Below are 72,089 nucleotides of genomic sequence, written 5' to 3' on the forward strand. Positions count from 1 at the left end.
ATTTAACATCAAATATTTAGGTATAAAACATAATTTAATATGAATAAAATATAAAAAAAATGGGAGAAAATAAGATTTTTTTTAAAATGTTTAGTTTTACGTGACATTTTAACTGTGAATGTCATAATACTGTCTGACTTTAATGCAATAAAATACAGATATTTGTATTCAGCGATGTCTCAAAGGTAAAACAGTACCCCCTATGTACAGGTTTTATGGTGTTTTGGGAAGCTACAGGTTCAAATATAGCGTGTTACATTTTTCATTTTTTTCACATTGAAATTCGCCAGATTGGTTACGTTGCGTCACAAACACTGGCCAAATTTAGTGTTAATATTTGAAAATGCAAAAGACTAATTTGAACGTCAATTTTGGCCAGTGTTTGTGACTAAGTGGCTACTAAAAAAGACTGGACATAGCCCATTTGCAATACCTTGGGTTGTCTACTTTTGCAAATGGTATGCCATTATGGGGGTAATTCTCATTCCTGGGCTACCGTACGGTCTCAAAGGCAACATAACCAAGCTGGCGAATTTCAATGTAAAAAACTGAAAGGCAAGCCTTATATTTGACTCTCTACCTTTTGAAAACACCATAAAACCTGTACATGAGGGGTACTGTTATATTTGGGAAACTTCGCTGAACACACAAATTAGTGTTTCAAAACGGTAAAACGTATCACAACAATTATATCGTCCATGTAAGGGCCATTTGGGTGTGAAAAATGCAAGAAATGTCACTTTCACTGACAATATCGTTGTTGCAATACATGTTACTGTTTTGAAACACTAATATTTGTGTTCAGCGAAGTCTTCTGAGTAAAACAGTACTCCCCATGTACAGGTTTTATGGTGTCTTGGAAAGTTACAGGGTTAAATATAGTGCTAGCAAATCAAATTCCCTGGACTTTTGGCCTGGGTTGTCAAGCTGGTCCTGCTAATTGTAATTAATAAAATTACCTAATTATGTAAAATTATGACGTAAATATTTACGTAGAATTATTATATATATATATATATATATATATATATATATATGTGTGTATATAAATATATGTATATATATATATATATATTTGTGCCCCGAATCTCTATTATGTTAATGGAATGTAGAGGAGAAAAAGTTGGTTGAGGTGTGCCGAAACCAAAGTACGAGTATGGCTGTAAAAAAGAGGGCCCACAAAGAGAAATGTGTAAAGGAGGGTGTAGGTGCGTGGGGTCAAAACAGCTTGAACTGCAAAGGTAGGTAGGGGGGTAGGGTTTATATAGGGTCATAACTCCTCCCACAAATTCAGGCCAAATGGTCTTCCAACTTGTGCTCGGAATCTCTATTATGTTAATGGAATGTAGAGGAGAAGCAAAGTTGGTTGAGGTGTGCTGAAACCAACGTGCGAGTAGGCCTGTAAAAAAGAGGGCAAAAAGGAATTCAAAGTAAACACACTTTATTGCAAGTTTAAACTGCGAGATTTCTGAAAGCCTGCCTGAGCTCCCTTTCTGGTCGAGGCATGTAGGAGTTGAATATTGAGGATTTCCAGCATCCCAGCCTCTTAATTATGTGTACCGGAGTGTTAGTGGTAGAGGCTGATGATTCGGCGCCGATGCAAAATGAGTGACCAGAGAAGGAAGCTGGGTTGTAGTCTAACCTTGACAATAGAATTCTGTTGTATGACATAAATTTAGCTGGTAGAAGTAGTGGAGTATCTGGTGAGTGCGTGAGGTGAGAAACCAGGAGCATATCCAGAACATGTACAGGGTACCACAAATTCTCGGTAGGGAAGAGGGGAATGAGAGTGGGATAGGCAGATTGATTAGTCTTGGTAGAAGGCAAAGAGAGTACAAAATGGTCGTCTACTTTCTTTAAGTGAGAAAGTTTGAGGCATCGTACTGTGTCTCCTTGACGTATCACGGTGAACTCTCTAGGTCTGAGGAAACCGTAGAAAGCCAAAAAATGGCAGATTTCATGACTAAATTGGTATTATGGTCAAACGGGGATTTGTCCAATAAGTCGCTAAGGAGCCGGAATATTGGACTATCTATTGGTAGCCTAGTCATGCTAGGAGGGACTGTGACCTTTAAAATAGCTTTGAGTTAGTGAGGATGTGGTGTTGTACTCTGGTGTTTGTGAGGTAGAGTTTGATGGTATTATGAGAAAGTTTTAGGTGTAAATGGCAAAAGGAGGCAAAAGCCACCATGGTTTTGATGGAAATGTCACCTTGTGAGCAAAACTCAGCTGTGAATTTGTTAAAGATAGTCAGTGCCCTAGCGTAAGAAATAGTGGTTTTGGGAGTGTTTGTGCGTGGAGTAACGGTTCGCTTAAACCAGGGTTAGCCATAGGAACGATGGCGTCTTGGCTGATTGAAGGTGTGCCGGAGGGTGAGCCCAGCCGGAGACCTGCAATTTAAGAGCATAAAAAAGTGTTAGCAGCTGAGTAGAGGAGGTGTAGTAAATGAGGTGTAAGATATCTATCTTGCTTAAGCATGTATCCCTACATGCTGGAATAGTAGAATGTAGGCAAATGACAACAAAAATTATACATTGGTATGACTGAAACTACTCCATGAACTGGAGGAAAAGAAAAAGGATACAAAAATGTCAAATAACACTTTATTACTTGGAGTGCAAGTAAGCAGCCCCCCGAGATGGGTAAGGTTGCGAAAGGAATGGGCCATTGTCTGGACGTGGTGTTGTCATATAATTTTAATGTGTGCTGAACCAGCTTATTTGTTAGGTGTCAGACGGGTCGGACATATAGACTTGGTGTGGGCTCTGAAGCATATGGAGCAGATGTGCAACAACCTACATGCGCTGTAGCTGCATATGACTGTGTTAAAGTCATTGTACACCTGCGCCTTGCCCAAGAAGGTGATGGGTCTGCCCAGCTTGTCTCTCTGGACACCTTCCTGTCTAGGGAGTGGGGTGAGGGAGTGGTGGGGTGATAAAGTGGAAGTGGAAGGGTCTGCGTTCCCAGGGCATAGATCGGTGGAGTGTGAAGTGGAATCACAAGAGGCACAAGATGGGGGCCTCAGACCAGCAAAGTGACAGCAGAATAACTCAGTATCTGACACCAATCGATTCTAATATTGAATTGTGTCAGATGAGTAGCTACCTTGGCCGAAACTGATTTGTGGTAATCGTAAAATGAGAACCCTCCATACTTGATGCCCAAATCAACCACCTTGTGCATATATAAATCAAGCTCTTCTCTCCTATGTGGGTACACCGTGCAGATAACATCGCGATAAGTGTCAAACGCGATAACAAACTGTGGGATGGTGAGTTTTTTACTCAAACGTGGGTCTCTGGCTCTTAAAACAACTGAAATGTCCCTGTAGTTATAAGCTCTATTTTCTAAGATGTCTTGGGAGGCTATGAGAAGGGACATTAAATTGACGTCTTTTCCATCAAGAATATCTTTCTTGATGGAAGCCAGAACAGAGTGGGCTGGTGAGGTGTGGGCAGTGGGAGTGGTAGTGACTGGTGGGGAGGGGAAATGAGGGGTATGGCAGTCAGAGAGGTCGAGGTTACCGGTGTAGTGACTGCTGGGGCTGTTAAGTCACCTGGAGTGGCTATGGCTGATTCCACCTTCAGCAACCTGCTGTTAATGGATTGCAAATTAGCCAGTATAGCCACCAGAGTTTCCTGGGTGAAATCAGAGAGCCCTTGTGAACTCGTGCCGGGCCTTTGGTCGTTGGCCTGACTCGTCAGCAGTTTATAAAGTTCTGCTTTTCTGGTGGTGGCTGGAAAGGTGATTCCCCTGAGCCTAAGTTCAGCCGATATTTTTGGAATGGTCCAATATCTTAGGGATCTGGGAGTAGAAGGAGTGAGGGAGACCCAGGCCTGGCTGGCGTGCTGGGTATATCGTCTGATGAGGGATCGATGATTGGTTCTTGAGACATCCTGAAAGGAATAATGAAATGGATAAGTAGGGTATAGTGGAGGTGGGATGAAACCTCCGGAGAACTGGCCTGCTAGCTAATGCCGAAGCGAAGAATTAAAATTAGAACCAAGTGACAGATGAGGCCCTTCTATTGCCAAGCGGCGGTGAGAGGCTCTACCTATGATTTGGGCCAAGGGGGTTTTGTGGCCACCAGTACGAGGTGGCAGGATGTCGGCCTCTCGGTGACTGTAAGAGATTCAAAAAACGAGTGGCCGTGACATGGGAAGCACCGGACTGTAGCCCTAAAGAAGAGCGAGCGAGGTGGCTAGCTATGATTTGGTCGTGGGGCTGAACCTCCGTGTATGAGGTAGGGGTGTAGACCTCACGGACCGCAGTATTATTGGGGGAAGCTAGGGCCAGCACCTGACCCTGAAAGCCAGTTCTCTACCCTGACGGGGGCTTGTCTCTTGAAGGAAGTATGTAACTTATGTAGATACTAACCTTGAGTGTTTGTTCTGTATATTAGAAAATAGCTCAGGGCGACTTCTATATATATGACTATATATACTTTGGAGAACAGGATCAGTCCAGGAACCTAGGGGTAAGAAAGATTCTAGTAGGCTAGAGGCGTGCCATTGGTGATCCAAGTGTAAAAATTTAGAACATATGGAATGGTGTGTACACTCGGGTAATCAGAGGGACCTGAACGTTGGTCCAAAATTTTTTGAGACAAGCCAATGGGATCCCACAACTGAGCAGTATTATTTGACAGATATGAAGGCGAAGTGAGGCCTTAGAAGGACGTAATAGTAGTGAGTAAGATTAGGGAAACCTACTACTGAAACGTCGGGAACCAGGTAGACTGATGGTCTTTGAAGGCGTAGTGAATCTGCACAATGGTGCAGGTCTAAGTAATGATATGTAGAAATTAAAACAGAATTAATATTTAATATAATAGTAACCTGGGGAGTGAGGCATATTTAACCTGGTGTGTTTAAAGTTTTGAGCCCACTTTGGGAGGTGGGAGGGTATTGTAAAAAAGGCCGTGGAGGCTGAAATGAGGCCTCAGGAGAAACGTACATTTTTTAACCTTATTTACCTGATACCGTGACACGGGATACTGGAACCACCTCCTGGAGTCTTCTTGAAAAATAAGTAGTACAACCTAAAACAATTTTAAAAATGAAGGAACCTGAGTATAGTATTACAATATAAACAGAGATTTGAAAATTAGAGCTACTGGGAAAGTGAGCGTGGAGTTTGATAACTTTAAGAGGTTATGGGGCTCGGCCCTTTGAGAGAGGAGAGGAGAAAGAAGAGAGAAAAAAAAATCGTAGATGGGATAACTGTTACTTTAAGAGAATACCCCTGGGGATATATACATAATTAAAAGTGACAAAGTGTGGTGAAATAATGCCATTTAGAGTAAGGGAAAACGTAGGTAGAGCCATGAACATATGATATAAATTAATACATAGAGGAACATACTTAAATATGAATTTTTTTTAAATGCATAGAACCTTATGTATTCGGCTACCGAACGTGCAAGAGAAATATATTAGAACCGCGTGAGTTTAGATTTAATGCAATTAAATGCTAGTGACCCAGCCATTCGTATGTGTTTCATCAAAAGTGAGAAACAGGCGAACGTAAGATGAGTATAAGCGTTCGGTAACATTTTATAACCTAAGAAAGAACGAAAGTCGTGTGTACTCTGCGGTCGCCTAAAAAGTGCCCGAACGCAGAAGTACATGAACGGCGGATTAAACGAAATGGAAGTAATATATCTATGGAGCCTATCCCCGCGTTTTTGGGCCCGAACATGGGAAATAGCCGACCGACATTTCCCACGTTGAAGCTTACGTTTGCGTGCCGGTCTCGTGACAGGAAGCTCGACAGCCGGGTAGCGAGCCGCGGGGCAGCCGATGGATGAGCCCGGAAGTCTGCGGTAGGTGCTGCTGGAGAGATACTGCTTACTTGATGCAGGATTTGGCGGGAACAGCTGACCGGAAATGCAGGTAACTATGGTGACAGTCAAAACAGCTTGAATGGCAAAGGTAAGTAGGGGGGTAGGGTTTATATAGGGTCATAACGCTTCCCACAAATTTAGGCCTGATAGCCTTCCAACATATGTATATAATTTTTAAAAAATATTTTTATTTATATATGGGTATATATATAGTGATATATACGTATATAGATATATATATTATTTCGTTCTACATGTATTTTGATATCTATATATATATATATTATTTATTTATTTTGTATTATTTTTTAAATTAAATTTGTTAACGTATTTACAGATTTATTTATTTTATATTATATATAAATAAATATATATATATATAATGAAAATTATATATATTTAATCAATATCATTGTATGTGTATTTTGATATTAATATATATATATAATTCTGTATATATTAATATTAAAATACACTTAGTGTATGTGTATGTGTGTATATATATACTTAGATCATGTATATAATAAATACATATATGATCTAAGTATATATTATTTAATTTTACACTGTTTTAATTTTTTTTTTTTCGACAGCAGGGGGAGTACCTGTCATTAAAGGCACTCCCCCTGCTGGCAAAGGACCTTGCGATCACATGGCGATCACATGGCACAGGGGGGGCAAAGAGGAAGCAGGGGGACTCCCTGGGCTCCCAGGTGAGTCCCCATCCCACGATCGCCGGCGTGGGATCGCCGGCGACCGGGAAAGTACAAAGGACGGTTTGGACGTTCTATACCGTACTGTGGCATTTAGAGCCGCTTCCTTAAGAAGGGCATAGAACGCCCTCCGTCCTTAAGAGGTTAATATGTCAGGGAAAAGGTTGTGTGTGTACATGTGTGCATGTGAGGTCTAACTTTAATGTCACTCAGATAACTCAATACCAGGCTGTTATCAATAACAGTAATTATTTATTGTAAACTGGAAACATTACAATTAATGTTGATTTGCCTGATGCAAAAAATCTGGTGTTGCAGAAGAACAGTGCGAAAACATTATAGTCACCAGTAAAACTACTGCTTATTGGATTTGTTCTGGTGAGTAGAATCATTACCTTCAGGCTTTTTGCTGTAAACACTTTTTGGGATATATACTATATATACAACATCAAGTTCCTCTTCTGTTATAGCAATAACATAACCCTGTAAGATATATGATCTCTTTTTGATAACTAAAGTATTGAAACCACCATCATAAGATAATTTTTTTTACAACCTCTTTCTTTATATCACAATTTAGACTTAGTTATTTTAATATCATTATGGACTATTATACAGTTTGAGTTGTTATCTCTAATTCATGTAATTAATATGTTTTATATGGGACACATAGATTTGATCCCTGTACAATGTATGGTTAATAACACAATAGTTTTTTTCATTTATGTAATTGATATGTTTTATATGGGACACATACAGTTGCAAGAAAAAGTATCTGGACCCTTTGGAATGATATGGATTTCTGCACAAATTGGTCATAAAATGTGATCTGATCATCATCTAAGTCACAACAATAGACAATCACAATGAGAAAAGAAAAAAGTAAAAGCTGCGCCAGATAAAACCAATAAGTAAAAAGAATCAACAAATAAACTTAGTCCAGATAAAAGAGAAAGTCCAAATAAAATAAGTCTTAGCTGAATAGGTCTTCCTTGGATGGGATTGTCTATACAGTGGTGAATCAGGAACAATGTCCTCGCTGTCCTTCCTCAGGTGGATCCAATGATATAAAAAGATAAAACAGATGACTAGTGATGTACCGAACTGTCCGCCGGCGAACAGTTCCCGGCGAACTTAGCGTGTTCGCGTTTGCCGCGGCGGGCGGACACATGCGCAGTTCGATCCGCCCCCTATTCGTCATCATTGGGCAAACTTTGACCCTGTGCCTCTCGGTCAGCAGACACATTCCAGCCAATCAGCAGCACTCCCTCCCTTCCACACCCTCCAACCTCCCTCCCAGCATCCATTTTCGATTCATTCTGAAGCTGCATGCTTAGTGAGAGGAGGGAAAGTTTAGCTGCTGCTGATTAGATAGGGAAATTGATAGCTAGGCTAGGGTATTCAGTGTCCACTACAATCCTGAAGGACTCATCTGATCTCTGCTGTAAGGACAGCACCCCAAAAAGCCCTTTTTAGGGCTATAACATCAGGCTGCTTTTTTTTTTTTTCCTGTGTAATGTAATTGCAGGTGCCTGCCTGCCAGCTTCTGTGTGAGGTTCACATTGGATACTGTGCCTACTTGCCCAGTGCCACCACTCATATCTGTTTTAACAATAGGTTAAGCTTTAGATTTAAAAGAAATATTTTTTTTTTCACTGTAATAGAAGAGCAGTTGCCTGCCAGCTTCTGTGTCAGGTTGGATGCCTTGCCCATTTGCACAGTCAGTGCCACCACTCATATCTGTTTTAACAATAGGTTAAGCTTTAGATTTAAAATAAATAATTTTTTTTCACTGTAATAGATGAGCAGTTACCTGCCTGCCAGCTTCTGTGTCAGGTTGGATGCCTTGCCCATTTGCACAGTCAGTGCCACCACTCATATCTGTTTTTACAATAGGTTAAGCTTTAGATTTTAAAGAAATAATTTGTTTTCACTGTAATAGAAGAGCAGTTGCCTGCTTGCCAGCTTCTGTGTCAGGTTGGATGCCTTGCCCATTTGCACAGTCAGTGCCACCACTCATATCTGTTTTTACAATAGGTTAAGCTTTAGATTTTAAAGAAATAATTTGTTTTCACTGTAATAGAAGAGCAGTTGCCTGCCTGCCAGCTTCTGTGTCAGGTTGGATGCCTTGCCCATTTGCACAGTCAGTGCCACCACTCATATCTGTTTTTACAATAGGTTAAGCTTTAGATTTTAAAGAAATATTTTTTTTCACTGTAATAGAAGAGCAGTTGCCTGCCTGCCAGCTTCTGTGTCAGGTTGGATGCCTTGCCCATTTGCACAGTCAGTGCCACCACTCATATCTGTTTTTACAATAGGTTAAGCTTTAGATTTAAAAGAAATATTTTTTTTTCACTGTAATAGAAGAGCAGTTAGTTGTCTGCAAGCGTCTGGGTGTCAGGCCTACTTCAGCGTGTACTCTGCAGACCTGTGCCAGCGTGCTTTGACAGTTGCCAATCATATCTGGTGTCTCTTTAGCGTGCTTTTACAAAGAAAAAAGGTTTCCAGTGTAAGCTAATAGCAGCCAGTCAGTGTCCTTCAAGCGGCTCTGTCAGGCCTTCCTTCAGCGTGTGCCCTGCACAACCCTGCCAGCGTACTTTGACAATTGCCACTCATATCTAGTGTCTCTATAGCGTGCTTTTACAAAGAAAAAAGGTTTCCAGTGTAAGCTAATAGCAGCCAGTCAGTGTCCTTCAAGCGGCTCTGTCAGGCCTTCCTTCAGCGTGTGCCCTGCACAACACTGCCAGCGTGCTTTGACAGTTGCCAATCATATCTGGTGTCTCTTTAGCGTGCTTTTACAAAGAAAAAATGTTTCCAGTGTAAGCTAATAGCAGCCAGTCAGTGTCCTTCAAGCGGCTCTGTCAGGCCTTCCTTCAGCGTGTGCCCTGCACAACCCTGCCAGCGTACGTTGACAGTTGCCACTCATATCTGGTGTCTCTATAGCGTGCTTTTACAACCAAAATTTTGTTTCCACTGTAATAGAAGAGCAGTTGCCTGCCTGCCAGCTTCTGTGTGAGGTTCACATTGGATACTGTGCCCTCTTGCCCAGTGCCACCACTCATATCTGTTTTTACAATAGCTTAAGCTTTAGATTTAAAGAAATAATTTTTTAAAACCAACATTTTTTTTCACTGTTATAGATTGAATAGCAGTTACTTGTCTTCCAGCGGGTGTGTCAGGCCTACAGTGTGTGCTCTGCAGAACTGTTCAAGTGCACATTGCCAATCATATCTGGTGTCTCTATAGTGTGCTTTTACAAAGAAAAGAGGTTTCTAGTGTAAGCTAATAGCAGCCAGTCAGTATCCTTCAAGCGGTTCTGTCAGTCCTTCCTTCAGCGTGTGCTCTCCAGAACTGTTCCAGTGCACATTGCCAATCATATCTGGTGTCTCTATAGCGTGCTTTTAAAACCAAAATTTGTTTTTCACTGTTATAGATTGAATAGCAGTTACTTGTCTTCAAGCGGGTGTGTCAGGCCTACAGTGTGTGCTCTGCAGAACTGTTACAGTTCACATTGCCAATCATATCTGGTCTCACAGTAGCTTGCACGCATAGTACCACTAATCCCCCAAAAAATGACAGGCAGAGGCAGGCCACCCCGCAGGGGCCGTCGTGGTCGTGGTGCTGTGATTCCCTTTTGCCCTAGAATAATGCCCAGTTTTCAGAAGCCACGTACCCTGAACTTGAAGTTCTGAGGACATAGTTGACTGGCTAACACAGGACGCAGGACACCCAATCTTGTACAGCCTCCGCTGGGAACCTTGACGCACCATCCTCCTCCAGCTTAGCTTCAGGCACCTCTCAAGATACCACTCACCCGCCTGCCGCCACCACCAAAACTAGCACCACAGCCGCTTTACTTGGTATGTCAGAGGAGTTATTCACACACCCGTTTGAAGAAATTAGTGATGCGCAACCATTATTGCTAGAGGATGTAGATAACAGGGATATGTCTCAGGCAGGCAGCATTAAACACATGGAGGTACGGTGTGATGATGATGATGTTGTACCCGCTGCTGCTTCCTTTTCTGAGTTGTCAGATACAAGCGAAGCGGTTGATGATGACGATGCGTCCATGGATGTCACGTGGGTGCCCGCTCGGCAAGAAGAAGAACAGGGCGAAAGTTCAGATGGGGAGACAGAGAGGAGGAGGAGACGAGTTGGAAGCAGGGGGGGGGTCATCGCAAGGAGCTAGTGGCACAGTCAGGCAGCATGCATTGGCACCCGGGGTCAGCCCGACAGCACGCCAATCAACGCATGCTGTGTCCACCACCAGAATGCCGTCATTGCAGAGCTCAGCAGTGTGGCATTTTTTTTGTGTGTCTGCCTCGGACAACAGCGATGCCATTTGCAACCTGTGCCAAAGGAAACTGAGTCGTGGGAGGTCCAACACCCACCTAGGTACAACTGCTTTGCGTAGGCACATGATCTCACATCACAAACGCCTATGGGATCAACACATGAGTACAAGCAGCACGCCTACTCTAAGCCGCCATCCTCCTCCTGGTCTAGCATCTTCAGCCACGTCAACCACTGCTGTCCTTCTTGCCCCCTCTCAACCATCCGCCACTCCGTCTCCCGCCTTGAGCAGTTCCCGCTCATCTGCTCACAGTCATGTGTCTGTCAAGGACATGTTTGAGCGTAAGAAGCCAATGTCACCAAGTCACCCCCTTGCCCAGCGTCTGACAGCTGGCTTGTCCGAACTATTAGCCCGCCAGCTTTTACCATACAATCTGGTTGAGTCTGAGGCGTTCAAAAAATTTGTAGCTATTGGGACACCGCAGTGGAAGGTACCCGGACGGAATTTCTTTTCACAAAAGGCAATCCCCAACTTGTACTCGATTGTGCAAAAGGAAGTCATGGCATGTCTGGCACACAGTGTTGGGGCAAGGGTCCATCTGACCACTGATACCTGGTCTGCAAAGCATGGTCAGGGCAGGTATATCACCTACACTGCGCATTGGGTAAACCTGCTGACGGCTGACAAGCAAGGAATGCGTGGCATTGCAGAGGAGTTGGTGACACCGCCACGAATTGCTGGCAGTCCTGCTGCCACCTCCTCTACTCCTCCTACTCCATCCTCTTCTATAACCTCCTCAGCTGAATCCTCTTGTGCTGCTGCGTCTTGCTCCACATCAACGGCACCCCCCCAGCTCCCAGGTACTATTCCACATCCCGGATACGGCAGTGTCACGCCGTCTTGGGTTTGACTTGCTTGAAAGCAGAGAGTCACACCGGACAAGCACTCCTGTCCGCCCTGAACGCACAGGTGGAAAAGTGGCTGACTCCGCAGCAACTGGATATCGGCAAAGTGGTGTGTGACAACGGAAAGAATTTGATAGCGGCATTGAAGTTGGGCAAGTTGACACATGTGCCGTGCATGGCACATGTGTGTAATCTGATCGTACAACGCTTTGTGCATAAGTACACAGGCTTACAGGATGTCCTGAAGCAGGCCAGGAAGGTGTGTGGCCATTTCAGGCGTTCTTACACGGCCATGGCTCACTTTGCCGATATCCAGCGGCAAAACAATATGCCAGTGAGGCGCTTGATTTGCGACAGCCCTACACGTTGGAATTCCACACTCCTAATGTTCGACCGCCTGCTCCAACAAGAAAAAGCTGTTAATGTATATTTGTATGACCGGGGTGCTAGGACAGCCTCTGGGGAGCTGGGAATTTTTTTTCCACGTTACTGGACGCTCATGCGCAATGCCTGTAGGCTCATGCGTCCTTTTGAGGAGGTGACAAACCTAGTCAGTCGCAACGAAGGCACCATCAGCGACATCATACCATTGGTTTTCTTCCTGGAGCATGCCCTGCGAAGAGTGCTGGATCAGGCTGTAGATGAACGTGAAGAGGAAGAGGAAGAGTTGTGGTCACCATCACCACCAGAAACAGCCTTATCAGCATCGCTTGCTGGACCTGCGGCAACGCTGGAAGAGGATTGTGAGGAAGAGGAGTCAGAGGAGGATTGTAGCTTTGAGGAGGAGGAGGAGGAGCAAGACCAAACACAACAGGCATCCCAGGGTGCTCGTTGTCACCTATCTGGTACCCGTGGTGTTGTACGTGGCTGGGGGGAAGAACATACCTTCAATGACATCAGTGAGGAGGAGGAACGGGAAATGACTAGCTCGGCATCCAACCTTGTGCAAATGGGGTCTTTCATGCTGTCCTGCCTGTTGAGGGACCCTCGTATAAAAAGGCTGAAGGAGAACGACCTGTACTGGGTGTCCACGCTACTAGACCCCCGGTATAAGCAGAAAGTGGCGGAAATGTTACCGAATTACAACAAGTCGGAAAGGATGCAGCATTTGCAAAATAAATTAAAAAGTATGCTTTACACAGCGTATAAGGGTGATGTCACAGCACAACGGGAATCTAACAGGGGGAGAGGTGGAAGTCATCCTCCTCCTCCTCCCACGACCACGCCGGCAAGGACAGGACGCTTTAAAGACGTGTTGTTGATGGAGGACATGCGGACCTTTTTAAGTCCTATGCATCGCCACAGCCCTTCGGGATCCACCCTCAGAGAGCGACTCGACCGACAGGTAGCAGCCTACCTCGCCTTAACTGCAGATATCGACACTCTGAGGAGCGATGAACCCCTTGACTACTGGGTGTGCAGGCTTGACCTGTGGCCTGAGCTATCCCAATTTGCGATAGAACTTCTGGCCTGCCCCGCTTCAAGTGTCCTGTCAGAAAGGACCTTCAGTGCAGCAGGAGGTATTGTCACTGAGAAGAGAAGTCGCCTAGGTCAAAAAAGTCTAGATTACCTCACGTTTATTAAGATGAATGAGGGATGGATCCCGAAGGGACTGAGACTGGGTGATACATTCGATTAAAAAAGGCCTGATGAGATGAGCTGCCTTGGGCTAAAAATGGTCCACACGCTGCTGTATTTTAGCTCTGAATGACGTTTGACTTGCGTGACTTATCCGCCACCAACTAGGGTTCAAGCCGCCATGTTTTAGGCACTTTCTGCCTTTGAAACAAACATCAATTTTTCTGGCCGCTGCTACAGTACCAAATTTTTCAGGCATGTGTACATGCCTAATTTTTAGGCCCACTGGTGCAGCACTGTGGCTTCAAAAACCAAACCAAAAAAAAATCCTCCAAGATGGCACCAATATACCAGTGGTCTAAGCATCTGCCCACCTTGGCCTAAAAAAGGGAGGTGATTCCACAATTAAAAATCGCTGCCATTTACACGTCCACTGATAGGAGACGCGGAAGGTATTAAACTGATATGAACATTTACTAAACTCACCACTCCGAGTGCTGTTATTTATTTAATTTTTTCGTGGTGAGACTTTACAGGACAGAGTGCTTCTCCACGGGACATGTTAACTCACGGGCAGCTGGCTCATCAAGGAACCAGAGCAGCTTGAACGAGGTGACCTTGCTCGGGTCCCAGGTGTGCGGTCCCTAAAATGGCTGCCATATACACGTCCACTGATAGGAGACGCGGAAGGTATTAAACTGATATGAACAATACTCCACTCAGTATCAGTAGGTCCGTCCTATTGTGATTTATGCTCCCCACCCACCGCGCAGGGATGGGGGCCGGGGGGGAGGAAAGTAGGCCCCCCCATTGTGATTTATGGCCCCCACCCACCGCGCAGGGGTTGGGGAGGACAGTAGCTCCCCCCAGTGTGTATCATGGGCTTTGAGGACAGGTGTCAATCCATACCTGCCAAGTGACCCTATGTAGGGGGAACAGTCCCTATTCTGCTCTGTGTCAGTGTGTATCATGGTCTCTGTGGACAGGGAACAGTCTCTATTCTGCTCTGTGTCAGTGTGTATCATGGTCTCTGTGGACGGGGAACAGTCTCTATTCTGCTCTGTGTCAGTGTGTATCATGGTCTCTGTGGACAGGGAACAGTCTCTATTCTGCTCTGTGTCAGTGTGTATCAGGGGCTTTGAGGACAGGTGTCAATCCACACCTGCCAAGTGACCCTATGTAGGGGGAATAGTCTCTATTCTGCTCTGTGTCAGTGTGTATCATGGTCTCTGTGGACGGGGAACAGTCTCTATTCTGCTCTGTGTCAGTGTGTATCATGGTCTCTGTGGACAGGGAACAGTCTCTATTCTGCTCTGTGTCAGTGTGTATCAGGGGCTTTGAGGACAGGTGTCAATTCTTATCTGCCAAGTGACCCTATGTAGGGGGGAACAGTCCCTATTCTGCTCTGTGTCAGTGTGTATCAGGGGCTTTGAGGACAGGTGTCAATCCATACCTGCCAAGTGACCCTATGTAGGGGGAACAGTCTCTATTCTGCTCTGTGTCAGTGTGTATCATGGTCTCTGTGGACAGGGAACAGTCTCTATTCTGCTCTGTGTCAGTGTGTATCATGGTCTCTGTGGACAGGGAACAGTCTCTATTCTGCTCTGTGTCAGTGTGTATCAGGGGCTTTGAGGACAGGTGTCAATCCATATCTGCCAAGTGACCCTATGTAGGGGGAACAGTCCCTATTCTGCTCTGTGTCAGTGTGTATCAGGGGTTTTGAGGACAGGTGTCAATCCATATCTGCCAAGTGACCCTATGTAGGGGGAACAGTCTCTATTCTGCTCTGTGTCAGTGTGTATCAGGGGTTTTGAGGACAGGTGTCAATCCATATCTGCCAAGTGACCCTATGTAGGGGGAACAGTCCCTATTCTGCTCTGTGTCAGTGTGTATCAGGGGTTTTGAGGACAGGTGTAAATCCACATCTGCCAAGTGACCCTATGTAGGGGGAACAGTCCCTATTCTGCTCTGTGTCAGTGTGTATCAGGGGTTTTGAGGACAGGTGTCAATCCACATCTGCCAAGTGACCCCATGTAGGGGGAACAGTCCCTATTCTGCTCTGTGTCAGTGTGTATCAGGGGTTTTGAGGACAGGTGTCAATCCATATCTGCCAAGTGACCCTATGTAGGGGGAACAGTCTCTATTCTGCTCTGTGTCAGTGTGTATCAGGGGTTTTGAGGACAGGTGTCAATCCATATCTGCCAAGTGACCCTATGTAGGGGGAACAGTCTCTATTCCGCTCTGTGTCAGTGTGTATCAGGGATTTGACTATCTTTATTCAGATTCAAAAATTACAATTCCAGGAAAAATTGAACAAACATTTACAAGAACATGTTATGCACATCATAGAAACAACGTGAACCTCTTTAAAGCCACAAACTTAAGACAAAAAGTACGTACACACAATGTGTAAGGGTTTGAAAGAATATTCTGAATCCTTACATGTTTACTTTATCGTTTGTTTGATTTTTGTGAACCATATATAAACTACAAGCAGCGTGAAAACTCAAGTGGCCATGCTGATCAAATTAAATAGTATGCTTTACACAGCGTATAAGGGTGATGTCACAGCACAACGGGAATCTAACAGGGGAAGAGGTGAAAGTCATCCTCCCCCTCCCACGACCCCGCCATATCTGCCAAGTGACCCTATGTAGGGGTAACAGTCTCTATTCTGCTCTGTGTCAGCGTGTATCATGGTCTCTGAGGACGGGGAACAGTCTCAATTCTGCTCTGTGTCAGTGTGTATCAGGGGCTTTGAGGACAGGTGTCAATGTTAGGGGATTTCTGCCCTTTATGGATTAAAAGCAGACTCTGCATCCACTGTGTAATTTTCCATGGGAGCTTTGCCATGGATCCCCCTCCGGCATGCCACAGTTCAGGTGTTAGTCCCCTTGAAACAACTTTTCCATCACTTTTGTGGCCAGAAAGATTCCCTGTTGGTTTTAAAATTCGCCTGCCCATTGAAGTCAATGGCGGTTCGCGCGGTTCGCGCGGTTCGCCGGTTCGCGAACATTTGAGGAAGTTCGCGTTCGCCGTTCGCGAACCGAAAATTTTGGGTTCGCGACAACACTACAGATGACCCAAATAGTGTAATATGTTCACTAGGTTATAACATATAATATGAAAGAGATAATATTGCACTCACATGTTATAGAGCTATAGCTAGCTCTAGTATGGAAGGCGTACAGCGGTTTTAACCCCCGCTTATAGGATATGATGCAGCTTTCTTTTCTTCAAGGGTAAATGCCACTCAAAGAGAATAAAAAGACACAACAAATAGTACTCTCTGTATAAAATAATGTAGGAATAAATATAAATGAAATGGTACTCACAAGGATGGAGCAGGCTGACTGCTCCTTGATGATAGCGTAGGTGGAATAATCCCCACCAAGGATTGCTTGGAGTCCAGAGGTAGAAAATGCAAGGTAAAAATAAGAAGTATATAAAGATAATTGGCACAACCAAAAAAGTGACCAAAAAATATTTAATAAGTAAAATATACATTATAAATGTCCATAAACGCGTTTCGCCTATAATGGCTTTATCAATATGGAATAAAAAAAACTCAATAGACAATCACAGTCTGCTTAACCCCTTAAGGACCAAACTTCTGGAATAAAAGGGAATTATGACATGTCACACATGTCATGTGTCCTTAAAGGCTTAAACTAATAACACACAAAGAATGAAATGTTGCCATGTTTTTTTTTAAATTTGACAATTTTTATTTTTATAAGTCAAATAGGGTACAGAAATAGAAAGGGGAACAGGGAAAGGTTATAGTTCTTTCATCCAGTATAATAATCTCCTACATACAATGCATTGAAACAATTGCTTCCTGGTGTACATTAATGAAGGGGGTGTGAGATAGGTTGCAATAGTGATCAACATGCAATTTCTGGATTACCATTGTGTTGAGCTTGGAACTGAATCATTTGCGCTCAATCGAGCGGCCTCGCTTTATTAACATTGCTATGCTAGCTTAAGTGAGGTTGTACCACGAGCCTTCATGGTTCCCTGGATGAATTTCAATTCAAATGGGGAGAACTATGCACAAGTAGTAAACAACGTTGTGGGGGGTGGGAGGGGAGGAAGGGACTGCAAAAAGAAGAAAAAATGGGGAGGAGGGTAAAGGGAATATGCACTTTGTCAGTAATACATGGTATGACGGTATGGTATATAACATGATACTACAGTAGAGCATCATCAATTATTCCGGCCAGGCATGTGAATGTCTTTAGTGTACCCATGTGCCAAGTTCGGTTACCCTTTGGAACATAGGTAGACCAGTATTCAACTCGGAGTGTTTCGTGGTGGTAGCAGTGTTGTAGTTTTTTTGCGCACTTACAGTGGTGCGCTATTTTCTGAACTATCAGTGTGGTTCGCCCATATGACCGCCCACGGCGCCCATGATGTTTGAAAGTGTTGTTTTTGTAGGGCAGTTTTTGCTGACATTTTTTCGTAGGAGTAGTATTGGTAAGTATTGGATAAGAGTTGATGTTTGGATGGGCACTGGGGTTGTTTCCAGTGGACTGCAATAAGATTTCTCGCTGCCAGGATGGTGAGAGCCATTAGACTCCTCACATGTTTCGGGGTGGGGCGTGGGTAGGAGAGGAAGAGCCCTGTGCGTATGTTTATAGTTGGCGTAGTGATGCCCACCGATGTTAACATGGCTTGTGCCGCTTCCCATAGGGGTTTTATGCGTGGGCATGCCCACCATATGTGTACCATCTTGCCTATGTCTTTGCCACATCTCCAACAGTAGGGTGAAACCGTTTTATACATTGTATGGAGCCTGTGGAGGGTCAGGTACCATCTATAAATTAGCTTTTTGTGGGCTTCGATGTGCGAATAGCACTGTGTATGACCTTTGAGCGCGTGAAGGGATTCTAGCACTTCTTGGTCTGTTATTATTTCTCCACAGTCTGCGCGCCATTGGGCCACGAAAGTGGGAGTGTGTAGTGGTGTCGATTTCAGGATTGTGTGGAAGCAAAGGGTTTTAGGTTTGGCTAGGGCTCTCCAGCATCTGTCGTGTAGGGTTTCTAGCTCTTTCGAGTTTGGGTTGTCGGTCGCTGGGTTATGCGCTACATGAGAGGGTATTATGCTTCTAAGTTGCATATAGGGGAAGATGGAGGAGTTGTTTAATTTAAATTCTCTCTGTAGGTCCGGGAATGGTTTAATGGTGTCGTGGAGCATGATTTGATCCAGTTTGGTGATTCCTAGTTTGACCCGTGAGTTCAGTGTTAGCCAGGGAGAGATTGCTTTCAGGGCTGTTATTGGGGTGCGTGGGTGGAATTTGTGTGTGTTATCGTGTTTGCTGCGTAGCGAGTCCCATTGGTGTATGGTTAGCTCTGTGGTGGGGAAGAGGGTTTTAGCTTTCGGGCGTAGCATTTTGGGGGTCCATAAGATGTCTACTAAAGGAGTTGTGCCAGATTGGGTGGTCTCCATGTCCACCCATTGGTATAGTCATTTCGGTGTGTGCAATTTGACCGCTGTTTCTAGCAAAGCTGCCTTGTAATAATCGTGTATGGCTGGCAGACCGACTCCGCTCTCTGTTGAGCATTGGTGTGAACGGCGATGGGAAAGCCTGGGTCTGCGAGAGTCCCATATGTATGAGGATATAGTTTGTTGAAGCTTTTTAAAGAAAGAGGGTGGAGCTGGTATGTGTAGTAAGCGGAATACGTATAGGAGCTTCGGGAGTAGGACCATTTTAATGGTATTTATTCTGCCGAGCCAGGACAGTTTCACCGGTTTCCATTTAAGGCATTCCGATTTGCAAAGCTGTATCAATGGTTTATAATTATAGTTGAACATACCGTCCACTGTGGGTGCTATCCTGACCCCCAGATAGGTGATATGATTTCTTTTCCAGTCAAAGTTGTAAGTCTGAATGAGTTTTTGAGTCAGGGAGTGCGGAAGGCCTATGGGAAGGGACTGAGTTTTTGTTTGGTTTAGTTTGTAGTATGCTAGTTCGCCATATCCCTGGAGCAGCTGCATTAGTGTTGGTAGTGATGTCGACACGTCGCTCAACGACAGGAGGATGTCATCAGCGAACATAGAAAGTTTGTATTCTTTCAGTCCTACAGGCATTCCTTTAATCTTGGGGTGGTGCCTGATGATATAGGCTAGGGGTTCTAGGAAAAGGACGAACAACAGGGGGGAGAGGGGGCATCGCTGTCTGGTCTCATTAGTGATGTTGAATGGGGTGGACAGGAATCCAGCGTTCGCTACTTGCGCCGTTGGATTGTTGTAGAGTGCCATTAAGCCAGAGATTATCTGTGGGGTGAAGCCAAATGATTGTAAAACTTGTTGCATATAGTCCCAATTGAGTCTGTTGAAGGCCTTCTCAGCACCTAAGGCCAAGAGAAGGCCCTCCTTTTGGTTGGTGTGTGCATGGGCAAGGATGTTCAAGATTTTCCGGGTGTTGTCAGAGCCTTGTCTTGTCTTAACAAAGCCAGATTGGTCATTATGCGTCAGTTTTGGTAAGATGTCAGATAGACGGTTCGCTAGAAGTTTAGCGTAGAGTTTGACATCTGCATTGAGCAGGGAGATGGGGCGGAAGTTGGGGCACTGTGTGGGAGCTTTCCCTGGTTTTGGGAGAGTGGAGATGTGAGCTTTCAGCATCTCAGGGGGCAATGAGCCCCTCGAGAAACTTTGGTTAAACAGTGTTGTTAAAAGAGTGATGCAAATGTTTGATAATATAAATTTGTCTAGTTCTTGTAAAGTGAATGGTGCTGATAAAGCGGAAGTGTGTTCGGGGGTGAGTTTGGGTAGGTTCACCTTGGCTAGGAATGCGTGAATGGCAGGTAAGGAAGGGGGCGTGGTTTGAGGGTCATCTTTAAGGTTGTAGAGTGTACTGTAATAAGAGGCGAATGCGTCTACTATGTCTTGTGAGTTTTTGTCTCAAATTTGTATTTATGTACGCTATTTTTTAGTACGCAGTGCGCGTTTTTATTTGTGTTGCCAGTAGCACACCCGCTCTATTGCCTTTGGAGAAGAAATTGTATTTATAGCGTCGGAGCATGTAAGTCGTTTTATGGAGCTCCAAGTCATGAAGTTTGGTTTGTAGTGCTAGGATCTGGCGCTGTAGGGTTTGTGTCGGATCTGTTTTGTTTCTGTGTGTGAGGCCTGTCAGTTCTGAGATTAGTGTGGTGTATTCTTTCATTCGTTGTTTTTTTTTTTAATAATTCTTTATTTTTGTTGTGCCTTATGAGTTACAAGCAATCCTGTTATGCCACGACAGCAGTCACAGGTATATCAACGTTAACATCGTCATGACAGGTTTAATCTGCACATTTTTTTTGTGAGTAGGTATGCGTACTAGTACGTGCAATCAACGTTAACAACGAGCGAATTATTAAAAGTTTTGCTTATTAAAACGTACATATCATGGAAAAGTTGGTAGAGGAGAGACATAGGAGAAGAACAAGGTTTGAGCATACAATCTACGTTCAAGGTTATACTAGGTAGATTTGCGTTAATATTGTTAGCACTCGCCTTGATACCGTCATCTCTCGCTTTAGTGTGTGTGACAGGTTATCTCTCGCTTTAGTGTGTGTGTGACAGGTTATCTCTCGCTTTAGTGTGTGTGACAGGTTATCTCTCGCTTTAGTGTGTGTGTGTGACAGGTTATCTCTCGCTTTAGTGTGTGTGTGACAGGTTATCTCTCGCTTTAGTGTGTGTGTGACAGGTTATATCTCCCTTTAGTGTGTGTGTGACAGGTTATTCCTCGCTTTAGTGTGTGTGTGACAGGTTATTCCTCGCTTTAGTGTGTGTGTGACAGGTTATTCCTCGCTTTAGTGTGTGTGTGACAGGTTATTCCTCGCTTTAGTGTGTGTGTGACAGGTTATCTCTCGCTTTAGTGTGTGTGTGACAGGTTATCTCTCGCTTTAGTGTGTGTGTGTGACACATATTTTAGTTTTAAATCAGGCTTAAACATTTGGCTTTAAACACAGATTGGAATTATAAGTATGTTAGAACGGTGCTCTAATCACGCTATAAACAATTCAAGTAACGTAAATGCATATCATTTAGCTATATCTGCATAGGTGCAGAGTGGCAGTACGTGGAGTCGTTTAGCTAGTCAGAATTTTTATACCAGCTGTCCTAATCATGAGTGACTAAACGTAAAACATAATGCTTGAAACTTTGCTTTGCCATTAATCAACTGGGTGAGAAAAAATAAATAAATAAAAGATAAAAAATAAATCAAAGATAAATAAACCATCAAGAGCATTGTGCAGTGAGTCCTGCATTATCAAAGGGGTATTGCCCACTTGTGGCCTGCTTTACATTTCTGCGTCTGGGTACTTCGATGGGATGAGAGTTCAAAGCAGTTCAGACTATGGTTACCCCTGTGGGGCAGTGTTATAGGCCTTTCAGCCTATACCCATTGATGGTAAGTCCTGTGCTCTGTGTCCGCTGGGCTCATCTTTGCTTCCACAGGGCCTGATGTCTCCGCTTCGGGGTCCTGTTTTGGCGGTGTCCCCCATGTGGTACGGTCGTGCGTTCGCTTGCGATGTTGTCTGGTATAGGGAGATGCTTGTCGTGTTGCGCTTGTCGCCGGCGTTTCGGACAGGTTGGGCATGTGTGGGCGTCATTTGGTTCGGTGCCCCCTTGTGCCGTGTGTGCTGTTGGGTTCGTGCGCACAGAGGGTTTGGTGCCACTTCCCGCCTCAAGGCCCGGCGGAGTCTGTGGTGCCGGTCGGCCATCTTGGAGGCACGGGGTATCTGCACATAGTGGCTGCGCCTCGCTGCAGGACGTATCCATGAGGCCACTATTGATGTAGCTTGGCGGTGAGTCACTCCCCGGTCGTGTAAAGCCTCCCTGAGGCCTGTGCAGAGCCAATCAAAGATTTCCAATGAAGACCTGTGTGTCCTGTGGCTGGTGCTTGTAGGAAATTGGCATTCCGTGAGATCTTTGTTTTTCACACCAGTTTCTGAAGAAATCGAATCAGAGTATCTTGCAGTTAAAACCGTATATTTATTCCAATATACATTTCATCCGGAAAATAACAACAGTCTGTTTTTAAAATCATATGGACCAATAAACAATGTATATTCACTTCTAGATCTTATCCAAGCTTGATGGTAAAAGTATTGGTAAAAATTCTATCTGCAAAAGGTTTTTTATATGTTTAAATTCAGTTACATAGGGCGTATACACAAAGACATAAGGTTTGCCTTCTTTAAAATAATTGGTTATCTGAGAAAGAAAGGTGGTAACCCAAATCTCTGATTAAAGCCATACGTTATATTATTTTGGTAAATTACACACACAAAGACTTCTATATACATGATGTAATGAATAATTGCCTGTAGAAATGTGAGTCTTCAAAGGAATTCAGGCTTTCAAGGCTAGGTCAAAGGTTATTATCAACAGGGTCCACAAGTCTCCATCCATCATTCTTGACTAGAGCCATATGTGTATAAATTACAGTATGTTTGTAATATATATGCCTATGTATGACCCCTTAATGTCTGGATATGCTTAGAATAATAACTTATAATATTTCTACATTCCTAAAACACATTGAGTAAATTTAAAGTTCATAAAAATATTTATCAAGATCCCCTTTGATGCTTTATGTACATATAATGCATCATAATTTACTCCAATTCCTTGTAAGACTTTAATTTTGTGGTCAGAAATTTACATCTGTATTCAACATCCATCAGTTGAGATCGCATATGATTAATTCTTTTAGACATATAACAACTAAATAAGAATAAAACCATAATGATAATTATCAATATTACCAAAGGATGAGTTATGAAGTGTGTCATACCCATAACTAATCCTGTCTTTTGTCCCCCAAACCACCGTTGCCACCAGGATGTGGTTTCTTCAATATAGTCTTGTTTAATGCTTTTAATCATACCTTGCACTGTATGTATTTGTACTAAAGTGTTATGTACTCCAGTCGCAGCTTTATCAATAACTTGTATTAACTCTTCATTGTTCTTTAACTGCTTATAGAAATCAGCTCCGTAACCTATGCTTACATTATACAAAGTTCGTTGATCATACCTCATAATAGAATCAGTCCTTTTTAGTATGGGCGGTATTATATCATAATATTTACCCCTTATATCCTTGGTAGTTACTGACAAAGCAGGTCTCTTTGTACAGTAACTTCCCGGTGCTAAGCTTACTGTCTCAGAACAATTTTTCTCATGTATTTCTGTTTTTCCTTCTATTTGATGCCAACATACCATGCCTTTATTGTATGTCCATGCAGGCTGAATTGGTATTTTATTTAATTTCATTTGACATGTGTCATTATTTTCCCAGCACCATGATACCTCTTCTAGAACATTAACACCATAAGGGCAGACATAATCACCATCATTTAGCAAACAATTTTCTATATTAAGCATGTACTCTACAGTTTTTACTCCCACTAGGATTTTATCATTTTGCTTATTATCCATTTTTATCCATTTGGAATTCACTATTTTACCCAAATCAATATATTTAAATCTGTTGTAATTAAATCCTCTAGTAGGGAGAAAAATAGCAAAAGCACAATTTTCTATTGTGTCTTCCAGACATCCTAACCATTGTGTATGCCAAAAAGCTCTGTAGTAAAAACTTAATTTAGGCACTTCAAGTGGGACTTCATAAGGCCATTGATGGTTAAAAAGAGCTTGCAAGAATATTTTTGCATTTGTATTGATGTCCATTTGTAAAGCTATACAGCCTAAAGCTAAAGAGGTATCCGTTGCAATCTTTTCCATTCCTACACTGATATTATACTTCTTATTAATGAGATTCTTAATAATGGAAATATCTGTTCTGTAGTTGTTGACAACTGTTTGCATCTGTATCTTAGATAATAACAATGAAGCATCCTGCGATTTGCTACCTGCAGCTGCTAGTGTACTCATTCTAGCTGCTAACGATTCTATATTTACTCCATTTAACATACTTGCTCCTACACCTAAACCACCTAATACTGTGTTATACCACTCACGTTTTCTTCGTGTATTCACTGGTCTCGAGAAAGTGGTGTCTTGTTTTAACCAATAATAGAAATCTTGCTGTATTCCTACTGTATATTCCTGACATTGTGGGAATGTACGTGTAATGTCCCATTCTGACATGTTCAATGAATATGTGTATATACTAAATGAAGCTCCAAATAATACTTTGTGGTCATCATCTTTGTATATTCTAATGGGATCTTTCCCTTCCTGTTCTACAATATTACAATCATCTGTTATTTTTTTTTCTGGAGCCCAATTATCATGAAATGTCATGATCGTGAATGCATATGACAGCGAAACAGTGTGTCCATTCCTATTTATTGTATGTCTCATAACAAAAATAGGTGTCCATAACCATGCAGGTTTTCTAGATTTTGGATGCCAAGGCCACATTGTGATTTGGCCTGCACATTTAGCTGGGTTTTGATAAGTAAATGAGCTGTCTTGTGTTTGTTCGAGTACTTTTACTTTAGCGTTTGTGTAAGGATTAACAAGTGTATCTATTAAGTACATGTAGCAATTTAACCCATCATCATTAATACTTCTCACATTAAACATAGTAAGGGTAAGGGTGTTGTCTATACCAGTAGGTACCACACACCTACTCTCAGTATTATTTTGCCTTATATATGTCCGATCCTTGGTAATATTAATGATTAAATCAATTCGTCCGTCAACTGATAGATATGTCATACATGGTTCCTGGTTATCATGAAACATGAGCATACCAGATATTGCATCCTCAGATGTGTCTGCATTAATGCATCCACAATAATCAACATCAGGAGTCTTACAATATCTCACTTTACAATCATATGGAAATGCTGTACATTTAGTAAAGGTATCTCTGCTTTCACAATCTGGAGTACCTGTATCTTGGGCATTGATTGTACCTAACATTATCATGATTAATAACAGTATTACATTTACAAGAAACCCCAATCGGTTTGATTTAGTCCATGAAGTAATGTCTTCTCCAATCGCATCAATGAGAGCAGTCTTTTTGTCCATAGTGTCTTTTAAAAGTCCACACAGTTTGTCCTTTTTAAAATTAAACAGTCTTTGTCCATGAACAAACATTATTGGTTCTGTAATGAAAAACAGATGGCAGTTTACTATTCTTATACATTTGTGAGTTTACATTGATCAATATGCACAAGAATTGCTTTATTACATTTCCTACCAACTTTTGCTCTTTGAACCTGTAACACAGTTTGTCCTAATTTCTTTAGAATAACATAAGGACCTTCCCAACCTGCTTTCCAGGGACCTGGTGTTCTAAATGATTTTACCATCACCTTGTATCCTGGTTTAAATTTATCTGCATAATTCCCCTGAGTTACATCTTTAACCCATTGTTTGCCAGAAGGGGCCATATTCAAAGCAGCAAACTTCAAAACTGACTGCAGCTGTTCTTGTAATACTTTCAACCATTCAGCATGTTCTGCAGCAACTTTGAAAGTACTTGGAACAAAAGGTTCATTGGGGAAAGTAATTGGCATGGTTCTGCCTGTCATTAACTCATGAGGTGACACTTGCGTTTTAGAGTTTGGAGTTGCACGAATAGACATTAAAACTCCTGGTAAGTGTGTTACCCAACTACTCCCTTTATCCTCAAGCATTTTTTTCAATCTAGATTTCAATGTCCTATTCATTCTTTCCACTATGCCAGCCGACTGTGGATGATATGGGACATGAAATCTTTGTTGGATCCCCAACAATCTACACGTTTCTTTAAGTACTTCTCCAATGAAGTGTGGACCATTGTCAGATTCAATGATTCTGGGAAAACCCCATACAGAAAATACATATTTCCACAGCGCTTTACTTGTTGATAACGCCGTACAATTGGTAAGTGCTATACAATCTACCCATTTGGAGAATATATCAACAATTACCAATCCGTACTTTAGACCTCCTGGAGCTATAGGTAATGGTCCAATAAAATCAATTTGTATAGAGTCCCATGGTCCTTTTGCCAAAGGCACTCTCTGCAATTTTGGTTTCTGACCTTTAGGTCTGGGATTAAATTGAGCACATATGAGACATTCCTGCACTATATTTATACACCATTGTTTCAAATTAGGATGATAAAATTTATTTTGCAGAACCTTAAACAGGTTTTCTGTACCCAAATGCCCCAATGTACGATGATTGAATACAATCAACTCCTGCAATAAATCACTCGGTACAAATGGTACAAAAGTTTGTGTTTCCTCATGTTTAACCCCGTACAAGCCAGTTTCAGTATCTAAATCCATTGTTTCTCTACTGAAAGCTACATCTTTACTCTGATTTTCTTTCAGATCTTGTAAGGGATCTGCTATTGGTCTTTTACTCACAGTTGCGATCATTATATTTTCTGAATATTGCAACTTTCCTATTAAAGCAGCTTCCTTTGCTCCCTGATCTACAAGTCTGTTTCCTTCTGCCATTTCATCCCCATTTTTCCTGTTTTGATGTGCTTGAACTTTCAAAATAGCACAAGTTAAACCTTTTTTTTCTGCATAGTCAAACAGTTCTGTCAAAATACCTGCATGTTTTAAAGCTTTGTCTTGAGAATCTACCATCCCCCGTTTTCTCCATATTGGGAGATGAAGTGTTAAAGCTTTAACTACATAGCTGCTGTCACTGATTATATTCACTGGGTCATATACTGTTATTTCAAGAGCTTTCCTTACAGCCTCTAACTCAGCTCTCTGAGCAGACATATGGCCTGGCAATTTAAATCTTTGCATTTCTTTTGTTTGATCGTCATATATGGCATAACCTGTGTGATGTGATCCATCAGCATAAAATCTCGTACCATCCACATACAAACAAGGAGCCCCTTGTATTGCTTGTTTCTCAAAAGGAGATTTGGATTCAATTTCCAATTCCTTCTGACAATCATGTGGCGTTCCATGTATTTCTATCAATTCAGGAATAACATATCTTTTACTGCTTTCTACTCTGAGTGGTTTATCTTGTAACTTCAATATCCAATGAGCTACTCTCTGGCTATGTACTCCTAAATCTGGACAATTTTGTAACAGTTTTAAAGGCGTATGGGGGGTTTGTAAAATTATCTGTCCAAATCCTACAATGTGTTGTGTTGCTTCTAAAGCCCAAAATACAGCCATGAGCTGTTTTACACAGGAAAACATTCCCCTTTCCACTGGAGACATGATTTTAGAAAAATATCCCAGTATTCGTAAGGAGCCATGTTGCCTTTGCATCAAAACTGCTATTAATGAAGAGACACCTGCGTAACATTGAACAATATATGGTACTGTTTCAATGGGAGCAGCTAGCACAGGCGCTTGTGTAAGAGCATCTTTTAACAGATTCCAACTCTTTTCAGCTTCCTCTGTCCAGAGTAGCTTATCTGTATTGGCACTATCTTTTAGCATATTGTACAAGGGTTTTGCTATCCCTGCCATATCATAGATGAATTCTCTGCTAAAATTTACCAAACCTAAAAATTTCCTTAGGTCAGACACTGTCATTGGCCTTGGCAATTGCTGTAACGCTTTAACCCTTGCTGTTCGTGGGGTTTTACCTTCTGGATCTATATTTACTCCTAGGAAAGCCACACTTTCTTTCAAGATCTGCACTTTAAATGTGTTCAGTTTTAACCCATTATCTGCCAGTGCTTGACAGATATCACACAGTATCTTCTCATGCTCTTTCCTTGTAACTGTTTGAACCAATAAATCATCAACATATTGCAAAATCTTGCTCCCATACCCCAGGGGTTCCAATACTTGAGCCAATGCTTTATGAAAATAAGCTGGCGAGGAGTGGAAGCCCTGTGGCAGCACCTGGAACAGATATTGATGATTTTTAAAGGTAAAAGCAAAACGATACTGACTATCTGGGTGTACTGGTATTGAGAAAAACCCATTGGCTATATCCAGGACAGAAAAATACTTAGCATTGCCGTCTACTTGTGCCATGATATCTGGTGAGGAGGCCACTATATGGGCGGCTGGTGGGGTATACTTATTCACCACTCGCATGTCCACAATTAAACGATAAGAGCCATCTGGCTTGATTATTGGCCAAATAGGGGAATTACATTTGGAATTACCCACTCTCAGCACTCCTTGAGATACCAATGCCTCTATCACCTGACTCACACCTTCGTCTGATTCTTTTGGAATTTTATATTGTTTTACTGCAGGGGGGTCTGGACCTTCAATGACAACTTGTAAATTCATTCTCCCACAATCTTGTTTAGACTTAGACCACACTGTGGGGTATTTTTCTTTAAGATAGGTTACAAACTCATCATCTTGTTGTATAGAAGGTGGCACTTCACTCTGTTTTACAGCCATGACATGACTATACCATCCTAAATCATTAGGTTTAACAACTCCACCTGATTTGCTCTCACCTGGAGCTTGCCACAAAACCAAATTCAATAAATCCACATACAACTTTTTTTCATTGATAACATCCATTCCCATAATAGTACAGTGGGAGGAGAGGTCGACCCATAAGTCACAATTTATTTTACCTCCTTCAAATTCAATGTCATTATCAATGGATAGAATTGCGTGTGCTTGAGCTCCATTAAAGCTTAGAAGGGAAATTGTTGGTGCTTCAATTTTTAAAGGCAAGCTTTTGTTGGTTAGAGACACTGCAGCTCCTGTGTCTACTAAAAACTCTGTTATATTCCCCTCTAGTGTTCCATAAATATATGGCCGTCCATCTTCACCCAGAGTAATATCAGTAAGATAGACCAGAGAACAACTAGGGGTTACACATCCCTATTTATAGGTGTGGTAAGCAGAATTCACTTCTGGACTTGTAACTGCTTCCACCTTCTTTTCAATGGCATTTAAAATCCGTCTACACTCTTCATATGGATTTGCTATATGAGGGGGTTTTGAAGATGTATTTTCGGGTTCTACAGCTGCCACTCTCAGTTGATTCTTATAGCCTGGCACAATGCCATTTTCTCTACCTTTCACTGGGTAAGATTTTTCTTCATTTTTAGGACAATATCTCCTAACATGACCTTCTTGGTTACATTTATAGCATACCATAGGATTACTCTGATTAACCCTATAGTATCTATCATAGGATGGGGCCGAATAATTTCTAGTACCTTGGTAATTTTGTGGTTTACTCATAGACCTCCCTCTAAAATTACCATTCCTATTATCATTTTCATATCTTCCTCTACCTTCTTCACGAGACACATAGTTAATAGGGGCCAGACCTGCTGAAGTATCCCTAGAGAAGAGTGTGTCTGTGAAAGCAAAAATCTTAGCTGTTTCTGTGTTTTTCTTTTGCAACAATTGCAAAGATTTCATTATTTCAGTAGCAGCAAAATCAACTGTGGGTGAATCAAAAGCTCTTAATTTTATCTCATTTGGCAACCCTGCTATTCTAGAGACAAATTCAGTAACACTCTGCTTATGTTGTTCTTTAGACATAGCAGACGGTTCTGTATCAGTAATTAAATTCCATGCCTTATTCCACAAATTAGCACAAACACGTATATCATCATTTTTCTCCATTTTAAATGAATCAAGAGTAGAAAATTGAAAATTCTCCACACCAGTTGCACACTGTACCACCATTAGCAATCTTTGTGTATTATTTGGAAACAATTCTTCCAATTCAACTCGGGGCTTTTCACTTGACTTCCCTTCCAACATATCAATGAGTTTAACTTTAACCCATTCACTTAATGAGGTTGGCAGCCAGATCAAAAGACCTCTTGTGGCTACCACATCATCAAATTGTCTTTTATTCATTTCACCTTCAAAAACACTCATATTGTAAAAAGGTCCTCTCTTCTCCTCATATTTAGGCAAATCCTTAATCAATTTAGCTAATTTGAGAATATCCAACTGACCCTTTCCTTGTACATTTCCCAATTTATTTTCTATTTCACTTCTCGCCTGCCCGTTTTCACAACTTAACCTTTGAGCTATTTCATTTTCACTTTCCTCTTTCAAAGTAAAATCCAAATCTTTCTGATTTGTAGCTTTCCACAAAATATCTGTAGCATTCCCCAGATTAGTAATTTGTCTCTGCAATTTGTCAAAATTAGTAACATTTATGTCTAACTCTTTAGACATGTGAGACAGGGTTTTGTGAGTTCTATCTAACAGATCAGTCTGATTCCTAAGCATCTCTTTCATTATAGTAATATCTTCACTTACTTCATCCTCACTAAATCTTTTCAACAATCGCCGAGAATCTTCTATTTGAGTTTTTGCTTCAGTTAACGTGGAGTCTAAGTCACTATCAAAAGAAAGCCTTGGGGGCAATCTCCCTTCTGTTAACAGCTTTTGAGGAGATTTCACAGTTTTGCTGGGGGGGCTAGGGAAATAACTAGTCCTTGTGACAACACATACATTTTTCAGTTGTTTTAACAAAACATCTCTTTTTTGTTTTGTTGTACTACACACATAACAATTACTGGTCTTTTTAAGTTGACACCATTCATTCATTGCATCATTAGTTTCCAAAAAGCTCTTTGCCAGTAATGCAACTTTTTGACTTTCCTTCTTAAATACATTGCTGTGCTCAATCTCACTTAATCCGTCTAACAATTTCAATAAACAATCATCCCAAATATTTTCAGGATTAACCCCTTTTACAGAAAGATCACTATTAGACTTGGCAGCAATCTTTTGCAACCACTCCATAATTAACTTAAGCAGTTAAAACTATTTGTTTAACAAAACAATATATATGTGAGAGCACTTTTTACATATGATTTAAAACAGACACATACCCATTAAGTATTTCGGCTCCACAGATATGGCCACTTTCTGATAGAAAAATACTTTCTGGAGTATGTAGTTATTTCTTGAGAATCCTCCGAAATGCAATCTTCGATCTGCAAGTCGTCACAAATTACTTAATAAAGTGTGGATAAAAAGGATCCAAATTGTCCATCTCAATTATTTATCTTCATATATATATATATATATATATATATTTTTATTTTCCTCCAGCGCTGGAAATACACATTAGCCGCGTTCGAACGTCTTATCACCCTGCTTCACCTCTGTCTTCGCATCAGATCTGGGATGTTTAAAAAAGAGTCTTTGGGATGCCCTCCTGCTGTTTCAATCACTTGTATTTCTTCCTGTTTCAAGCCGGGTAGTACAGCTTTTTCTTCAAGTTACAATTTCAGCTTTTCTTCAGTGATTTTCTTATCTTCTTGTCTTCTTGTAGCTTGTAGCAGAACACCTAAATATTAAGTCAGTAATAATTCAGACTTAAATCAAAGTTGTTGTTGTTGGTGTTGGTGCCCGCATTCTCCACCATTAAATGTAGGAAATTGGCATTCCGTGAGATCTTTGTTTTTCACACCAGTTTCTGAAGAAATCGAATCAGAGTATCTTGCAGTTAAAACCGTATATTTATTCCAATATACATTTCATCCGGAAAATAACAACAGTCTGTTTTTAAAATCATATGGACCAATAAACAATGTATATTCACTTCTAGATCTTATCCAAGCTTGATGGTAAAAGTATTGGTAAAAATTCTATCTGCAAAAGGTTTTTTATATGTTTAAATTCAGTTACATAGGGCGTATACACAAAGACATAAGGTTTGCCTTCTTTAAAATAATTGGTTATCTGAGAAAGAAAGGTGGTAACCCAAATCTCTGATTAAAGCCATACGTTATATTATTTTGGTAAATTACACACACAAAGACTTCTATATACATGATGTAATGAATAATTGCCTGTAGAAATGTGAGTCTTCAAAGGAATTCAGGCTTTCAAGGCTAGGTCAAAGGTTATTATCAACAGGGTCCACAAGTCTCCATCCATCATTCTTGACTAGAGCCATATGTGTATAAATTACAGTATGTTTGTAATATATATGCCTATGTATGACCCCTTAATGTCTGGATATGCTTAGAATAATAACTTATAATATTTCTACATTCCTAAAACACATTGAGTAAATTTAAAGTTCATAAAAATATTTATCAGTGCTCTGCATTTCAGGCTTAGGCTGTGTGGCCATTGTTGACAGGGTATGTGAATTTGCTGCCCCGCTTTGTTTCACCTTCATCTTGTTTGCGTTAGAGGTGGGAACTGTCGCTAGTGTCCGCCATTTTGGAGGCCCTCACCCCCGGCCTGCTGGTTTCGGCTGTCAGCTCCGACTGCAGGCGTGCAGCAGGGCCAGCTCCATGTGGCGGGGACCGGGATGTCCCCCCCGGTCCGTAGGGGGGGGGGGAGGGTTTGGTGCTTGTCTGTGGTCCGAAGTTGGGAGCTGGGAGCGGCCGCCTTCCCAGCCCGCCTAATCTCGTAGGCCCCAAGTCGCCATCTCGGTTCTCCGGCATTGTGAGAGGCATATCGGGTATCTGCAGGTACGTGCTGGTTTCCCCAGGTTGATGAAATGCAGTGTGCGGGTCCTGTTGCGTATCACCCTCAGATTTTGGGCCGTAAGTGTACCGATCGGCGGGAGCTCCAGCAGAGCACGTCTTGCTCGCTTGCCTGTCAGGCTCCGCCCCCCCATTCGTTGTTTTTTAGCGTAGCTGCCTGCTCTGATCAAAAGTCCTCGTATGACTGCTTTATGTGCTTGCCAGACGATAGACATGTCGGTGCCGGGGGCCATATTCGTGTGGAAGTAAGAGATTATTTAGGCTCTTATTTGCTCAAAAACCTTGGGGTCTGTCAAGAGGGAGTCGTTGAGTCTCCAGGACCCTTTACCCATGGTGGGGAATCGTTCGGCGAGAGTTATAGTAATTGGCGCATGGTTGACCAAGTGATCAGGCCTATTTGGGCCAGGAGTACCTTGTGCATTGTAGTGGCTGGTATGAGGAATCTGTCGATTCGGGTATAAGTGTTGTGTGCTGGGGAATTAAAAGTATAGTCATGGTCCAAGGGGTGGAGGATTCTCCAGGGATCTAGGAAGTTGTTGCGAAGTATCTGGTCGCATTGTGCCGAAGTGACTTTATTTTGTTTGCGTGTGGATGCATTAGTGAGTTTGTGGGCTGATGTCGTATCTAGTGAACCGTCCATAAGGAAGTTGGTGTCTCCTCCTAAAATAAGTTCCCCAAATTTGAATCTGTTAGCTATTGCGAAAATGTTGTCTAGGAATTCTATTTGGTTCGTATGAGGGCCATATAGGTTAAGGAGGGTGTATGGCTCATTGTTTATGTAGCATTGAAGCAGGAGATACCTTCCCTGTTTGTCACCAATTTTTTTGACCAGTGAGAATGCCACAGTTCTACCGATTAAAATGGATACACCTCTTTTTTTTTTTTTCTTGTAACAAGAATGGTAGTCATGGGGGAACAGCGGTGGCCCCATTTAAAATGCGTTTCTTGAAAGAATGCGTTGTGGGCTTTGTGTTGTTTGGCCTCCTCTAGTGCTAGCCTCCTTTTATTTGGGGAGTTTAGTCCTTTGGTGTTTAATGAAAATATTATGAGTGTCATTGATGTGGGTGAGGCCTAATAGCTCGTTGTGCAGGGGAGTAGCATATAACTATATCTCTCCTGTGCAGGCTAGTGATTAGGTTTGGGTCATGTTGTAGGAGGTTGAGGAACGTGTGGCACGTTTGCTGTGTCTGAGTTTCTGGGCGTTGTACTGTGTCCATGTATATTCACGTCAGGACTCAGGCGCCTGAGTTGGTGCATAGTGTAGGTGGAAAGTGTGGGGAGCAGGAGGGGGTAACTGATACCTGTGGTATGGCGAAGTATCCAAATGTTGAAAACTATATGCAAAATTCCGTCTCGGCAAGTGCTCGGCAAATGCCTTGCATCGTTGATGGTAAAAACGTGGCTCCCATGAGCCCGGGGGGTGGGGGGGAGGGTTGGCAGGAGGCAATGTGGTCGACCCTCTATGCTAAAGGAGGATGAAGTTTGCCAACATCCGCGGGTCCCAAACAGGGACCCGGAGGTGTGGTCAGGCATTAGTGGATAGTCATAGATGTGCGATGGCTGTATTGTACATCAACCTTAATAGCCGCTCTTGGTGAAGGTAGAGCGTTTACCCAGTACAGTGTGCACAATAAAATCGGGTCCCTCTCCGCGGTGACCGCTCCCAGCCTCTAGGGCGCCGGCACTGCGGCAAGGTTTTTTGGTGGTTTCCCTAGGCACTTCAAACTGGGTACAGGCATATATATACAGATGTTAAACAGTAGGAGAGTTAATTTGGAAATAAAAATAAATGAAAGTATATAAAACATGGCTGAAAGTTGTGTTCGTAGAAGAAAGTGGTGGGCATATGCGCCCTGGTATGGTAGGTGGATGTGGTGGAGTAAAAAAATTTCAATGTCACTTATCTGAGGCCACCACTGTCCAGTCGCTTGGGACTTACAGCGGCCGTCGTCGTTTTTCTCCTTGGGTATTGTCAGGATCGGGACAGGGATCCAACACGCAGCGTACAAACAGTAGCCAGATACGTATACCGGACCTTAGAATGGCCGGACTAACGTAAGTAGTACTGAGAGAATAGTCAAACACAAGCCGAGGTCGAGGGTAACAGAAGACAGGAGAGCGAGAGACAAGCCGAATCAAGGATACAGAGGTAAGCAGAGTAGAATAAACAAGCCGGGTCAAAACCAAAGGGGAAAAGCAGAACACAAGCACTGAGTGACTAGAACAAGCTAGAACCACGACAGGGCAATGAGCTGACGAGAGAAGCTCCGTTAAATACCCTGTTCCGAAAAGTAACCACGCCTCTGAGGCGTCCTGATTGGTCCTGCAGCACTTGACTGACAGGTCGTTCCGGTAGTGTCCTGACGTACTTCCGGACGTGATGCTGTAAAAGGCAGTCACTCCCTCGCGGCCGGCTTTGCGCGACCGGATAGACCGCGAGGAAGGAAGCCATCAGACCGTCCGGATGAAGGAACTGCTAAGTCTCTACCTCTTTCGGAGGTAGAGACCACAGGTACCCTGACAGTACCCCCCCTCTCAGATACGCCCACCGGGCGGAAGACACCAGGGCGAGAAGGGAAGCGAGAGTGGAACGCCCTGCGGTGACGGGGAGCATGCACCTCCTCCTGAGGTACCCAACTTCTCTCCTCAGGACCATAACCCTTCCAATCGACCAGATACTGCAGTCTCCCTCGGGAGACTCGAGAATCAACGATGGAATTGACCTCATACTCCTCCTGACCCTCAACTTGCACAGAGCGAGGAGGGGCGATCGTGGAGGAGAACCTGTTACATATTAGTGGTTTTAGCAAGGAAACATGAAATGAATTCGGAATGCGTAAGGCATTAGGCAACGCTAAACGATACGCAACTGGGTTAATTTGAGACAGTACCCTGTAAGGTCCAATATATCGAGGAGCAAACTTCATGGACGGCACCTTTAACCGAATGTTTCTAGTACTTAACCATACTCTATCGCCTGGAACAAACACCGGTGCTGCCCTTCTACGTTTGTCAGCGTGTTTTTTAACCAGCATGGAATTGTGCAGAAGGATTTGTCGAGTCTGATCCCACAACTTCCTTAAATTGGCAACATGAATATCCACCGACGGTACCCCTTGAGAAGAAGACTCCGAAGGAAGGATGGAAGGATGAAAGCCATAATTCAAGAAAAAAGGGCTAGACTGCGTAGAATCACAAATGAGATTGTTATGTGCAAACTCCGCCCAAGGAATCAAACCGACCCAATCGTCCTGGTGTTCAGAAACGAAACAACGTAAATATTGTTCAACTTTTTGGTTAGTACGTTCAGCAGCTCCATTGGACTGAGGATGATAGGCAGAGGAGAAATTCAATTTGATGCCTAGTTGGGAGCAGAAAGATTTCCAAAAACGGGAAACAAATTGGGAGCCTCTGTCAGAGACAATTTGGGAAGGTATCCCATGCAAACGGAAAATCTCCCTAGCGAATATCTCCGCTAATTCAGGCGAAGATGGGAGTTTAGGTAAGGGAATGAAGTGAGCCATCTTAGTAAATCTGTCCACCACAGTGAGGATAACAGTCTGCTTTATAGAGATAGGCAAATCAACAATGAAGTCCATAGCCAAACAGGACCATGGCTTTTCAGGGACCTCTAAAGGATGCAGAAATCCGCATGGAAGCGAATGAGGTTGCTTAGTCTTGGTACAAACCTCACATGCCCCTATGAATTCTTTAATATCCTTACGTAAGTCAGGCCACCAAAAATCTTTAGAGACCAGAGCATATGTTTTGCGGATGCCCGGATGCCCCGCCACTTTGCTGTTATGGAGACAGCGTAGCACCTCCAGTTGGAGAGTGGCAGGAACGAAGTGTCGATCCCCAGGAGTCTGTTTGGGTGCCAAATGCTGAGACTTCATGATCTCGGAAAGCAATGGAGAGTGAATCCTAAGATTCGTGTTTGCGATGATACTTCCCTTAGGAACTATGGAGGACAGGACTGGTTCAGTTATAGTGGATGGTTCATATTGACGAGACAAAGCATCGGCTTTAGAGTTCTTAGAACCAGGTCTATAAGTAAGTACATAATTAAAGTGAGTGAGGAACAAGGACCAGCGAGCCTGTCTGGCGGATAAGCGCTTAGCCTCCCCAATATAAGACAAGTTCTTATGATCCGTTAATATAGTAACAGGGTGTAATGTCCCTTCCAGTAAATGTCTCCACTCCTTTAAAGCCTTAATGACCGCTAACAGTTCCCTCTCCCCAATGTCATATCTGCTCTCAGGCCCAGATAATTTCTTAGAGAAGAAACCACAAGGGTGTAACGGTTTATCCACCCCTAACCTTTGAGATAGAAGAGCCCCAACTCCTTTCTCAGAGGCATCGACCTCGAGCAAGAAAGGCAGAGTCGTATCAGGATGAACTAGAATGGGAGCCGAGGCAAAAAGTTCCTTGAGAGTCTTGAAAGCAACAAGAGCCTCCTTAGACCAGACCTTAGTATCAGCCCCTTGTTTGGTCATATTGGTAATAGGCGCAATGATAGAGGAGTATCCCTTAATGAAGCGCCTATAGTAGTTGGAAAAACCAATAAACCTCTGGATAGCCTTGAGTCCTTTGGGCAAAGGCCAGTCTAAAATATATTGGAGTTTTCCAGGGTCCATTTTAAAACCTTCCCCAGAAATCACGTACTTAAGAAAGTCTGTCTGAGACTGATCAAAACTGCATTTCTCCAATTTGCAGTATAGACCATGTTGCAGAAGTTTGTGTAATACCTTTCTGACCTGTTTATGGTGAGTCTCAATCTCCTTAGAGTGTATTAGTATGTCGTCCAGGTAAACAATAACACAATCATGTTGAAACTCCCTAAGTACCTCATTAATCAAATCTTGAAATACTGCAGGAGCATTGCAATGTCCAAATGGCATAACCGTGTATTCGTAGTGGCCATACCCGGTATTGAATGCCGTCATCCACTCGTGACCATGCTGGATTCTCACCAAATTGTATGCCCCTCTAAGATCTAACTTGGTGAAGATCTTGGAGCCCTTAAGACGATCAAATAACTCGGTAATCAGTGGGATAGGATAGGCATTTCTGACAGTTATTTTATTCAAGCCTCGGTAATCGATACAAGGTCTCAGCGTGCCATCCTTTTTCTTAATGAAAAAGAACCCAGCCCCGGCCGGAGAAGAAGACCTCCTAATGAATCCCTTTTCTAAATTCTCCCGAATATACTCCTCTAGAACCGAGTTTTCCTGAACAGACAAAGGATATACATGGCCCCTCGGAGGCATCGTCCCTGGTAAAAGCTTAATCTTACAATCAAATGACCTGTGTGGCGGCAAAGAATCGGCATTCTTCTTGTCAAATACTGCCTTTAAGTCTAGGTAAAGGTCTGGTATTTGCCTTTCTGTGAACTGAGTAGGATTCTCCGGTATGTTAATATTAGCTAAGGGAGAAACCTTGCTTAAACATCATCCTGGCAGCCCTGACCCCACGAGAGTATCTCCCCTAACTCCCAATCAATAATAGGGTTATGTTTCTTCAACCATGGGTACCCTAGAACTATGGGAACGGAAGGGGACGAAATGAGCATAAGAGATAAATTCTCCACGTGTAGGATACCAACATTTAAATCAATGGGTATGGTTTCACGAAAGATAACAGGGTCTAGTAGTGGTCTACCATCTATGGCCTCAACGGCCAAGGGTGTCTCCCTTAGCTGGGTTGGGATGTTGTTTTTACTCGCAAAGGCCTGGTCGTAATGTCAGGATCGGGACAGGGATCCAACACGCAGCGTACAAACAGTAGCCAGATAAGTATACCGGACCTTAGAATGGCCGGACTAACGTAAGTAGTACTGAGAGAATAGTCAAAGACAAGCCGAGGTCGAGGGTAACAGAAGACAGGAGAGCGAGAGACAAGCCGAATCAAGGATACAGAGGTAAGCAGAGTAGAATAAACAAGCCGGGTCAAAACCAAAGGGGAAAAGCAGAACACAAGCACTGAGTGACTAGAACAAGCTAGAACCACGACAGGGCAATGAGCTGACGAGAGAAGCTCCGTTAAATACCCTGTTCCGAAAAGTAACCACGCCTCTGAGGCGTCCTGATTGGTCCTGCAGCACTTGACTGACAGGTCGTTCCGGTAGTGTCCTGACGTACTTCCGGACGTGATGCTGTAAAAGGCAGTCACTCCCTCGCGGCCGGCTTTGCACGACCGGATAGACCGCGAGGAAGGAAGCCATCAGACCGTCCGGATGAAGGAACTGCTAAGTCTCTACCTCTTTCGGAGGTAGAGACCACAGGTACCCTGACAGGTATCCCCGTTAGGCTGAGGTGGTACAGCAATGTCCCAACCTGCCAAGATTTTCCTGCCTTCTTCTTCGGTGGTAATGTTGGCGTCACGCAAGGCTTTTGTGATGGTGGTCAGCTCTTTCCTTTTCGGTAGTGTTGCTGCAGAGAGGTCAGTGAAGAGTTTGACTCCTACGAATCTTTCTGGCCGTGCACGTGCCATGATGCTCTCATAATTTTTTCTTTAGTCGTGTAGTATTGCAGTTTGACGATTGCGTCTCTGGGTAGTGCTGCTGGTAGAGACCTTGGCTTGGGTAGCCGATGTATGCGGTCGATGAGGAAGTTCTGTTGTGAGAGGTCTGGGACTAGATGTTGGAAGAGGCAGGCCGCATAGGTTTGGAGATCTTGAGGTGGTATCTCCTCCGGTATGCCGCGGATACGAGTGTTGCTACGCCTGTCTCTGTCCTCGTGGTCCGCAACTTTGTCTGTTAAGAGACTCAGTTGTTCTTGGAGTTCAGTGCAGGCATCCGCCAGTGAGTTGTGTGCGGATATTATTTCCTCCGTCTTGTCTTCTAGGTGTGACGTTCTGTCACCCAACTCATGGATGTCAGCTCTTATGTCTCTCGCCATTCTGGTTAGGCCAGCTTGCAGGGAGGTCTGCATGGCCTTCAGCATTTTGTGGGCCGAGAGGTCAGTGGCAGGGGCTGCCGCCGGTTCGGAGACCGACATAAGGTTGCTGGCGTCCGAGTAGGCCGTTGGGGATCTCGGCATGTCGGCGCCATCTTGGGCCAGCAGGCGCGGTGATGAGAGTGCCTCTATTTGCAGTAAGGTCTGTGGTTGTTTAGTTTTTTTGGCAGATTTCGATGCCATGCTTCTTGTTATGCCTGTCGTGGGAAATAGCAGGTGGTTGCAGGCAAGAAATGCTTTTTTAATCGCTGTGGAGGGTCGATGTGTGGAGGAGCTAACAGCTCATGCGACCGTCTTGTTGAGCTTTCAGGCCACGCCCCCCTGTTGCCATGTTTTTATTGAACACACCATGTTAACATTCACAGTGCAGGTGGAAAAAGTATGTGAACCCTTGGATTTAATAACTGGTTGAACCTCCTTTGGCAGCAATAACTTTAACCGAAAGTTTCCTGTAGTTGCAGATCAGATGTGCACAACGGTCAGGAGTAATTCTTGACCATTCCTCTTTACAAAACTTTTTCAGTTCAGCAATATTCTTGGGATGTCTGGTATGAATCGCTTTCTTGAGGTCATGCCACAGCATCTCAATTGGGATGAGGTCAGGACTGTGACTGGGCCACTTCAGGAGGCGTATTTTCTTCTGTTTAAGCCATTTTGTTGTTGATTTACTTCTAAGCTTTGAGTCATTGTCCTGTTGCAACACCCATCTTCTGTTGAGCTTCAGCTGGTAGACAGATGGCCTTAAGTTCTCCTGCAAAATGTCTTGATAAACTTGGGAATTAATTTTTCCTTCGATGATAGCAATCCGTCCAGGTCCTGATGCAGCAAAGGAGCCACAAACCATGATGCCCCCACCACCATACTTCACAGTTGGGATGAGGTTTTGATGTTGGTGTGTTGTGCCTCTTTTTCGCCACACATAGTGTTGTGTGTTTCTTCCAAACAACTCAACTCTGGTTTCATCTGTCCACAGAATATTTTGCCAGTACTGCTGTGGAACATCCAGGTGCTCTTGTGCAAACTTTAAACATGCAGCAATGTTTTGTTTGGACAGCAGTGGCTTCCTCTGTGGTATCCTCCCATGAAATCCATTCTTGTTTAGTGTTTTACGTATTGTAGATTCGCTAACAGGGATGTTAGCATTTGCCAGTGACTTTTTTAAGTCTTTAGCTGACACTCTAGGATTCTTCTTCACCTCATTGAGCAGTCTGCGCTGTGCTCTTGCAGTCATCTTTACAGGACAGCCACTCCTAGAGAGTAGCAGCAGTGCTGAACTGTCTCCATTTATAGACAAATTGTCTTACCGTGGACTGATGAACAGCAAGGCTTTTGGAGATACTTTTATAACCCTTTCCAGCTTTATGCAAGTCAACAATTCTTAATTGTGGGTCTTCTGAGAGCTCTTTTGTGTGAGGCATCATTCACACCAGGCAATGCTTCTTGTGAAAAGCAAACCCAGAACTGGTGTGTATAGGGCAGCTGTAACCAACACCTCCAATCTCATCTCATTGATTGGACTCCAGTTGGCTGACATCTCACTCCAATTAGCTCTTGGAGATGTCATTAGTCACATACATTTTCCACCTGCACTGTGAATGTTTACATGGTGTGTTCAATAAAAACATGGCAACATTTCATTATTTGTGTGTTATTAGTTTAAGCAGACTGTGATTGTCTATTGTTGTGACTTAGATGATGATCAGATCACATTTTATGACCAATTTGTGCAGAAATCCATATCATTTCAAAGGGTTCACATACTTTTTCTTGCAACTGTACATTCAATCCCTGTACAATGTATGGTTAATAACAAAATTGTCCTTTTCTGTATGAAACACATATATTCGATCTCTGTAATATAAATAGTTTAATATTGGCAATTTAATTTTTTATTGTGTTTTATTGTTTTTCCAGTTTTTTTTTAAATTCTTTATTTAATTTGTGCATGGATAAATCACATCAGGCTTCTAATGCCACAGCAGCGAGGGTAAGCAGTGTTTCAAACATATTATTGCATTAGTTAGGCATTGGATGGTGCTGCACATTTTTTACATATTAATGTTGCTTGCCAAGAAGTTTCTTCTTTTCTGTTTAACATGAAAGAGGAGGTCAGGGATGTATTAGCCGCGAGGCAAACAAGGCATTTGCCTTGGGCGGCATTTTCCAGGGGGCGGCAAAAAATGCGGCTAACTGACATGCTGGGCGGGTGGGCGGCTGGCGAGGGAGCAGTTCCTCTGAGCACTCTGCTCAGCTCCCTCGCGCTCCGCAGAGTGAGGCTGGCAGCTGGAATATGACGTCATATTCCGGCTCCGCCTCCCAGCCTCACTCTCTGGGCGGCGCGCGAGGGAGCTGAGCAGTGTGCTCAGAGGAAGTGCTCCCTCGCCAGCCGCCCGCCCGCCACTGCCGCCCGCCCGGCAACCACTGGACCACCAGGGAGGAAGAGACCCCCCCCCAGCATTCCCAGCAAAATATACAGTTGTAACGGCACCCCCAGGCATAAAGGGGTAAAACCACCGTTTAGAAGATCTTCCCCTTCCAGAGATACAGGCACAGCTACTGCAGAACACCAAACTCCCGAACTGGATACAAAATAGCACTCCACCTCCTGAACTGGAACCTCACAAATAGCTACTAGCAGACGAACAGGAAAAGCAGACAATCAGCTTACACTCCTGGCAATCCATGTTGAGGGTCAAGCAGTGGTCTGTTTATTGAGGGCTACCTGCCCCTGTATTTATGCAGGTCTCCCACCTGGTGGACACTCCCCTAGGGGACCAGATGGAAGACTGTAAAAACGAACTGACAAGTAGCATTTCAGGACATACAGAAGCAAAACATCCCCACAATGCATCCTGGCTTCCTCCCCTCTGCCCTGGAGAAGTAATTCAATTATCTCCCAGGACAAAGGCAAAACTCCATTACACACGTGGGGACACAAAGACAGACTATCACTTTAAAATACACAAAGTTACTTTTTGCACATAAAACACAGACATGTAACATATCCCCAGATAGCTCAGGCCTGAGTGCACATTATTAGGTGAATGGCACTCAGACCACACGAATACAGTTTAATTGTCATGGAGCCAAAGTCTTTAATTACACGAATAGGCTCCATGGCATAGCTATCTGGGTTAAAACATTCCTCCAACTTGAAATACCGATTTACATGCTTTCGTTAAATCCGAACGAATTAGAACCAGGGGCTGGAGGTTCAGCGGTGCATGCATGTAAAAGTGTCCAGGTTTGGTGCATGAAAGCCGGGCAGAAAAGCGCTGGCTGCCCGGGGAGCTCCGGAACACCGCCACAGTGTGGCGGCTAAGTGTAACCGCGACCACCCAGTAACAATCAATTAAGCTGCGGTTAACCGCAGCTACTGGGTGGTCAATTGCCGGCACACGCTTGTTAAGCCGCGGTTAACCGCGGCTTCAGGGAGGTAAATGGAGGGCGCACTCCAGCTTCTGGGTGGCCCATTAACAGCGCCGGCCGGCTTCCCACGGCTCTGGGGAGGCTGAAAAGAAGCTGTTTGTTCGGTAGATAGAATCTACCGAACGGCTGTGCAGAAAGGGAGAAATAAATCCTTCTGCACAGTAAAATTAACCCTTTAGCTGCCGGTCCATAATCCAAAGGAAGCAGGCGGGCGACCAGGCTCCTCCAATGCAATGTGGCGAGATTGGTCTCGTCACAACAGTAAGTTATAAAATAAGAGTAATATAGAAGCGAGGTATGCCACCCTGAGTGATTTTAGTAGCAGGTGCTGGTGTGGAGATACTTGAACATATGATGCAGTCAGCAGGTAAGTAAAGCGTTCAACAGATATGTCAACCATAGTATTCAATTAGGTGAAGAAGGGTGTTTTCTCCTGGCTGTGCGTGATGTGATTGCGGGTCCGACGACCTCCTGTGCATTCAGCCTATGCCCGTCATGGGCAAGGTACAGAACCAGGTGTTGGGGTGAGTTAGGAGGCGCAGTGACCCAGACACGATCGGTGCAGTGTCCATGTTATTTAGCATCCCCTGCTCTCCTCTTCCTGCTTCATCCTGCTTGGCTTTCCAGCTGCTGGCTCCATAGGCACCACAGTCTGATGCAGGTCTGCGCTTCCTGCCCTCCGTGCTCCACCGACCTGGTCTTTTTTCGCCCTTCTCGTGCATTCTTCATACTGCGCCCTAATTGAGGCTGCCGGGGTGCGGGTTTAGGTGGGTAATCTTGTGAGATTTGTAGGGAAGGTGCCGGTTGTCGGCTGGGCAGCGTCCCCCAAAAGTCGGCAAGAAGTCTCTCCAGGAAGCACATTTTTCTGGACATCACACCGCCATATTCAGGCGTGGGGTCCGCAGCGTCCGCCATGTTATGTATGCCATGTTGGGTGTCAACGCTATTTGAGGCAGGATCGCTCAGCCCTGGTAGAGGGAACGGGTGGCCACCCTCCAGGTTGGCGACCGGAATCACCCCCGCCGGTCCAAAGGGGGGGGTTGCAGGACGCCATCGAGATTTGGGCAAAGATCTGCCTGAGCTTGGCTGGGAGAGCAGACGCCTCTCCCCTCCGCAATGCTTGCTAGGCCTCACTCCGGCCCGTTGAGTGCTTAGTCTGGATGGCTGCTACTGACCTTGCAAAGCCAGTCGCTTTTCACCAGGCATGCAAAACTCGTTGTCTGACCCAGAGAGAGCACTGGGAATACAGGTAAATGGCTTAGATTCGATAAGTTGCCCAGAGCTCTCTGAAAATGCGCCCAGCCGCCATCACAGTCAGGCCCTGCCCCCCTTTCCAGTTTGTTTTTAATATGTTTTATGTCTAATAAAGTTGACGCTCATATAGATTACTAACAGAATATATTAATGATCTCACATGTATACAGATATTCATTATACTATATGATAAGAATAAAATGTATGTAGAAGGTGATATCAAGTGCACACTTTATGATAGAATTCTTTTGATGCACTCTTTTATCATGCATTAAGAATATGAAATGTATACCATTGTATGTCTTTTGTACTCCAATCTTATGTTTTTATCTATTGTATATTATGATTGTGGCATATGTTGTAAAATAAAAAAATTTAAACTGCTCAACACAGGGTTAATAGCCCGGTGCTCCAATGAGACCGGGAGGTTTATAAGCCAAGCAAGTTGAAGGGATGCCATCATCTGATGAAGTGATCAGCGGATCACGAAACGCGTAAGGAAGGCATCCGACACAAGCACTGAAAGACAGCCAGGTGGAATGCATTCTGAGCCGCAGTAGAAGGCATGTGGCGGGTATCAAGTGTCCTAACATCTCGCAGAGATCCAGGCTTCCTCCGATCCGCCTGGCAGGAGGGGGTTACCAAAATCTTCTGGTCTGCAGTATATCAACATGATACTCTATGCCACACATTTTGAAGCTCCTGAGAGTGCAAGTTTGATTTTTACTTGATTTTTACTTACTTTTATTGACAGTGTTTATCTTAAATAAATTCTTATAGACAGTACCCTATCTTCTGTATAGAGCAAACACAGTGTCTATATTGGGACACATACTGGAATATTGTATTGTTTGGATATATGTATCGGTCATTCCAACAAGAGAGGGATTAGATCGATACTATATAACTTTCTCCAGCACTATCAAATTTACCTTCTACTTATACCATAGAAGGCAATCAATCTGAGGTTCAAGCTGATACATTTGTCACTACCAAAACACTTTTTATTTACACTTTGTATTTTCATTTTTATTCTTTGTTTTATTTTTGTGTTTTCTACATCTATATCCCATCCACTATATTTATATGATAACATTTGGTGAAGACACATAGTTGTGGGTTACTCTCAAGTACGAGATTTAGTAGATACACCCTTTATCACATTAGAGCTCAGTTATATCCATCCTCAGCTCGGTTATTTTTCCATATATTCAATTTCCACTGTATTCCTGTTTCAACTATTGATCTCTATCATAGTTACTTCTATTTGCAATGTATGCATAGTTTCTTTAAATAAAAAGGTTAATTTTTATTCTTAATCTTATGCCTTGTATCATAAATTAAAATAATTGGTATTAATGGTAATTATTGTACTACTATTTCAGTCATTTTTATCTCGTATAGTTATTCCAGAATTCTTATAATTAATTGTATCTCGATCTGTACATTTGCTAGCAATTCGGCAAACCCAATGGGTAGATGTAACTTATTTAATTTAAAAGTAAAAGCTAAAATATATGTACAGTTACATGTTTTGTGATTATCTAAAGCTGATTATCTAAAGCTTTCTTCCCCTTGTAGTAAAATGAAGAAAGGTTTTTCATACACTGTCCTGTCCATTATTAGTTTACATTGTAATTCTATGGGTTTGTGATGATATGTCCACACATGGCTTCATATATTTTGCTCATTAGAGGGAGCACTTCGTGAAAAGTAAAAGTTGAACAAAAAAAATGTTTTTCTTTATTCCCTTGATTCCATTTTGTCATAGATGTCTTCAGATGGACTTCTGAGATCCTTGTGAAAAATTATAAACATTAAAATTAGGTCTAATAGTACTAAAGACAATGATGACTTTATTAGAATACATAAATAAATCTATTTAGTGATAAATAGACCGTTAGTAGTCACAGCAACCAAGACAAGTAAAGGTGAATTTTAAGGAAAAATCAATTTTCCCCTTAATTTTCTTAACAAATAGGAAAATAATGAATATTAATTTAAAATTACATTCTTTCTGTTACATAAAATATATAGACTGTTTCCTTACTTGCCTCCAGTAAATACTTATTTAAGAACAGATACTAAATACACACAATGAGAGACAATTTTTTAATTATATTTTTGTAGCACTATTTAAGTAATATTTGACAATAGCTATAGCTTTATATAGTGACTTATTTATTTAAGATGCTCTTCAATCAGAAAAGAATCAAGATAGGACCGTACCTGGTATATAGACTCTGTTCCTCTGTTCCTCTGTTCCTGTATATAGACTCTGTTCCTGTATATAGACTCTGTTTTATTTTGTGTATTGCTCTCTCTTGTGTCACCTTAATAAATAAGAGAAAATTTTAGATCTTCATCTCCAAATTATTATTATTATTATTATTATTATTATTATTATGTTATTTATATAGCGCCATCAAATTCCGCAGCGCTTTACAATGGGTGGACGAACAGACGTAGTTAAATGATAAGAAATGCACAAATCCAGCTAATAATAAATATATTCTACTTGTACTGCAGCTTTATTAGACCTAGTAATCCATAGAAATAAGTCTGTGATACTCAACCTTAATCCTAATGACTAACAATGATCAAGTTGTACCCACCATCCATTATTACAAGAATAAGAGATGCCGGTATCAGTCTCGTACCTGATCTTTTCTTCTCTCTGGTTCTCCTGTTGTAGTAGACTTGTCCCAGGACTATCACGGATAAGATAACGATGTTGCCAATTACAATCCCAACAATGAGTTTATCATTCATCATTATGCAATCTAAAAGGTAACATAATAAAATGAAAATATAATTTTGTTGTTTAATCGATATCTGTTTCAGAGATATGAATTTATTTTTAGCTTCACAAAGCGTTTAGGTAATTATATAATAACTCCATCATCTAATCAGCTATGAAAGGTTTCTTCTGAAGAAGAAGATATTTGACATCTGCCCAGTCACTAACAAAGGCTCCACCAGGAGGTAAAACGCTAGGTGGACCCCTACCATAGGGCCAGACAGGGAACAGGAAGCAAACCTGGAAAAAATGTATTCCAGCTATGTAAGTCATTGTGTCACATATTGTGTTTGTATTTTTATATTTATGGGTGCTTTGGGAGCTGTTACATTGTTTATTACCGGCAGCCCCTAGTTTAAGATGATCCATGGGTGTTACAGTGCTATAACACCCACCCTCCAGGCAGGTAGTGACTGACGCTGCTTGTGGACACTTCTTCAAGCAGGACAATCCTTCATACTCAGCATATCGGTATAGTGTTGCAGCAAATATATATATATATATATATATATATATATGATATAGCATGCTCCACAATAATAAATCACACAAGCTCAATGGCACACACACTCAAGCTGACTACAGACAAGCTCACTGACACACACAACTGCTCTGTCCCACACACGCTGACTACAGACAAAATGACTGATTCACAGAAGTTTACTGACACACATTCACCCAAGCACACTACAAACAATCTCAGTGACACACACAAGCTCACTCCAGGCAAGCTCACTGACACACATGAGCACACTATAGACAAGATCACTGAAACACACAGAACCCTTTGACCAACAGAAGCTCACTGACACACACAAGCTCACTGAAAAACACACACAAGCACACTACAGAAAAGCTCACCAACACACAAGCTCACAACCCGCAACTCACAACTCACTGACACACAAGCTCGCTGACACACACAAGCTTACTACAGGCAAGCTCACTGACACACACAAGCTCACAGACACATACGTTCACAACAGACAAGCTCACACACACACACAAACACACACACACATGCACACATAGTATCAGTTATGGGCTGTGGGCAACTAGCAGCGTGGATTCTAAGTTTAGTGTATCTTACAGTGACCTACTTGAATTGGTTTTAAAGAAATACAATATAGCTGAAAACAAACAAAAAAGGATGGGAATACCTGATGATTCCACAATGGTGGAGCTAGTGTCTGAAATATAAAAGTAGTGAATTAGTGTTCGTATCATGAATATTAGTTCACAGGTAGAATACGCCATAAAATCTAATATTTAGGATAAAAAACAAAAAACTAATCAAATGGATCTTGAGAACATATTTTGCAGGGACCTATGTGAGTCAGTTTTATAGAGATAAAATACAGCAATTAAAACTGAAATTTAACAGGATCAAGGGTTTGCTCTATTGGAAAATTAAGCTCTATTTATAACACAAACATCAGATAGAAGATGACCATATACTATTATTTATATGTTCAAATTATTTTTTGAATTTAGCCAATTTCTTTAACTTAATGGAATTAAATATTTTCTGATTTAAAATGAGGATATTTTACTAATATAATGAATTACTTTCATTAATATTACATTTAAGAAAAACATTTGTTGGCATAAAGATCCATTACCCCCTGTCTACTTTGATGAATTTTATGTTTACTTCTTATAAATTTAAACTGCCCGTACACGCTCACAAAACTGCCCCCAGCTCTCAGAAAGGGTTACTGGTTTTCATTTTTCACATATGTATGGAGAATGGGCAAAGCATATTCATGATTTTGGGAAAAAGTTTAGATACTGAGCCATAGGCCACCACCTAAGGTTACCTTATGGTTAATCCTGCTCTGCTAAAGTGGCATTTGCTCCTTATAACGTAGTAGGTTGTTTCCATTTTTTTCTGGTCTTATTATTGCACTGTTGTAAACAGACTGCAATGGATCTAATGGACTAACATGCATTTATGTTCATGTATGTCGTTGAAAAATACTATACTAGTATACTTACACTATTTAATCTATCTTGGCTTTTAAACAGAACTTCTCCTGTGACATGAAGAATGTCATAATAAATTGCAGAGAGCAGGCAAAGATCATACTCTTGCATGTATGTGTGTATGTGTGTACATATATATATTTGTGGTCGGAACTTAATTCGTATATTAAAATAGAAAAGAGGGGGGACAGTTGGTAGTGGTGTGCCGAAACCAACGTACGAGTTGGCCTGTAATAAAGAGGGCAAAAGATATTGCAGAAAGCACACTTTATTCATAATTTATTACAATGCTAGACATTTAAAGGCTTTCCTGAGTTCTTCTCAGGAGGTGAAGTAAAGTGCTGTAAAGAGAGGATTCTATCTGCCCGGTCTTTGAAGTTAGGTGGGAGACTGAAGCTTGTGGATAGAAATAAGTCGAGTATATAACCTGGACACCAGAGGTTCTCTGTGGGAAACAGAGGAATTGTAGCTGGGTAGTTGTGTGGTTGGTTTTGGATGAGAGTCAAGACATAACATAGTGGTCACCGTGAATGATTCTGTCAGATAGTTTTAAACAGGAGCTGACATCCGTTGATGGACCACAGTGAACTCTCAAAGTCTGAAAAGGCCATAGAGTGTGATGTAAAATGGCTACTAGATGACTGAGTTAGTCTGGATATTAACCCCTTAAGGACCAAACTTCTGGAATAAAAGGGAATCATGACATGTCACACATGTCATGTGTCCTTAAGGGGTTAAAGGGGTTATATCCAAATATGGTACAGTCTAAGGGTAAACTATTGTTAGTTGGAGGTCGATCTATTTATTGATACCTTTGAGGAAAGGAAAGGTGGGTGATTGGGAAAGGTTGTGAGGACGTGGTGCTGTGTACCTGTAAGATATAATTTAATAGTGATATCTGCTAATTTTAAGTGTAGGTGGCATGGACAAGTCAAGTGAGATACCCAGGAATACCAACTGTGTTGTGGGGCCTATTGTTTTGTCAGGGGACAATGGGACATCTAGTGCCGAAAACAGTGCAGTGGTGCTAATGATACTACGTGGAGTGAGGGATCCTACCTCGACCAGTAAAAAAAATATTCCAAATAGTGTATGACCGTGGGGCATCTGACTGTATTCAGGAGCAGCCAACAAAAACTTTCTGCAAATATATCGAACAGTTCGGGCTGCTCCTGGAGCCAAAAGTGAGTCTGGTGGCGAAGTAAAAATGATCCCTCCATTTGATGCCATGGATGTGCCAGAGAGATGGATCAGTAATACTTTGAAATCGTTAGTTATGTCCGTCTTACTGAGCCAGGCTTGTTTGCCGGCCAGTAGTATAGCTTGTATGGCATGATCCACGGAGGCATAATGGAGGGAGAATTTGTCAGCCGGTATTAATGCATTTAAACTAGGGTTTTTTAAAGAATGAGGTGCTGACAAATCGATAATCAAACTTTTTTAATAGATGTGCTATTGGTAACTACTCCAATAGGGTTCGTGCACCATGTAGAAAAAGGAGAGTGTGAAAAAGGACCTATCATAAAGCCTGAAGTGGTCTCTCTCCATAGTAATTTGTCAACGGCAGATGGGTTGTTGGTAGCAGAGAGTAAACCCAGAAAACCCAGAAATCAAATATTGTTCTAGGTGAGGGGAGGGGTGGGTGCGTAAATGGTAAGCTAAGGTGTCGATGTTTACTTCTGTCAGTTATTTCCTAGGGGATAGCTTAGAAGGGCATGTTCCTTTTTTATGTGCCCTGAAGCAGATGGAGCAAATATGCAACAACCTGCAGGCATTGTAGTTACATGCTACAGCATTGAAGTTGTTGCATATCTGTGCCTTGTCCAGGAATACTACTGGTTTGCCCAGCTTATCTCTCTGTCCCCTATCCTGACTGATGGCGAAACCCCCATACTTGTACCCCAAGTCCACCACCTTGTGTAGATAGAAGTCAAATTCCTCTCACCTCTAAAGGTTATACAGAGCAGATGACGTTCTTTTAAAGTCCGAAACTGAGAACAAATTCGGGGATGGAGAGCTTTATATTGAGGCGTTAGTCCATTGTTTTGAGGGTCACTGGCCTATCTTCAAAACTAACAGCTCTATTCTCTAGAGTATCCTGTAAAGGTATAAGGACGGCGACTAGGCTAGCATCCTTGCCCTCCAGAATGTTTTTTCTTAATGGAAGCCTGAACACTATTTACAGGGTTGATGCCATGTGGAGTGGAGGGAGTGACATTAATTTCCCTACCTACCTTGCGTGTTTGTAGGTGAAGGTGCTGGGACTGGAGTGTGAGGTGTGGTGGTAACCATAGGGATTATGGTTTCTATCTTGGACATTCTCTTGTTAAGTGACTTAAAGTTGGAGAAGATCGATGACAAAGTGTCTTCAACCTTTCCCGAACAGCTGACATTGGGCTCCTGAGAACTTGTGCCGGGCCTGAGATCGTTGGACTGGACCGTTAACAACTTAAAAATTTCTGCTTTCCTAGCTGGGAACTGGAAAGGAATGTTCCTACAGTGTAGTTCTGCTGCCAATTTAGGGATGGTCCAAGATCTCAGAGACCCATTGGTAGTGGTTATGAGAGATACGACTGGTGTGATAGGTGTAATAGGTGTACTGGGCCAAGGGGGAGAGCCCTGGATAGACAAGTTGTCTCCATGGAGTGATTCTTGCGATATCTTAAGAAGAGATTAGTAAACACAAGACTTTGATCCAAAGGTAAAATACCGTATATAGAACTGGCTTGCTAGCTAGTACCAATGGCGAAGAACTTAACTAACCGTAAAAGGTGAATCCCTGCCAATTGCCAAGTGGAGCGGAGAGGCTCTACCTATGATTTGGCCCTTGGGAAAATGTGGCCACCGAACGATGTGACGCAATGTTGGCCTCTCGGTGACAGTATAGAGAAAACAGATATCACAACAGGAGATTTGTCAGATGTCGTATAGAGGTTCCTAAACGTGGGATGTAATAAGCCCCTTAATTGAGCATTAACGTGTAAACGTAAAAGGCAGTGCGAGGCCTTGATGTACCGGTTATGATTGAATATGAGCATAAGGAAATGAGTGTAAGGAAATGGAGATACCTGAAACGAAATTGGCTGGAAGAACAACTCTGTCCCAGGTTTTACCAGGAACTTGCTAATCTTAGAAATAGGCACTTAAGATACACGTATGATATAAGGACAATATGAGTACCGTGCAAAGGAAATCCATATACAGCCTAGTATGTATTTGTGTTTAAGCTATCTAACAGACGTTAGATATAGTGACAGACTTATTTGAAAGAGTATCCCATGAGGCAAAATCCAGACAATTTGTGAGAAACATTATTACCATTCGGGTGGAGTTTATTATGTAAGTAACCCAGGCAGGTAGGCTGGTGCACAAGTTAAATAACCGTGTAGCAGGGCATAGTGAGGAAAGTAATGTGCCTGGCTCATAAGATCCAGGGGACTAACCTACAAATATGTGCAAGAACAAACTGAAGTGTGTGATATTTTAAGTGATATCTAGGAACTGCTTAGACCGAACAGTTAAACTGTACAAATTTGTGAATTCACCAACATAAATTGTGACTTTATGCAAAATTCAAAACAAATAGCAGAAACAAAATACAGTGGTAGTCTTTAAGTATTCTAGGGTTTTAATGGGCATATGATACAGCCAACGTACGAATGATATAGTGTGCAACGGTGCGGCTTAATTGACCGAATGCACTGAGTGTAAGAGACAGGGGAACAGCTTTAACTGTGATCTAAACGAAATATATTAACGAATAGTTTTTAAACAAAATGGATTTAAACAAAATGGAATTTAAACAAATGGAATTACATGACTGGAATTAAACGAAAGGCTTTAGATGAATGCTTTAAACGAAATGATATAAACAAAATGGATTCATACAAATTGATTTAAACAAAATGATATAAACGAAAGGATTAAACTAATGACCATTTTAACGAATGGATTAACCTAACGGAATGTAAACTAACAGAGTTTAATGAACGGCATAATTATGCAAAACAGAGGGAGCCAATCCCAACATGTCCCCCTTTACTCTCCCTCATATCTACGCTTCTCATGCCTTTTCTTTTATCTTGTTCCTCATATACCCTCTGTAATCATCTCCTTCACAAGGTATCAAATCTTATCCCTGGGGTACAACAGCTCCCTATGGCAGTTGTGACAATTTAGGATTGTAACACAACCAACCAGGAACTGCACTATTTATTGAAAAAGCTAAGCAACATACTATGTCCTCCTTGTTTCTTGCAGCAGCTCTGGACCTGAAGATTCTCTAAACCTCACTCCAGCTCTGAAAAGAATGAAATAAACATACAGTCACCCCAAATGCCCTTATTCAACCATTTTACTTTTTTTTTTTTTAATGCTTTATTTCTTGCACGGACCTAGGTCCAAGGCGCCACCATCTTTATGTGGCCAGATAAAAGCCCTGTGGGACACCCAATCAGCCCACACTAGATAGCTAAAGTTCATGCATTGGTGAGGTTCTTAGCACTTTTTAGAGCTGGCTATGGCAGCTGGTACTTCCAAAACCAGAGTAATTTCTCTCCAGCCGTAACTGGGTATTGGTCAGGAAAGGGTAAAGGGAAGCAGTGTCTTCAAAATCATGTGGTGAGTCAATGTGGAAAATATAAGGAAAGAAAACAGAATATATTGTTTTAAATTCTACAGGTGGTGAGGTAAAATAAGAAAAATGCCACATACAATTTTCTGGAGCTTATGTCTATCCCCAGATATGTGTGCCTGGGAGGTATGATTGCCTGCCTGTGTATATGTCCACCACCCATGAGCAGCAGGTATGGGCTCTAGTTAACAAAAGGATAAATAAAATTCCGAACAGACAAAAATGACCGAATTTCATGCAAACATGAATGGATAAGATGTGGGCATTCCATTGAAGAGATGAAAAGAGATGAAGAGAAGAGGAAACAATAGGAGAAAGGTAAGTTTGGCATGACAGTGCTGCTTTAATTACTCAGTTTTCTTCATTAACAAATGGTCTGGCAAGGTGGGGGTAAAGTGCTGCCCATGGTTTCTATTTAGTCCTAAACTTGAAATGGATCCAGTAAGGATTTCTAATTCTGGTAAAGTTACTGGTTGGTTGAAAACGGTTGTCACATTTTTCTGTGTGAACACATGCACACAATATTGTCCAAAAGTCAAATCAAATCATTGATCTAATACTACTTGTGGATTGTGCTTTACCCCATCACCATATCATTTCAAATGAATGGAATACTGTGTTTTAAAGAACTACTAATATATTTTAATTATGTAAATTATTACAATGATGTTAAAAACTGATATGGGAACTAATGCAGCAATCTAACAAGAGCATACAAGAACATACATTCTATAGAGTATATAGAAAGAAATGTCCAAAATAAAACATGAAAATGTGGCATAGAGACAGGAATTATACCATGCTACTTGGTCTTAATTATCACTAATGAGAAAATGAAAATCCATTTGATGTTTACACCAGATTATGTGTTGCTATGTTAGTGTGAATGGAGACTATAAGAGCAGTACCTGATATTTCAGTGGTGATTGTCGGAGGATCTAGAAGGGAAAATAAAATAAAGTAATTAAAATAATAGCTGCTCTTTCTTATTACTACCCCATGAACATGATTTTTTTTAATTCTAAATTGATCGTATATGGCTGGAATAAAATAAAGGCTGATTTAGCTTACGATCTATTGCCTATGTAACATGAACAGGATAAAAAAAGACAATAGGAAAAAATTATTATCCTTTGTAAATATATACAGTTGAAATAAAAATTATTCAACCCCCATTAAAAACCTGGTTTATTGTCAAAATGTGCAGATTTTTAGGTGGTTACAATAAACAAATCAAACAAAAGCAATTGAAATAGCTCAGCACAATAAATGCTTTAAGTGGTTTCCCCAAATTCAACTGAAAATGCAACTTAACGTCTTTGAATTAAACCCTTTGAATAAAATCCCTCATAACATCACAAATATGCAAGGGCTTCATTAGTTGCATCATGTGTGTTTGAGCTGGAACGCTTGAAATACCTGAACTGGCTAGGGGTTTGTTGAGTGTAATGTTTAACTGCATGTTAGAAAAATGGCTAAGTCAAAAGAATGGTCCACAAAGTTAAGAGAAGAGATCATTGCCCCCTTCACAAACAAGAAATAGGATACAAAAAGATAGTGAAGGCTCTGTATGTTCTAAGAGACACCGTTGGAAGCATAGTTTGCAAGTTTAGAATTGAAGGAACAGTAGTTACACTATTTGGACGAGACAGAAAAAGGAAGCTATCAATGGCTGCAACCAGATTTCTGAGAATACAGGATGTGAAAAAACTTTTTTCTTTTTTTTTTAACGAATGCTATGTTACCTAGCAGTAAATGTTTAAATCAACATTAGGTGTATTTACCAATCCAGCAATTGTCTGGAGTTGGCAACGGAACAGCACATTTCAGACCACACTAATCAAGTTGGATAGCTTTGAGAGTTAGATAATTTTCCCAACAATGCTAGTGTGGCTATATGTTTCCCATGCCATGGTTAACTTCCAGTAACTCCCAGTTTAGTGGAAAACCTTGAAAGTATTGTATTAGAAATGTGTTATAGTGTAGATTAAATATATTTTTTGTGATATTTTCTTAAAGAGCTTGAGTCTAGAACCATGGTCAAAAATATATTCAATTATGTTAATTATGTGCTTTCTCCTGGAAGAAGGTCTATATGTTTTTCTTTCTTTCTATTGGTCGATACTTACATAACACAGTGATGGTGACAGCAGTGCTGGCATTTCCATGTTCATTCGAAGCTTCACAGCCGTATGTATCAATATCCTGCCGTGATATGTTCGTTATTGTCAGTACATTATTTTCAGCTGTTGAATTTTTTTCTATTCCTCTCCACCAGATCACGTTAGCCGGGGGGTTACTGTCTACTGAACATCGTAGAGTCACATTGTCTCCTTCCTTCACAACCAGTTGTCTGTTATCATAAAATGCTTCTAGAGAAACACAGCACAAAGTTTAGAGTGATACAGTGGATAATCAGCTTACTGCACTGAGCAAGATGTGCAATGTTTAGGACTGAGTAACATTTAGGGTGGAAATCACACACAATGTTTTATTGACTGAACTACACAATACCAAGAATTCCCCACGGAACTAAAGTTCAGTGTAACATAGCAAAACTGGAACATTTCTCCAAAATCAGGTTATTTTCCAACTTCTCTATTTTGGATAAAGATATTCAATGTACATGTTACTTCTAAGCAATAGCTAGCTTAATGCATAACTCTGATTGTATGTACTTTCAGTGTCCGAAGGAGAAATAGCTCAGGTACAAGATTTAGGGCATTTAAGATATTTTAGAGTATTATTGTCTCCACTATTGCTCATGGGACAAGGTTACTGGAACAATTTGAGGGGGAGGGACACTGAACAAACCTTAATTTATCTTTCTTATATTATCATACAATAGATGAGAATAGTCGGACAATAGGTCATATCACATGTGGGTGATAGAGGGTCTCGGGGATCACCCTGAATCCCCCAACCAAGACCTGGAGGGGCCTGTTTGCCAGCCTCCTACCCTAAATACTTTAAACAGGCTCTGTTCATGTGAGTTATGTACTTTTGTACTCCAGACAGAAAGACTGAGGGTCTCGGGGATCACCCTGAATCCCCCAACCAAGACAATCTGGCTTCTAAGATATGTTTTAGTGTTTAATAAATATGACAAAAACAAAACATATGCTGTAAGAGTAGGTTTTCCAATTATATTTATAGATTCTCTAGTGATAATATATAATTTTGCCTACTGCAAACTGCATAATTTAATGTTTGCTCTTTGTGGTTACTATGGGTTTTCCCCCAGATTTTGTTGGTTCCCATTCCCATGAGTCTTGTAGAATTTTCAGAGGACCTTGAACACACAACTTCTCAGGGAGTACTCCTACTAGGGTGCTTCAAAACAGGGAGTGCCCCAGCCCAGACAAACCCAGTGAAACAAACAAGTAGGTTTGGGCACACCCAGTAGTTTGACAAAGGTTCAGGGGAGCCACAACACTGTCTACATGTTTGTACTCCATAATAGAGTCTACCTGGTAAAGAAACTACTGGGTGTGCCCAAACCTACTTTTTTGTCCCTATGACAATCAGTGTGAGCCCAATAATCCCCACTAACTCACATGTCTTCTGGGCAAGCTCTGCATGTTATAATAAACCCTGTTACATATTTGAAAGGGATGTGTGGGATATGTGTGACTGTACAGTTTATTAATAGAGATGTCGCACTGTCCGCCGGCGAACAATAGCGTGTTTGCGTTGGGCGAACATATGCGATTTCCAGTCCGCCCCCTATACGTCATCATTGAGTAAACTTTGACCCGGAACCTCACAGCCAGCAGACACTTCCTGGCAGGGAGGGTCTGCTGCTGATTGGCTGAAATGTGTCTGCTGACTGTGAGGTTCTGGGTCAAAGTTTACTCAATGATGACGTATAGGGGGCGGACCGGAAATCGCATATGTTCGCCCAACGCGAACACGCTATTGTTCGCCGGTGGACAGTTCGCGAACTGTTCGGCGGACAGTTCGCGACATCTCTATTTATTAATGGGGTGAGGGTTTACACAATTTTTTGGAGGTGGTTAATAGGCTCCTGCTCCTTTTTCAAATCAAAGGTTTTATATTGGAGAGAATATTGATAAGAAAAATTAAATAATGAGATTTAAGGAATACCTGAAGGTTCAGTGGTGATTAGAATGGATGGAGGATCTGAAGGAACAGAGAAAACAAAAATGACTTTTATAGAATGATAGATCTGCTAAACTCAGTACAGTTCATTACTATTAAATTCTACACGGACCTTTTCACTGAAAGATAAAATCAATATTTTTTTGCACCTCCTTTTGCAGAATGTTGTGTTTAACAGCTAAACATATTTTCAAGGTGGTTAGTTACTAAACAGAACATAGTTGCAAAGTCCTTCTCAACAAAAAAGTCCACCTGGTTGTGATAGGCTAGGGCTGAAAAATCATTTTTACATGTTTTGTTTAGATTGTTGTTTATTTGCAAAAATTAAATATAGTCCATAAATCCTAATTTACCTTCCTTTACACTTCAAAAATGAATGAGTACCAGCCTGTAGAGGAATAGATTTATCTACCAGAAATCAATATCATTAATTTAATGTTCTCAATAAGAGAAGTCTTAGAATGGGCATGTACCCAGAAAATAGCTTGACTTTTGGTTGATCCCCGTTCAGGTCTTAAAAAATATTTTTGCTTACTTGTGCTATTACATAGAGAACTTATACCATTTGTATATCATATTTTCAACTGCAAGAGAGAGATCCCTGACGTTCATTTAAGCCTTCTTTGGGGCCTTGTGAGGAAGGTGTAGCTGATACCCCTTTAACCCTTTAAGGACACATGACATGTGTGACATGTCATGATTCCTTTTTATTCCAGAAGTTTGGTCCTTAAGGGGTTAAGAACAATGAGTACGGGGTCCATGTCTAGATTACCCTTTTAAATCAGCGAGACCTAACACAAATTCATTGAATCAAACTGAGAATACTGGCAAAACCTCAGAAAACTCAATTCTTACACTCTAGTCTTAAAAATGTGTTGCTCGCGTCTGCCATAAAATTGGACATCTAATTGAGAAGATCTGAGAGTTATTCACATGCCTGTTCCATTAAGTGGTTTGTGAGTACAATATAAGCAATTTATTTGGCCACATTGCCTAAACAGTCCTATACTATATTTTGTTTATTCCTTTATAGGTTTGCTAAATATCTTTTTATATACCAAACTGATTCCACCCATAAGGGTAAGCCAGATCTGAAATGCCTGTTTTTATAGTTCCCATATAAGGGCAAGCCATGGATTATTCTAAGGTTTTGCTCAATCTTAAAGTTCTCATGTTCTCTGCTTTTTCTTCACTTCATTTGATTAGAATCTCTATACGTTTAAAGGGTAATGCAGACATGGACCCATGCTCACTGTGATTAGAGCGGTATGAACTGTACCACATTGCCATGGTTGAATAAAGGGTCAACTGATTGTCTGGGTTTCAGTATCTTTAAGCAGGCTCAGTCTTATATGCAAATGAATACATACACGTGCTTTAAACCCTAACACCCCAATAAATTTGAGTTAGAAATATTAGTACAAGTAAGGGCAAAATGCATAGCATGTGGCCATAACTCATGTTCCATCGAATTGGGAGAAAGTGTATATGATGTGCTGTGAATTCTTTTGATATAAGTCGAGTGCAATATGGCGGACTTTATATAACTGAAAGAACGTTCTGCATCACCCATTTTTATATTTTATTTTTAGTGCAAAATTGAAGGCCATTTATATTGTCTACTGAACATCTAATTGAGAAGATCTGATGCCTGTTCCACTAAGTGATTTGTGAGTGCAATAAAAATAATTTTTGGGGACACATTACTTAAACAGTGCTATACTATATTTTGTTTGTTCCTTTATCGTTTGACAGTATCTCATTATATTTAAAATGTTATGCAAATTATAGTGGTTATCTCTGTAGTGGCTCAAAGTGTTTGATGTTTGAAAAAGGACAGGAGTTTTCTGAGTATCTGCCTTGTTCTCTTATGCTCTTTATTTGCTTTAACACAGAGTAAAATTATCATTTCAAAATATATACACACGTCGGCTAATGTAGGCTTATTCAGCAGTTGCTTTGATATATCTTAAAATTTTGATAATTTGCAAGAAACTTATCCCACAATGTTGTACAAAAATACGTAAGAAATTTTGTTAATCCTGCCTTACCGCTGAATAAACACAATTCTTATGTTGTATTTTTACTTTTTGATCGAGAAAATTGAAAATACATTTTACGGTGTGGGTATACTTGCTACAAATGATGATTCAATATTAATTGGCAGAAATGCTTTGAGTAAATCAGGATATAAAATCAGCATCAAGATTTTATTATTGCACACATTTAATGGACCACTATAGTGCCAGGAAAACATACTCGTTTTCCTGGTACTATAGGGTCTCTAGCCCACCCCCCCCTCCCCCCCCCCCACCCTTAGGGTCCCACTCCCGGTGGGCTCTAGGGGGAGGAAGGGGTTAAACACTCACCTTTTCTCCACCGCCAGGCTCCCTCGGCGGTGGGGACTCTCCGCCTCCTTTCCCCGTCATCGGCTGAATGCGCATGCGTGGCAAGAGCCGTGCGCGCATTCAGCCAGTCCATAGGAAAGCATTTCCAATGCTTTCATATGGATGCTGGCGTCTTCTCACTGTGAAAATCACAGTCAGGAGCGTGGAAGCGCCTCTAGCGGCTGTCAATGAAACAGCCACTAGAGGCTGGATTAACCCATATGTTAACATAGCAGTTTCTCTGAAACTACTATGTTTACAGCAGAAAGGGTTAATCCTAGATGGACCTGGCACCCAGACCACTTCATTAAGCTGAAGTGGTCTGGGTATTGTAATTAACACTGTAAGTCCCGTGTGATGGATCCAGGAGCTGGTTCACTTAAAAAAGGCTTTGTTGAAATTCAGGATGAAAACATGGAATTTGTATATATGGTGTGTATACCTTTAAATCTGTCTCAAACGAGACCCAACCTCACAAACAGCCGGCAGAAAGAGCAACAAACTATCCACATCCATCCTAACCGGTCCTCACTACGAAAACGGAACAACCTACACAGATGTGCTGGTAACAATCTTGCATAACGTCCCTGACTTATATTTATTCATTTTTATGCAGTTTTATATTTTTATATTCTACCACTTTGAAAGCCCTGATATAGGCGCCTTTTTTCTAATAAATTTTGAATCATTTTTAAACTTCATTTGGAATTCATTGGATTTTATTGATTTTTAACCATTTTTATGAAATACAGTCATTTTCATTATATTTCCACCTTATAAATAATATATCTCCGTACTTCTAAGTACACCACTTGGTATATACTCTGTCCATTTAAAGATCATAAATTTAAAGACACACACACCATATATTATTGTGTCATTACGCATCAGTGTTACACTGATTTATTACATCACAGGAAACAGTTTCCTATACTGGAAGGTGATTTTAATTTCCTGTTTGCTAAAAGTATAGTATTTGGCGTGCACCTAATTTTATCTCGTTTGAGACAGATTTAAAGGTATACACACCATATATACAAATTCCATGTTTTCATCCTGAATTTCAACAAAGCCTTTTTTAAGTGAACCAGCTCCTGGATCCATCACACGGGACTTACAGTGTTAATTACAATACTTCGCATTTCAGACAGTTTTAGGTGAAATTTCTGTCTATATCCAGTTTTTGAGCCCTTCACTTTAAGTCAGACTCCCTCATCCCTGTGTGTTGCATTAGGCATACCAGACCCATTTGACTGAAGTGGTCTGGGTGCCTATAGTGGTCCTTTAATCAATCTCCCTTACGTGTGAAGTCATACAATATATTACTGATTTAGGAAATTGTTCAAGGAAACATTGTTATTCCTATACTTTATTTGTATGATTATCTTTGGACTAACATCATCAATTGCTTATGCTATTCTCACTAATTTCTTGTCATATCCTCTTGCCAGCAGCTGACCTGTCACAATTAAATTAATTGACCCTTTGAAATGTCCTTAAACATAATTTGAGATGGCAAATATCTATAAGTTAATGGTTTCCTAACTAGAATTTGGACTGCGTTCCCTAAAATAAAATCTCATTGCATTTCCAAATCCAAAGTGTAGCAAGTTAGTCTCATATCAAATATGTTTTGATTTAAATATTCAAGGAACTTGGAAGCCTTCTGCTCTGCACCATTCCATAAACCTACAAGTCATCTGTGTAGTGACAGTAGACTAATAAGACTAATACAATAAAGATATGAGTTACAAACCGCACAGCATGGGTGCTCTCTCACCAAGTCATACAAAGATTGACACAGAAGGAACCAAGTTGGCCTGATAAAATCATACATCTAGAGCTAGTAAAATCCTTCAAACATAACATTATTTTATGTCAAAATAAATTGGCCAAATCATAGAAAAAAAAAAAAAAACACAACACGGGATAATAAATAGCAAGAAAATAGTAATTAAACAATATCAACTGCCAGGTACAAATTATAGTTATCCCAAGCAAAATCATCATATTGTTTGTTGTCCTTAAGATAATTTAGAATAACGAACAAGGTTCGAGCAATGATTTATCAGAGTATGCAGATTCTTATCAATGGATCCATCCCACTCGACTGGTCTAACTGGTGGATCCCAGGGTGATTTATGAACCTTATGAGGGGGATAAAAAAATGGGAGTAAGATAACCGTTTTGAATGTGATTAATTGTGTAATCAATATACCCAAATCACAGTATTCCTCTATCAAGTGTAATGTTAAAAACTGGGATTTTTCATTTAAATAATATTCCAATAATTGTAAATCCCCTGCATGGAATCTGAGGCTAACGTTTTCCTGCAGCCATCCATCAGTGAAGGTCCATAATCTCCTAATCTATAGTAAATACTCCACATTGTGCGAGTGGGATGGCAGACAGTAATTTACTCGGTATGAACCAGCATTCATAAAGGGAAACAATAGGGTTATTCTGTAACTATGCATTCAGACACTGTGTACAATGAGACACATACTTACACTGAACATCTAGGGTAACGGATGTTTGGGTAGATTTATCCACCGCTGGGAAAGTCACATTGCAGGTTATCATTGTTTGATGATCATTTTGATAAAGGGTAAAGGGGATTGTTGATTTTTTGCATTGAGAGATTGTATTTCTCTTCTTTCCACATTTGATCAATGGATCAGACTCTGTCCTGTCTTCCTTTACCAGTCTCCATGTGATTTCTGGAGCTGTCCCAGAGCAGTTCCCAGTATCAGGAGGTTTACATGTCAGGGTCACCTCGTTACCTGCCACCAGTTTCTCTGGGAGGATAATCTGTGGCTTTTCTGTGAGATCTAACAATGACAATAAATGGGTAATAGAGTTCAAGACGTTTAATATAAACAAGGTAATATCCTATGTACATGGACTATATATATAGAAAGTATGTAACAAAATCCTTCCCAGTGCTGGGGTTATTAGGTAATAAATGTCTCAGATCTATTATGAAGTGACAGAATATCCAGGTGGAGATAAATGAAGAGTGAGTTCAGAACCTATTTTGCCATATTTTTAAAAGTTCGACAAGGAAAACTCTGACAGGGTTAAAATTTTGTTTACAGATTTTCCTCAAGTTTTCCCCAAAAGTCAGTGTTTAATGAATAGAACTCACAGTCTGGAATGAAAACTCAGTTCTCGAAAATGTGACACTAACAATAATAATGAAATATAAACAGATATCCAATTGGCAGCTCTCAGTTGGCCAAGAATGGTTAGATTGTGTCGTATTATCCGATTCATTTCATGGAATGAACACTTGAGGCTATGTCTGATGATATATTACTGGCTTCCCACTAATAGCTGGCCATTGTGGATATAAATGTTAAATGACAGAATAGATGTATAACATATAGCACTATTTATTAATTGTAATTCATATAATACATTTGTTTATAAGATTCTGGCTTTGCATATAAATCCATCAATTAATACTGCTGTATTCCTTGGGACTGGTTGATAAAAAGTTTACTTAGTAAACTTTAGATTATCATAGTAATATTTTGCAAATCATTTATAATATAATTTAAATTAAATTATAATATAATTAAATATTTTATACTAAACAACAATGCTCTGTGTTAATTTTTACACTTTTATATAAATAACTTCAGACTTACTTGTTACCTCTACATTGAGGTATTTATCTCTATAAGACCAATTTACATTTACATCTTCAATCCTGAACTGATATTTCCCTGTATCTTGTTTATTTGCATCATTTATTGTCAGGGAGCAGTCTCCATTACTGGGGTCTCCGGACAGCTGGATATTATGGGTTTTATCAGCCAAACTCATGGACTGATTGTTTGTGGCTACAATGGGGTAACAGCCACTATTATCATGATTTATTCTCCTCCAGTATCCTGTGGCTTTTGATGAAAGTTTCTTGTCACTAGGGATGGTAAAGGTACAAGGGATGGTGACACACAGACCTTCCTGCACAGTGACACGTTCTTCTACATTCATAGTATAATATGTTTCCTGGTCTCTAGGTACACCCTCTGTGGAAAGAAGACATTTCAGATTACAGTATAAAACATATTTACTGACTGACATTTTCTACCAACATACAGTATATCTACATCCAGGTGTTCTATGATTCTGACAAGAAATATTTGTACAGGTGATCTTCCCTTATCAACCAAATTCAGTTTCCTACGACTCGGTCATAAAACAAATTGGTTGTTAAGAAGGATAAGAATGCCTAGACAACCAACAGAATAGAGGCCAGCTCACTAGCACAGGGAATCCCAAAAATGTATGTTTAGGGAAAATCCCCTAAACATAGATTAGAGGGACTCTCTGCTCTGGTGATCTTCTGTATATCTCTGCTCTCCTGAGCAGGGAATCCTTCTAATCTATGTTCGTGGAAAATTACCCAAACATAGACAATCACACCAGAGCAGGTGTGATCTATGTGTTATCTATCTTTGGGTGAAATTCCCCGAACATAAATCAACTCTCTAACGTGGTCAGAAAAACCACGTTACTCAATAGAACATGGTGCATGGCATGTTCCAAAATGTATGAAGTCGGCAGCAAAAAAACATGAATACGGTCGGTTGGGCAGTAAGTGAAAAAGGTTGCAGCATCACACATTTTGAAATATAAAGAACAGTAGGCAACAATTCCATGGTAGAGAGATGTTGCAGCAAAATGAGAAGCTAGACATGAATACTTATATCAAATAGTATAACATTAATGACTGAAGATCTCTCCAAAATATTGTTGATCTGCGGCTAATAGCCTTGAGGATGTTACTGAAAGCAGTCAGAAGGATATGTAGGTTCACTACAATGAGTTAACATGTAACTGGAGGTTGGTACAGGGGCTGAGATTTACATATAACGAGAATACGAGAAAAACACATAGGTGCGCTGTGCCTTTAAGACAAAATCTGATTTAAAGAGAAATACGTGCTTAAATGTGACAAAGTGCAATTGATATTATAGTGCAAACAACTGCATGTTATTTATATAAAGTGCAAATATGCGCAAAATTGTGATTAACAACACACAAAACACTCACTTTTTAATGCTCATGTTGTTTTCTCAATTTATCACAACATGTAAAAGAAGGGAAATAAAATAACAATAGTGTAAAACTGTACAGTTTTAAGAAGAAAAAAAAAATGAAATGGGAAAAAACACATTTACAAAAATAGAGCAGATGAGCCTGCTCTAAACTTTGACAGCTCCAAATAACATTCCCTCTTCGGGAAGAAAATTACAGAGGAAGTCGATCCACTTGTGACGATTTATTGCACAGAAGAAACATACAGCACCTTAGTCCAAAATTCCCCTTTAGCAGCAGTAAAATAACAGGTAACTAAAGTGCAAGGCCAGCTACGTTCTCTCTTGAAACCCGGTATACCGCAATACAAAGATTCATGGGGGCGGAGTTCCAAGACAGCAGGCGTACTGTACATGCGTGGTCGAGCGTGATGACGCGTTTTGCCATGTTCACAGCTTCTTCAGATCTGCCCCCTCTTGCCCGTCACAGTCTTTTATACACACCTATGTGGGTGTGTTTTACTTTATTCTATCATTACGATCTCGCAACGGGAAAAAGCATCCATATGGCAATATATACAGCCTATTAAAGTGCAAAATGATCAATATTGATTTTATTTTACATATCTACATATCTACATATAAGTATAGCATCTTCAAATAGTTAAAACATATCACAAATGTATTATTATAAGAAAATTTCCACAATGTACATTACAATTTATTAATATCAAAAAATATAAAAAAAAATATAAAAAATTAATACAAGATAAAAATAAAGAAATTAAAGAAATAATATAATATGTATTATATTAAAAAAATTCTTAAAATGGCTTACTATAAGGAGCGAAAGAGAAAAATGTAAATACTCAACATACCCAATAATTTAACAACATAACATTCTTGATGAAAAAAAACTTTTTTTTTAATAAATGTATAAATTCATAAAACTTTTTTTTATAAAAAAAAATAATAAATCAAATTCTATATTTAATCCATTTGCTTCTAAACTTTGTAGTCTATGTACCCATTTTATCTCTACTCTACCAATATCTATAATATGGTTACCCTCGCACCATGATTTTTTAACTGTTTCTATTCCTAAAATTGTAAGACCTCTTGGGTATTATGGTTATGGTATTTTTTTTTAAATGTGCTGACACGCTATGTTGTTCATATCCCATAATAATATTATTCACATGCTCATATATTCTCTTATGTAGGGGACGAATTGTCCGCCCTACATATTGAAGTCCACATGGACATATTAAAAGATAAATGACATTTTTGCTAAAACATGTGATAAAATATTTTATAAAAAAATCCTTATCACTATACGTAGTTTTGAATGTATTTATACCTTTTAGGGATACATTTTTACTACATTTGCATCCTGTACATTTGTTAGGAATAAAAACCTTTTTTGTCATCCAGGGACGTTCTTGGAATCTCTTTTCTGGGGTGATTAAAAGTTAAAATGTGTTTAAAATTTGGCAATCCTCTGAAAGTGATGAAAGGTTTTTCTGGAATAATTTTTGATAGCTCATTATCCTTTTTAGAACATGCCAATGCTTGTTAAAAATTGACTTAATTTTCTTTAAATCTTGGTTAAAGTCAAATACTAAAGGTAGTGATTTTTCTTTATTTATTTCAAAAGGGGGTTTAGATTCCTCTAGTAGTTTTATTGGATCTAGGTTTATTACCTCTTCATATGCCCTCTACAAAAGTTGTTTTGGATATTTTTTCTGCGTGAATTTGTTCATCAACAACTTGGCCTGTTCCTCAAATGTTTCTGTATCCGTACAGTTCCTCCTGATCCTTTGGAACAATCCCTTTGGAATGTTGTCAAGCCAAGGTGTGTAATAGCCACTATTGTAGAGGACATAGTTATTAGCCTCTACCTTTTTTTTAAAAAAAAAAGTTTTGTTTTTATTGTATTATTTTCTTTGTATATTTCCAGATCTAGAAAATTAATAGAAGACGTACTAAAATCATTCATTAAAATAATGCCCTAATTGTTAATATTTAGTTTTTCTAAGAATAATTTAAGATCTTTTCCTGAACCCTACCATACAAAAATTAAATCATCCATATATCTATAGTATGTGACCAGGTTTGCCGCCCATTCCGGGCTACCATATATAAAAACATTTTCCCGGCCCGCCATAAATAAATTAGTGTAACTGGGGGCAAACCTGGTCCCCATCGCTGTCCCTTGGCATTGTAAATAAAATTTTGAATTGAATACAAAATAGTTGTTATTTAAAATGAATTAATACTCTCAATTAAAAAAGTCTCTAATTTTCCTGACTTGATCAAGCAATCTTTTACCACTTGACATCCCAAATCATGAGGGATAGTTGTATATAATGAAGATACATCCCTTGTAACCACAATATCTGATTCATCCCATTTTATTTTCTTAAGATTATTAATAACATCTAGAGTATCTACGTATTTTGACAAGTTTGCAGAATATGAATCAATGCTCGAAACAATGAGTTGTCCGGGTGGGAGGGGTTCTCTATCTTTATGCACCTTAGGTAGGGCGTAGAAGACTGGCAGTCTGGGGAATTCCTTGGATGCCAGGATGCCATCTTCCTTACGTTTATCCAAAAGTGCATAAAGTGAGTTTTTTTATATCTTCCAGAGGCTCTTTCTCCAAAAATGTATATACTTTCTGATCTTGTAATTGTCTTTAACATTTTTTTAAATAATTCTCTGTATCTTGTATTACTATACTTCCCCCCTTATCTGCTGGTTTTATTATAATGTCCCTATTACTACTTAATTCTTGTTGGGCTTTTCTTTCATTAAAGTTGAGATTATTATACCTTCTATCTTTATTTTTACATTCTAGCTTTTCAAAATCTTCTATTATTGATTTTTCAAAAATATATATAGCGCTTCTTCTAAAATTCCTTGGATAAAAGCTGGACTTATTTTTAAGTGACATATGGGTATCATCTTTTTTTTATTAATTGAGAAAAATCTTTTTAGTGTTAAAACTCTTGAGTACCTTAAAATATCTATGTAATTAGAGAAATAGTCAAACTTTCTACTTGGTGCAAATTTTAGCCCTTTACTAAATACTTGTCTTTCATCTTGTGTAATTTTATGTTTGGATAGATTTATTATTCCATCCAATTTGTAGATTTTCCTTCCTTTCCGAACCTGTAGTTTGACTCCTCCTCTGCATCCTGTTGGTCTTTGGTCCTCCTTATTTTAGGGGTGAAAAGACCACTCTCTCTGCTTCTCTCTAAAAAAAAATCGCTCCGTGGGTAATTATCAGGTTCTTCTGATAGAACTTCAAAACATTGTTTACTTCAATATCTATTTTATTATATCTGTTTAAAGGGCTGGAGGTTTACCCTAGTCCAATCCCCTTAAACTCTATTTTCTGGAGTTTTCCATGTTCTTTACTCCTGCATTTTATAGCTATTTAGTCTTTATCTATGTTTATTCCCATTTTTATTGGGAATATAATGGTTTTCATGTATCATAATATATATCAATGCACAGATCTGTGTTAATTTTTTTAAAAGACAATTGTATAAATAACTACAGACTCACCTGTTACCTCTACATTGAGGTATTTATCTCTATAAGACCAATTTAAACTTCCATCTTCAATCCTGAACTGATATCTCCCTGTATCTTGTTTATTTGCATCATTTATTGTCAGGGAGCAGTGTCCATTACTGGGGTCTCCAGACAGCTGGATATTATGTGTTTTATCAGCCAAACTCATTGATTGATTATTTGTGGCTACAATGGGGTAACAGCCACTATTATCATGATTTATTCTTCTCCAGTATCCTGTGGCTTTTGATGAAAGTTTCTTATTTCTATCAAAGGTAAAGGTACAAGGGATGGTGACACACAGACCCTCCTGCACAGTGACACGTTCTTCTACATTCATCATGTAATCTGTTTCCTTGTATGTAGGTACAATCTCTGTGGAAAGAAGACATTTCAGATTACAGTATAAAAAAAAATATTTACTGACTGACATTTTCTAAATATCAACATACAGTATATCTACATCCAGGTTTTATATGATTCTGACAAGAAATATTTGTACAGGTGATCTTCCCTTATCAACCAAATTCAGTTTCCTACGACTCGGTCATAAAACAAATTGGTTGTTAAGTAGGATTAGGATGCCTAGACAACCAACAGAATAGAGGCCAGCTCACTAGCGCAGGGAATCCCAAAAATGTATGTTTAGGGAAAATCCCCTAAACATAGATTAGAGGGACTCTCTGCTCTGGTGCTCTTCTCTATATCTCTGCTCTCCTGAGCAGGGAATCCTTCTAATCTATGTTCGTGGAAAATTCCCCAAACATAGACAATCACACCAGAGCAGGGAATCCTTCTAATCTATGTTCGTGGAAAATTACCCAAACATAGACAATCACACCAGAGCAGGTGTGATCTATGTGTTATCTATCTTTGGGTGAAATTCCCCGAACATAAATCAACTCTCTAATGTGGTCAGAAAAACCACGTTACTCAATAGAACATGGTGCATGGCATGTTCCAAAATGTATGAAGTCGGCAGCAAAAAAACATTAATACGGTAGGTTGGGCAGTAAGTGAAAAAGGTTGCAGCATCACACAATTTGAAATATAAAGAACAGTAGGCAACTATTCCATGGTAGAGAGATGTTGCAGCAAAATTAGAAGCTAGACATGAATACTTATATCACATAGTATAACATTAATGACTGAAGATCTCTCCAAAATATTGTTGATCTGCGGCTAATAGCCTTGAGGATGTTATTGAAAGCAGTCAGATCAATATGTAAGTTCACTACAATGAGTTAACATGTAACTGGAGGTTGGTACAGGGGCTGAGATTTACATATAACGAGAATACGAGAAAAACATATAGGTGCGCTGTGCCTTTAAGACAAAATCTAATTTAAAGACAAATAAGTGCTTACATGTGACAAAGTGCAATTGATATTATAGCGCAAACAACTGCATGTTATTTTGCAAATATGTGCAAAATTGTGATTAACAACACACAAAACACTCACTTTTTAATGCTTATGTTGTTTTCTCAATTTATCACAACATGTAAAAGAAGGGAAATAAAATAACAATAGTGTAAAACTGTAAAGTTTTAAGAACAAAATAAAAATGAAATGGGAAAAAACACACTCACAAAAATAGAGCAGATGAGCCTGCTCTAAACGTTGACAGCTCCAAATAACATTCCCTCTTCGGGAAGAAAATTACAGAGGAAGTCGATCCACTTGTGACGATTTATTGCACAGAAGAAACATACAGCACCTTAGTCCAAAATTCCCCTTTAGCAGCAGTAAAATAACAGGTAACTAAAGTGCAAGGCCAGCTACGTTCTCTCTTGAAACCCGGTATACCGCAATACAAAGCTTCATGGGGGCGGAGTTCCAAGACTGCAGGCGTACTGTACATGCGTGGTCGAGCGTGATGACGCGTTTTGCCATGTTCACAGCTTCTTCAGATCTGCCCCGTCTTGCCCGTCACAGTCTTTTATACACACCTATGTGGGTGTGTTTTACTTTCTTCTATCATTACTATCTCGCAACGGGAAAAAGCATCCATATGGCAATATATACAGCCTATTAAAGTGCAAAATGATCAATATTGATTTTATTTTACATATCTACATATAAGTATAGCATCTTCAAATAGTTAAAACATATCACAAATGTATTATTAAAGAAAATTTCCACAATGTACATTACAATTTCTTAATATCAAAAAATATAAAAAAAATATAAAAAAATGAATACAAGATAAAAATAAAGAAATTAAAGAAATAATATAATATGTATTATGTTATAACAAATCTTAAAATGGCCTACTATAAGGAGCGAAAGAGAAAAATGTAAATACTCAACATACCCAATAATTTAACAACATAACATTCTTGAAGAAAAAAAACTTTTTTTTTAATAAATGTATAAATTCATAAAACATTTTTTTTATATAAAAAAAATAATAAATCAAATTCTATATTTAATCCATTTGCTTCTAAACTTTGTAGTCTATGTACCCATTTTATCTCTACTTTACCAATATCTATAATATGGTTACCCTCGCACCATGATTTTTTAACTGTTTCTATTCCTAAAATTGTAAGACCTCTTGGGTATTATGGTTATGGTATTTTTTTTTTTAAATGTGCTGACACGCTATGTTGTTCATATCCCTTAATAATATTATTCACATGCTCATATATTCTCTTATGTAGGGGACAAATTGTCCGCCCTACATATTGAAGTCCACATGGACATATTAAAAGATAAATTACATGTTTGCTAAAACATGTGATAAAATATTTTATTAAAAAAATCCTTATCACTATACGTAGTTTTGAACTTTTTATACCTTTTAGGGATACATTTTTACTACATTTGCATCCTGTACATTTGTTAGGAATAAAAACCTTTTTTGTCATCCAGGGACGTTCTTGGAATCTCTTTTCTGGGGCGATTAAAAGTTAAAATGCGTTTAAAATTTGGCAATCCTCTGAAAGTGATGAAAGGTTTTTCTGGAATAATTTTTGATAGCTCATTATCCTTTTTAGAACATGCCAATGCTTGTTAACAATTGACTTAATTTTCTTTAAATCTAGGTTAAAGTCAAATACTAAAGGTAGTGATTTTTATTTATTTATTTCAAAAGGGGGTTTAGATTCCTCTAGTAGTTTTATTGGATCTTCATATGCCCTCTACAAAAGTTGTTTTGGATATTTTTTCTGAGTGAATTTGTTCATCAACAACTTGGCCTGTTCCT

The sequence above is a fragment of the Pelobates fuscus genome, chromosome 11 (assembly GCF_036172605.1).
Source record: "Pelobates fuscus isolate aPelFus1 chromosome 11, aPelFus1.pri, whole genome shotgun sequence".
Classification (NCBI taxonomy): Eukaryota; Metazoa; Chordata; class Amphibia; order Anura; family Pelobatidae; genus Pelobates; species Pelobates fuscus.